The sequence below is a fragment of the Ursus arctos genome, unplaced genomic scaffold (genome assembly GCF_023065955.2).
Source record: "Ursus arctos isolate Adak ecotype North America unplaced genomic scaffold, UrsArc2.0 scaffold_5, whole genome shotgun sequence".
Lineage (NCBI taxonomy): Eukaryota > Metazoa > Chordata > Mammalia > Carnivora > Ursidae > Ursus > Ursus arctos.
In genome coordinates this window covers 44034584-44106672 of record NW_026623067.1, presented here as the reverse complement: position 1 = coordinate 44106672, position 72089 = coordinate 44034584, and the positions used below count along the sequence as shown (strand labels likewise).

Below are 72089 nucleotides of genomic sequence, written 5' to 3'. Positions count from 1 at the left end.
GTTTTACATTGGGATTAAAAGGAGCAAATGTTCCGTTTTCCTCCAGCTTTCTATTCATTTAAAGTTTGCAGAATCATATTACCTGATAAGCAACCTACTCCTGGAAGCAATCAGGAGGTCCATCAGCTGTAGTATATACAGTACATACAGACTCAGCTTCATTGCATTTAGTGCCATATTTCCCTAGCATTTACCTCCACCCGCCCCATCCCCACTCACACATCTGCCACGGTAAAATCTCTTGGTTTTTCTAGTATCTCCCAGTTAGTCTGAGAATCCCTAGGGTGTGCCTTCTCTGTTCTCATACAGAATAATAGGCTATAGTATCTAAAACTCAAAATGCCTTTGTAAAAACCTAGGATTCAATATTTACTCTTGGTGTAACCTTGGATTAAACTTTTTAAATCTATAGTATTGGTTTCCTCATTTAAATGTGGGTGTGTGACCCTAAGGAAAAAAAAATTTCTTTTCTAAGACCCTGTCTACGTAAATAATTTAGGTCACCAAAACATGCATTTCAGAACCATTCCAGCAATCCAATCCCACACAATCACACAAAAGAAATACCATGCCACCCATAGGAGCAATCTGCTTGCAAGGCTGCCCCACCACCCCCCCCCCGGAGCCAGGACTCAACCATGGAGTTCCAGGACATCCCTACTTGTAAGCACGAGTCCTGGAATTCCTTGAGACATCTGGTGCCTCCCACGCAAGAAAGAGGGAAAGAAAGAACCCTGAAGGAGAACAATAGGAATCAGGGTCCAGGTAGGTGCCAGCCCCAGGTTAAATAGCACTGCTGGCCTCAGCCATCGCCACCATGAAGGAGGGACACAGAACATTTTGAGGAAGCTATGCCAAGGCATGAGCCCCTTACGGAGCACAGCCAGGAGTTGGGGCTCTGCTTGAAGGTGTGGTATGTCAGGAAAATTTAGTAAAATTATGCAGAGATTGTAATTGTACCAAACCAAGATTAATACTTATTATGTGTCACCTGTTATTTATTCTTGTAAGGTACTGCATTGTAACTGCCATTCCTTTATTTTTATGCTACTTTATAAACTGCATGAAGGAGAAAATGAATTACCACCATGCTAATTCTCTCCTTCCACTTCTACTGGCTATCTCTGCCAGAGACTGCTTCCATTTCTCCTGGGTATTAACACCTAGCCAGGCATATTGATCTCCCAAAATGCTCAAAGGGCCAAGGTTGTGTGGTAAAGTGGTGGTAAGTTGATGCCAGCCTTTATTTTTGTTGAGGAGCACTTGGCTGGTTCAGTGGGTTGAGCATGTGACTCTTGATCTCGAGGTTGTGAGTTCAAGCCCCATGTTGGACATGGAGCCTACTTAAAATGAAAAACTAAAAAAATAAATAAAAATTTTTTTGTGTTGTGACCTCTTTATAGGATACTAACCAACAGTGTCCTTATCTGCACTTGTCATTTCCCAGTTTCCTTTCAGATCCTTTTCCTGAACATCCCCTCCTCTGCTCTGTCCTAGACGAAGCTGAGTTTTCCAATCTGTGGTTTCCCAGCTTCTTTACCCACTGTGTCTGATTAGGTTCAGCTGATGGAGGGCACTGGTAGAAGATTCAAAGGGAGAGAATGGGAGAAGCCAAGCTATTTCTCCCTTTATCTGCTTTGGGACATATCTTGACCAGTGTCTCCATCTTCTCTATGGCTCCAGCTCTTTCCAAAAAGGCCCTGTGTCTGTGGTCCCACCCAAGCCAGGCCAACCCACCATTGTTCCAGCTTCTGCAGCATGGCCTCAGCTCCTGGCCCCAGCTCCTCACTCTCTGACTCCTGGCCAAAGAGCAGTAGCAGTTTCCAGCATTTTCTAATATCTGGATTGACACAGCTCCCTGCTTCCTGCTTTAATTGCATTTCTAGCACCTTGTAAAATATTCTCCAAGTTAAATTCTTCCTATTTTCTCACCTGGTATGGTCTTGATTTTCTGGCTGGTATCTGTATAATTTGTATAATAAAATATTACAGAGTTTTTGTTAGAAACAGATCTTTCAGTTTTTAAACAGAGGTTATCTCTCTCACAAGTGATAAATTGTAGGTCCACGAGGGGCAGGGCCAAGACTTCTCCAAGAGAACTATAGCACAAAGTATACACACGAAGATGCTTCTCTCTTCCAGCCTCTGAGGTGTCTGGTACTGTCTTGAACTTGTCTGCTGGCCTGACCAGCACGACTTCTTCTCCAGGAAGAGCTGTGTGCTAGATTCTGATGGGCCTATCAAATAACCTGCCAAATGTGCAGTTTTGGCTGAAACCTACCAGCAGACATGGCTTAGACTGAAGGCTGGAACCTGCTTCATGCAACACACACACACATTCAGCAACACAAATACCCACAATCTTACACATGCATGAACAGTCATATGTGCCTATACACACCATCAAGTACTACTGTTTTCACTCACTCATTCAAAATGCTTATTGATCATCCTGTGTGTGTCAGGAACTAGAACTGGAGCAGTAAACCAGACAAGGAAATTTCTTGCCTTCTTGGACATGACAGTGTAATGGGATAAAGAAGAGAATGAACAGGTAAGCAAAGAAAGAAGCAGTAAGTGGTAAGAAACAAAGAGGGTGCTGTGATAGGGGACAAGTGGATTGGGGGTATAGTCAGACTTGAAAAGAAACTTGGACTTGGCTACTTCCGTGCTTCATGAGTTCAGAGCCACTGCATTCACTGGATCTTTTTATTCCATATTTTTGATGCTTTGAGATCTTGGGGCCTTGCTAACCTTAGAGGTACTGCCCTTCCAGGACTAGCTAATTCCTAGAGATAGTAAATAATTCACTTGGGAGTGCCCCTTTCATATGCAAACCAACCAACCTAGAGCCCATACTGCCAATCACCTCCTTTGTGGAACTCATACTCTGAGCCACTACACCCCTACCCTAATCACCCAGGGCCAGGTACCAGACAACTAGAGACAGCTCTTACAGCCTAGAACCAACAGAAATTATTCAAACCAGCCAATCCTGCTTACCCTGCTTACCCTGTCTCATCCGTCCCTTCTAAAAGAAGCAGTAAGGGCTCATGCCCACTTCACCCACAACACACACACCCCACCTTATCACCCTTCTGACAGATCTCATTCTTCCCTTGAGCCCCTACCCCCTGTGATGTGGCCACAGGGATCTGTGTTACAAACTGTCTTTTCAATGGTAGTCATCTCCTGATCTGTTGCCCTGAATAATAAAACCTGTATTTTATTTTATTTTATTTTTTTATAATTTTTATTTTGTTACATTAGTCACCATACAGTACATCCCCAGTTTTTGATGCAATGTTCCATGATTCATTATTTGCGTATAACACCCAGTGTAAAACCTGTATTTTAAAACAGGAAATCAAGTCTTTTCTTATGCCTTTGTGATGCTACTGATACTGTCTTTCTTGCAGTGTAATTATTCAATTAATGTTTTCTCTGCCAGTACTAATTTGTAAACATCCTGAGGGGGTTTATCTTGTTCACACTTGTATCCTAACACAGAGGCTTACACACTTGATATTATTAGGAACCGCTAATCACTGCCAGGCACTACACTTTGCATACAGTATCTACTTCATCCTCACAAAATCCCTGACCATAAGAGGTTTTAGCCCACTTTACAAATGAGAAGTCTGAAGACAGAAGCAATGAATTAATTGCCAAGATTACTTAGAAAATAAATAATGCAACCAGAATTTAAGTCCTTCTTCTGATTTCTATTTCTTTACTTTTAAACAATATGCACTTCCAGTAAGCGTTGGTAAAATGAATTAATTCACTAAGAAAAATGAAATGAAAAAGAAATAAGTGCCAGTGTTTCTAAGTTCATTTGGGTTGTGCTTTTTGAATGCATTGTGTGTGTGTATGTGGAGATTAAATTTATAATCAGGAATGGAAATTCCATTAGCCTTTCAACAATGATTTACTGAGCATGTTTAGTATTTTTGGCTCTGTGGTAGATGCTAGGAATACAGCAGGAACAAAACAGGAATGAATCTTGCCTCATTTTAATATATTAAAGAAAATTGTTAGAAGCAAGTCGGTAAATCTTTTTTTTTTCTCTGTAAGAGGAATGACAGTTATAATGAAGCCAACTGAATGTAGATGCAAGACACTGATCAGGAAAAAGAAAAGAATCAGCCTGAGATTTCATTTAACACACTTCCTTTCAGCTGCAGAGGAGACTGTCATTGGGAAGTTAACGCTGGAAGTGTCAGACTAGAGCTTTTTATTTTCTCTCTTCTACTTGCTACGATAGGAGGGTCAAACATTGCCTAAACTCTTACATGGGGGAAATGGTCTTAAAATTTGCCTTTAAAAACACAACCACTTAGGGGTGCCTGGGTGGCTCAGTCGGTTTAGCCTCTGCCTTCGGCTCAGGTCATGATCTTGGAGTCCTGGGACTGAGCTCTGGGGGGAGAGGGGGTTCCTGCACGGTGGGGAGTCTGCTTCTCCTTCTGCCCCTCTCCGCTGCTCGTGTTCTCTCTCAAATAAATAAATAAAATCTTTAAAAAGCACAGACATACACAACCACATAAAATATAATCAAATGTCATAGCCCAGTATGTCAACCTCGTAAAGATTGTAAAAAAGCAAAAAAATCTGTTCCTGGCTCCTTTCCATACTGATTGAATCCTATTCAGTGAAAATCAGTCCTTTGTCATTTGAGGCTAACTTTTAGCCCCTTTCTAGGCACTGCAAGGAACCCCAAATGAACGTGAGCTCAGGATGATGAACCACAGGAAGTAACCGGTAAACCAAGACCAGCTTGAAGCAAAACGTGGGGAGCATCAGAAGGGAAGCTAAGTGGGGCGCCTGGGTGGCACAGAGGTTAAGCGTCTGCCTTCGGCTCAGGGCGTGATCCCGGCATTATGGGATCGAGCCCCACATCAGGCTCCTCCGCTATGAGCCTGCTTCTTCCTTTCCCACTCCCCCTGCTTGTGTTCCCTCTCTCGCTGGCTGTCTCTATCTCTGTCGAATAAATAAAAAATAAATAAATAAATAAAAATAAAAATAATTAAAAAAAGAAGGGGAGCTAAGTGATTTGTCCAGGGGTTGATTTTTCAATGGAGACTGCATGAATTTAAGTGGTTCTTAAATTCAAAGATATGAATAAACAGAGAAGAAAAGAAATAAAACTACAATTTACAATGTTTCATTTTAGAAAGCAACAAAGACGATTATGTGGGCCAAAAAGAATGAAGTGTGAACAGTGTCTCTTTTACCTTTCCACACCTAGCACTGCTCATTCACAGTGCCTCACCAAGGCAGATTTCAAACAAAAGCTTTAGTTCACTATTAAACAGTGAGTTGTGCCATGTGTTCAATGAGAAGGTATGGCTAGAAAAGACTAAATGCTAATTGCCTGAATGAGACTAGCACTTAATCCAGCAAGACTTTTTTTTCTTTTGAAGTATAATTGACATGTGACATATATTAACTTCACGTGTACAACATAATGACTCAGTATTTGTATATATTGCAAAATGATCGGCACAATTAAGTGTAGTTAACATCCATCACCATACATATAGAATTTTTTTCTTGTGATGAAAACTTATAAGATTTATTCTCTTAGCAAATTTAAATATGCAATAGAGTATTATGAATTACAGTGGCCATGCTGTACATGACATGTGCATGACTTACTTTATAGCTGGAAATTTGTACCTTTTGACTCTTCACCCATTTTGCCCACCCTCACTCCTTACCTCTGGCAACCACCAATCTGTCAATCTGTTCTCTATTATGTACGAGCTTGGTTGTTTTTTGTTTTTTTTTTTTAAAGACTGCACATATAATTGAGATCATACAGAATTTTGTCTTTCTCTGTCTGGGTTACTTCATTTAGCAATGCCCTTGAGGTCTGTCCATGTTGCTGCAAATGGCAGGATTTCCTTCTTTTTATGGCTGAATAATATTCCATTATATATACACACCATATTTTCTTTATCAATTCATCTTCTGATGGGCACTTAGGTTGTTTTCAAATTTTGATTATTGTAAATAATGCCACTATGAACATGGGGGTATGTATATCTTTTTGAGTTAGTGTTTTCGTTTTCTTTGGATAAATACCCAGAAGGGGAATTGCTGGGTCATATGGTTGTTCTATTTTATTTCTTAAGGAAGCTTCATACTGTTTTACATAGTGGCTGCACCAATTTACATTCCTACCAACAGTGCCCCAGGGTGCCCTTCTCTCCACAATCTCACCAACACTTGTTATTTCTCATCTTTTTGATAGTAGCCATTCTAACAGGTGTGAAGTTCTATGTCTTTGTGGTTTGGATCTGCATTTCTCTGATGATTAATGATGTTGAGCATCTATTCATGTACTTGTTGGCCATCTGTATTTTATGTCTTCTTTGGAAAAATGTCTAATCAAAATGACTTCACCATTTTTTAAATGGATCGTTTGGGGGTTTTTTGGTATTATGTTGAATGAGTTCTTTACATATTTTTGATATTAACCATGTATCAGATAAATGATTTGTAAATATCTTCTCCCATTCAGTAGGTTGCCTCTTCTTTTTGTTGTTGGTTTCCTTTGCTGTACAGAAGCTTTTCATTTGATGCAGTCCTGCTTCTTTATTTTTTCGTTGCATATCTGGTAAGACTTGCTCAACAGTGAGAAATATGGATTCTTATGCAGAGGAAAATCTGGTCATAAGAATTCATAAGCAGATTAGTGGAAGGGGAGGCAGAAAGATCTCTTAGTGACCAGGAGGACTCTGGGCTCAGATGACCACATACTGCCAATCTATGGTCCACTCCCACATTCATAGTTAATGTCACTGTCTTTTTAGGGGACCAGGAGAGCATCTGCTACACTTTACTTCCAGCAAAAATGTGAAGCCCTCACAGAAGATAGCTCTTCAATGTCCAGCATGCATTCTCCACACCATGATCTTGTCCTAAGTCTTGCTTTCCAAAAAAAAAAAAAAGTCTTTCCTTTCAAATGCTCTTTATAGAGGAATGACTTCACCATGGTACCCTGGAAACCTTGCCACTCAGGCAAAGGATCAAACTGTAGCTTATGTGAGTCTTGGGGACACCTGTGATTCTCTTGGAACCTGAACCTGAGAGGTGGGGGGCCTGTTGGAGCTACTGTGAGGTTATCTCCCACTCACCCTTCCATCTCCCCTGGAAGGCTGTCTTAAGACATTCCTCATCTCCTCCCAGGTTCTATGAGGTCTAAGACCTCCCACTCTACCCCTCTCAGAAAAGAGCTACAGAATACAAAACCAAAACCTCTTTGCTGTAGTCTAGAATGGACACTCAAGTAAGAGGATACCCCACAATTCATGCTGTAGTCATCCAACCCCTTCTTGGCTGGTGTCATCCTTTTTGCTGTATGGGACAAAAAGGACAGGGAGCCGGCACTTTGGGTTTATTCTTCTCTTTGCTGTCTATGTAAGTGATAAACTGCCTGATTTAAAAGGGGTTCCTGTCTCTTCAGCAATTGAATCAATCAGGCTTAGACTTGGGGCACCTGGGTGGCTCAGTGGGTTAAGTGTCTGACTCTTGATCTCAGCTCAGGTTTTGATCTCAGGCTTGTGAGTTCAAGCCCCGCATCAGGCTCTACTTAAAGAAAACAAAACAAAACAAAACACAAAAAACAGGCTTAGCCTTGCCTTGTCTTAAATGTGTGTGCTTGATACCTTTCCAGTGAAAGACAAATAGCATGTACACCATGTGGGTGCAACCTGGAAAGGAACATGAAAACTTCACAGTACACTTTGCCAAGTTTAGGTCCTCACTCAGCATCTCAACTATAAATCATTTCCCCCATTCCAAATGTTTACACTGTGACTCTAGTCTACTGACCAGCAGTACAGTTTGCAGTGGCATTTTTACTAAGGTGTGTGGGCCCCTGGCAAGCCTGGTACAAATGTGCACTATAGATGATGTTTTCTCAACAATGTCTCCACCTTCTCCAAATCCTTCTAGTGTTGCAACTGCTCTTTTGTTCCTTGAATGCCCTTATTCTTCCTTTAGTGATTAAGAGCACAGGTCCTGGGGCTAGCTGGTTTTGGATTCCCGTCCTAGCTCCTCCGTTAAGGAAGTTATGTTCTCTCTCTAGGTATCAGTTTTATCAACTTAGAAAATAAAGCCAACAAAATGAGTTCCTTATGGGATTGTTAAAATGAGTAATAAGTTAATGCATGCAAAATGCTTACAAAAATTAGTACCTCAGAATGGGCACTCAATATATGTTAGATATTACTATTAACATCACTACCACCACCACCGTCATCATCACCTCTCCATCTCTTTTAGTTTTCCAGCCTCTTAACCATAACTTCAAACACAGCATCCACCATGACCAACAACTTCATGAACAGTACTCATGTATTTAATTTTGAGTAATATTTAGGAAGTGCTGTTTACAATCTTCTCTTTAAGGAATTCCATATTTCTTTAGCTTGCTACAAAGAACAGGAGGAGAATAGATAATCACTGTATTCTGTAAACAAATAAGGGAGGTTTTTTTGGTATACGGTTTTGAATTTGAGACAACTTCAGACTTACAGAAAAGATCTGAGTACAGTACAATTTTTTTTCAGAACCATTTGAGAGTAAACTGATGACCCGATGCTCTCTCGCTTGCAAATATTAGTGCATACAAACAAAGACATTCTCCAACATGACCATAATCAGGAATTTAACGTTTATACATTGTTACCATCTAAGAGTTAGATCCAATTCAAATTTCATCAGTTGTCTGAATAATGTCCCTTACAGTGAAGGATCCGGTTCAGAATCATGCATTACGCTCAGCTGTCAGGTCTTTTAGTCATCTTCAGTCCAGAAGACTTCTCAGTCTCTCCTTGACTTTCACGACCTTGACATTTTTGAAGATTACAGGCCAGCTTTTTTGTAGAATGTTGCTCAGTTGGGTTTGTCTGATATTTCCTCCTGGCTACGTTCAGGTTATGGAAGAAGCCAGACTGTGTTCCCAGTGGATCCCATCTAAGTTGGGCTTGTCCCCTTACTTATTTATGTTGTTTATCTCGATCACTTGATTAAAGCGAAGTCTGCCAGACTTCTCCAGGATACTTTTTTCCTGTTGTAATTAACAAGTATTTTGTGGGAAGTTACTCTGAAACTATGTAAATATCACATTCCTAATCAAATTTTCAATTTATCATTTAAATATCAAAATGGACTCATGGTTTCCTACTTTGTTAAATGGATTATGATCCATTACTCTAAAGTTTTACTTGAGCCCCAAATTTTGAGCCCCTTCAAGCTGGCTTCTTTGCCTTTGTTGATGTCCCGAACATTCTTCTCACACTGCCCTGTTCTCTGGCACTACCAGATGTTTCAAGCTTGTGATCAAAATTCTCTGCCCCCAGCTCTGAATAAACACCTTTTCCGAGAAGTGACCCTTAGTACTTAGTATAAGAGTAATCTTGGTGGACCATTCATGTAGTAGGTTGCTCATTTCAACTGGGGTATCCAAGGTCTGATCTTATCCTGTATTCATGCCTCAGTTTACTAGCTCCATCCACTTGTATTGATGATGAAATAGAAAGAACAGTTGACGGGGGTCAGAGAAGTTTTAATCAAGCCCAATCTCTTTCATTTAATTCCTATAGCAAATCATTTCACCTTTCTGACTCTCAGCTTATTCATCTATAAAGAAGGATCACTAATGCCTACCATACAGGGTTGTGTGGATTAATTTAGATGGTATATGTTCAGTCCCTTGGTTTACAGTTGGCATTACAATAATGAAAATCATTGTTCTCATTCCATCAAATCTAGAAAAAAAATTCAGGCCTCAATCCTTGATTGCCAGAAGAAGGAACTGAGAAATAAGACATAAGGTCAATGGTCTTTCTTTTTAAGTCAACATGAGCAAAAAGTGTTCAGGTCTCAGAAACCATTTAAACTCCACATGTTATGAAAACACAGATGTAAAAATCTACTAGAATTATCTATGAATGTGCTATCAAAATCAAAGAAGAAAAAAGCTCATTTTATTACTGGTTATTATTCACAGGCAACCTATTTAGAACTGAATTCAACACTTTGAAGCCATTTGCAAAATTCTATCAGTTATTTCAGGCAGCAAAACAAATTACTCCAAAACTCCAAAACAAATTACTCCATAACAAATTACTCCAAATAATAAACCCCAGTTTATTATTTTTCATGATTCTTGAAATGACTGCATTATTCTTCTGCTTCATGGGTATTTACTGGGGCACTGGAATGGTGGACATACAAAATACTGGCATTTATGGTTTGCTTTGGCTAGGAGCTCAGCAGAGACTGTCCACAAGAAGTCTTCGTTGTCTATAAGTTCAAGAAAGTGCGTTCCATGAAACATGAGAGACTATGGACTATGAGAAACAAACTGAGGACTTCAGAGGGGAGGGGGGTGGGGGAATGGGATAGACCGGTGATGGGTAGTAAGGAGGGCACGTATTGCATGGTGCACTGGGTGTTATACACAACTAATGAATCATCGAGCCTTACATCGGAAACCGGGGATGTACTGTATGGTGACTAACATAATATAATAAAAAATCATTAAAAAAAAAAAAAGAAAGTGCATTCCAAGAAATGAAAATTGCAGCTGTAGATGTTTTAATGTCTTAGCCTCAACAGATATACAACATCTTTTATGCTATATTCTGTGATTGCAATAAAGCCATAGGACCAGTCCAGATCTGAGGGGGAGAGGAAAAAGACTCTTTGGTGGAAGTTATTGCAAAAACTACATGGCCATATTTAATCCACAACAAACCCATATTAAGAAGGGTGTCCAAGGCTTTCAAAGGATCATGTGAGAGACAGTTAACGAATATGGTAACATCAGCCTTGAGATAAGATGAATCAAGGAGACCTTAAGATGCTATTCAAATACTTGGAGGGCTATCTTAACAAAAGAAGAATAGACTAGGATATAGTACAAAATTTGAGAGTTTTTTTTGAAACGTGATAAGAAATTACAGGAATGTACCGTTTAGTATTTCAGTACCGAAATCAACAAACACTGGTTCGCTGAGGCTGTATTTACTGTAGAAAGGTTCTTATAATAGAAGAGAAGATGGATTACATCATCTTTAATACCTTTTCCAATTCTATGATCATAGATTCTAACAGCTTCCTTAACCTGAAGCTTAATTCAAGAAGAAACCATTTTAGAATTGGTGAAGCTTCTCATCTGCCATTTCTTGGACTCTATCACAAGCAGAATTCCTCAGCACAGTAAATGTTGATGCACAAATTATTTTTTTCTCTGGGTTCCATCTTTTTTTAAAAAACATTTTGGCTATAAGATAAATGAGACTATAATAATTTAAGTCAAAAGCAAATCTCCCTCATGTCCAACACCAATTTAAATACTTAAAATATTTCTCTTTTGAAATATTTAAAATAGCTTGCACTGTCTCACCAATACTTTAAAGAATGACACTTTGACAGATCCTGAGAGCTGGGGCTTTCAGGTTGACCAGCTGAATTAGATTATGTGAGATACATTACTCTGCTCTAGAAGTCCCATAACTGTACATTTTATTTCTTTTTTCTTCTCTCTCTCTCTCTCTCTTTTTTTAAAGATTTTACTTATCTATTTGCCAGAGGGAGAGCACGAATGCACAAGCAGGGGAAGTGGCAGGCAGAAGGGAGAAGCAGGGTCCCTGCTGAGCAAGAAGCCCAACATGGAACTAGATCCCAGGACCCTAGGATCATGACCTGAGCCGAAGACTGACGCTTAACTGAATAAGCCACCCAGGTGTCCCTGTACATTTTATTTCTGCCAGGGCAGAATAAAAGGAAAAACTATAGGAAACCATGGGGTTTGTGAAATTTGAAACGAATCATTTTAAAAATGGTCACCAGTGCCCTCTTCTGGCCAGTTCAGAGATGGCGCTACAGTTTGTCCCAAAAACAAAACAAAGCAAAGCAACAGACAATAGGTTAGTGAATATCTTTGTGCTAGGCACCCTGCTAGAGGAAGATAAGGAATTACAAAGTTAAAAAAGGGAAGGGAGGGCTTATCATTTCCGGTTTTGATCTACTTCTCAGATGATAAGCCAGCTAAAAGAAACATTATCTTAAATGTAGGAGAAGGTGTGGAAACTATTACAATGGATTTGGGTGTGTGTGTGTGTATCTGGGGGAGGGGTTGTACATGGAGTGATGGCAGAGAATCAAACTGACCAATAAACTTGGAAGCCTTGCAAGTCTCTAATTCTCAGAGATTTTTACAGCATCCCTAAATATTTAGCAGTGTAGAGGGAGACTTTCAAGATTTGTAATGCCAGAAGTGTGATAAACAAGGAGACTTTCTGCAGAACACAGGCTGCATTAATATTCAATCCTCTGCATTTCTTAGCATGGATGCCAAATCCAGGACTTCCAAGACATTATCATTAACAATAGCAGATAGCATTTAGAAGGGACAGAGCTGATTCGGGTTCCAGTGTTAGGAGCCGGCAAGTTGCCATTCTGTCCCAAAAAGTAAAAAGCTGAACAGACTGAAAAATCAACAATTCTTCTTGGATCTGTCAAACTGCTGCTGCAAAATTGGACAGACAGCCAGGCAATTTCAGGCAATCACGCACTACCAGAGCAGAGGCTCATCAGTGGAAATTGCTATGGCACCCCAGTACTGGGGTAGGAAACCCTGAACTGTAATTGATGAATTGCTGGAAGCTTTGTGTGGACAAGTCTGAGAGTTAAAAACTCCAGAAGACTCCACAATATTGTAAGATTTATCTCCAGGGGCTTGACAGGATTCCTACAGTATATACAGAAAAATCCTTTGGGCTTCCAGCAGAGGAAAGGGGAAAAGGCACCATTTCAAAATGTGCCAGAGCATTCTGTTCTTTTTAACAAGGCATGCTGTTAGGGGAAACTTTTTAACTATAGCCTACCAACTGGGGTATTATCAGAGCCTAACTGATGTGGGGAAGAGAAATACCCAGCTACTACAGGCCATTTAGCCATCCTGTCCCATCTAAGTGGGGAGAACAAAAACTGAGAAACATTTGTGAAGTTCATGGTCTAGAGGTGTTGGCTCACTAGGACTGAGACCTAATCATAAGGCATAGAACACTTTCCCTCCCTCTCCTCACCACCACATTACTAAAGGCCACCTTATAACAGTCCCTTTTACCTAGTACATCATATCCAGGTATTAAAAACAAAAAAACAAGGCATCCAAAGGCAAAAAACACAATGGGAAGAGATGGAGAAAGCATCAGAACCAGACATGGAAGTGATGTTGGAATTATCAGACCAGGAATTTAAAACAAGTATGACTAATACGCTCAGAGCTCTAATAGATAAAGTAGACAGTATGCAAGAAGGGCAATATAAGCAGAGAGATGGAACTCCTAAGAAAGAACCAAAAAGAAATCCTAGAGATAAAAAAAAACCCACTATAACAAAAATGAAGAATGCTTTTGATAGGCTTAGAAGTAGACCGCGCATGGCTTAGGATGGACACTCTAAACTAACTGATATAGTAATATAATCCCTGAAAACTGAAAAGAAAGAGAACAAAGACTGAAAAATGACATAGAATATCCAAGGACTTTGGGACAACTACAAAAGGTATAACATGCATTTAATGGGAATACCAGAAGGAGAAGAAAGAGAAAGGAACAGAAGAAATATTTGAAACAATGACTGAGAACATCCCCAAATTAATTTCAGACACCAAACCATGAATACAGAAAGCTCAGAGGACACCGTGTAGGATGAATGCCAAAAAACCCCTTCACCTATGCATAACATTTTAAAGAAAGAAAGAAAATCAAAGATAAAGAAAAACATCTTGAAAGAAGCCAGAGGAAAAATACCAGCTCACCTATAGAGAAACAAAGATAAAAATTACATCTGACTTCTCAGAAACCATGCAAGCAAGAAGAGAGTGGAACACAATAATTAAAGTGTTGGAAGAAAAATCCCACCAACTAAAATCCTTAGTGTATATATGTATATGCATATGTGAAATATCCTTAATGAGTGAAAGAAAGATAAATACTTTTTTAGATAAAAATTGAGAAAATTTGTTGCCAGTAGACCTGCCTTGTAAAAAGTGTTTTCAAATAGTACTTCAGAGAGAAGGAAAATAATATAGGTCGGAAACTTGGATCTACATAAAGTAAGGAAGAGTATCGAGGAAGGAATAGGTGAGGGTAAAATAAAAACTTGCATTATTTTTATTCTTAATTATCTAACAGTTCAAAATAATAATAGCAACCATGTATTTGATCATGCATATTTATGTATATGTATATATTATACATGTATTTATGTATGCTTATATATGAGTGGAATGAATGACAGTAATGACACAAGGAACAGGAGGGAAGAGTTGGGATTATTTTGTTATTATAAAGTATTCACACTACCCATGAGGTGGTATAGTGTTATTTGAAAATGGACCAAATCTTAAATGTATATTGCAAACTCTAAGACAACCACTAAAAAAAGTTTAAAAAGTATAACTGATATGCTAAGAAATGAGAGAAAACAGAATCATACAAAACGTTCAGTTAAAATCCCCAAAAGCAGGAAAGAATAGAAGACAAAAATAAGAACAAAGAACACAGCCAAAAAACCAGAAAACAGCACTGAACACGGTAGATATTAATCCAACTATATCAATAATTACTTTGAATGTCAGTGGTCTAAATGCACCAATTAAAAGACAAAAGATTGTCAGGGTGCCTGAGTGTCTCGATTGGTTAAGCGTATGATTCTTGATTTTGGCTCAGCTCATGATTTCAGGGTCATGGAATCGAGCCCCGCAACAAGCCCCAAGTTGGGCTCCATGCTCAGTGTGGAGTCCACTTGCTCTCCCCCATTCCCCTCCCCCTGCTCGTGCTTGCTCTTTCTGTCTCTCAAAAATACACACACATATGCATATACATATATACACAAAAAAATAAGAGATTGTCATAGTGGATAAAAAAAAAACCACAACCCAGCTGTATATTTTCTACAAAACAAACAAACAACAACAACAACAACAACAACAAAAAACCAAACACCCTCCTTAAATACAAAGACACAGATTAAAAGTAAATGGATGGAGAAAAACATACCATGTTAACAGTAATCAAAGCAGCTATATTAATTTCAGAAAGAACTGACTTCAAAGGAAAGTCATAAGAAATAAAGAAGAGTATTACATAATGATAAAGGGGTCAATTCTTCAAGACCACTGCCTTAAAAGTAATGAAACTTATTTCATTCCTCACTTCTATTTGCTAGCATAACTTATATCTGGGAGTTGATTAAAATTCACATAGAATTTTCACAAACCTACCTCACTGCATTCAAACTATTAATCTGTAAGGATTTCAAATACCCATTTTTCAAATGAGGACACTATGGTTAGTTGCCATTGTAAAGATCATAATATTTTTCATTCAGTGTAGTTTATTCAGAGCCTACTACCAGGTGGACAGAGCACAAAGGAAATGCATAGAAAAGATTTTAAACCCATGTCTGGGGAGTTGGGATGAGTAGAAGATGGCTTCCCAGAAGAAATGAAATCTACACTAAATGAAGGTAAGTTGGTTCCTAGTGGTGAGGGACAAATTACAAATGAGCAATTATGCATTTTATTGTAACTAAAAAAGGGGTTAATGAAAATGGTTAAGAGAGTTATGTGATCATTCTGCTTCCGAGTGAAGAACAGATTAGAAGATTAAAAAGCTGGCAGGAGAGAAATGGCTGATTCTAGGGCTGACGCAGGCAAAATACAAGATGGCTCACCAAATATCTTACAGTGCCTGAAACTAAGGAACTGAGCAGAAAACAAAAGAATTAGAGCATGCTGCAAGGCTACAGGAGCGGAAAGCACTCCCCTTGGCAGAAACTGGAACAATTTCACTAAAAAAATACACAATGTAGTACTGAATTATAACCAAAACCAACAATAAATATCCATGAAACTTTGTCCTTCTATATTGATATAAATAAATTATTGGATACATGAATAAATAAAACAAGAGAAGAGACAATTCTTCCTTAGAGAATAATTCAAAATAATTTATATAGATTCTCCACGCTCGAGGAGATGGAGCTTAACTTCCCTTCTCCCCTATGTGGGCCACATTTACTGACTTTGTGCTAAATAATAGACTGTGAAAAGGGATAAAAGATAACTCTGCAGTTGAGGAAACTAGCAAGTACTACTTGGACCAAGTAACAGAGTTTAACACCATCATGGCAAGTCATATGAATAGCACACACCCATGGTATATGGCGAGAAGGGTGTCTTATTTTTGTGATGCTCTCTCTCCCCATCCAAAATCCTCAGCTCCAGTCTACCCATGAGAAAAATATTGAACAAATCCAAACTGAGGAGATATTCTAAAAATGGCTAGTGCTCCACAAAACTTGTCCAGGAATAAGCAGGGTATATTAATAAGGAATAAATGAGAAAGTGTCACAGACCAGAGGAGACTAAGGAAGCATGACTAGTAAATTCAATATAGTATCCTGGATTAGATTCTGGGACAGGAAAAGGACATTGATGGAAAAAACAGTGAAATCGGAATCAAGTCTGAGGTTTAGTTAATAGTAATGTGTCAGTGTTGCTTCCTTAGTCATGATAAATGTACCAAGATAATGTAAAATGTTAAGAGTAGGGAAAACTGGATAAGGGGTATACATGGACTCTCTGTATTATCTTTTCAACATTTCTATAAATCTAAAACTATCCAAAACTCAAAAGTTTGCCTAGGATAGTAAGAGGTAGTGAGAGCAGTTAGGAAACTGTTTCAAAGAGTAAATAATGGTCTGAATTAGGGAAATAGACAGACACTATATCAGAAAGAGAACAGAGTCCATATGTTGAAAGTATGCTCAACATGACTTGGTGACTGTCAGGGGACAAAGGTAAGTGGTGAGGTACAGAGAGGAGACAGAGAATACACTATTGGTGAGTGGTCAAACCAACTCATAAATCCAGGTCCTCTGCTTCTTTGACCATTTGATGCACACTGTAGCACACAACAGAGCCCATCTGAAAGAACACAGGGAAATGATCTGGGCATGGGACAGAGTGGTGGAAGAGGAATAGAAACAGGATGTAGATTAAAAGATGAACTAGGAAAACTGGTGGTTGGTTAGATCTAGGGCCACAGAAAAGTAGCCACAAAAGATGCCTCTAGGCCTAAGATCCAAAATAATGATGATGCTCTCAAGAAAACGGGAGAAGTCTGGAAAAGAAGGATTGACATAAGAGATAATCAGATTTGTTTTATCAAGTATGTCTGAAAAGATTTCAAGGCCTCAGTGGAAACACCCCATGGTAGAATGAAAGCAGGTAGAGTCTGGTGACGTATACTATGTATCTAGAGATGTGAGAAAGACTAACAAAGGATCATTAAAACCAGCAAGAATGAATTCACTAATAAAATGTGAGAAGTTAGTTTAAGAGCAGTAGGGCCAGGGGCACCTGGGTGGCTCGATTGTAAATTAGGCGTCTACCTTCAGTGAGGGTCATGATCCCAGAGTCCTGGGATAGAACTCAGCATCGGGCTCCCTGCTCAGCAGAGAGTATGTTTCTCCCTCTTCCCCCTGCTCTTGCTCTCTCTCACTCTCTCTTTCTCAAATAAATAAAATCTCTTTAAAATTTTTTTTAAAAAGAACAGTAGGGCCAGAAATCAAAACCTGTTCCATTTATTTTAACTTTCTTGACATCCTCTTCCTCTTGCTCTGTTTGTTCCATACTCATCCTGTACTTCCTTATTTGAAATGTGGTCAGTTGCATATTGATCTTCTGTGCCCAAATACAAGCTTCTACCTTTGGCTATAAAAATTTTTCTTTGTTCTCATATGTCATAAAAATATTTTCTTTTCTTTCAGTAAACATTTATATTTGCCAACTGGAAGGCTTCCTTCTCCCCTGCTTAAACTCTTAGTTAATAATTCCTGGAAAGGAACCAGTGCCAGTCTGGGAGAAGGCAAAGCTGCGGGAAAGTGAGACTCAGGACTCTGTCAATAGGGAAGCAAGAATGGGAGGTCTTCACAACCGTGCTGGGTCTAACGGAGGTGGTCTGCAACACTGAAGGCTTACTGCTTAAAAAAAAAAAAAAAAAAAAAAAAAAAAAACAAAAAACTTAAGATAAAAGCAGTTTGGAAGTTTTCTATAAATTAAATACACAATATGGAAAGATTTTTACCAATAAGAGGGAAAAGAAATGGCAGGAAGTTGATCCTAAGTTTAACACGAGCTGGCTGAAGTAGGGCAGCAGTAGTAATAATAACCATGTATTAAGCCTTTAGTGTCATCCTCTTTATGCCCTGTGACAAGCCCATGAAGTAGATATAAGACCACAATCTCTAATTCATCATTCCAAACCCTACAGACTTCTGAGAACTGGAGGTTTTGTCTGGTTTATTTTGTAACTCATTTGATAGCAAAGCCTATCAAGAGATGACTTAAGGCTATTTATTTTCTTTATATTTTTGTTTTGCTGCAGAATTACTACTGTGTTTGACCAGACAGTGCTACCCTAGACACCATGGAGTTTTCTGTAATAAACAGTATGAGCATCAAATGACTTTTCTAAAATTGAGAAAATATCTGAATTCCAAAACTCATCAGCACCAGGGATGTTAGAGAAAAGACTAAAAACTGAGGGTCATAAATGTGAAATTTTGCTGAGAGTCACACAGGTAGATCTGAAATTAGGTTGTTCTTCAAAGACTGGGCCTTCAATTATTATGTAATGTGCTGGAAATGTTATTAACTTAACAGGTGGCACCAGAATTTATCTTGGGGAAACTTCCATCTTTATTGGGAAAAGACCCTGAAAAAAATGATCTAGGTGTGGTATCGAGGACCTACATGTCACTTGGCTCCGTTTTAGATAAGAAAAGAAACTGGTTGTTTTATTCTTAAGTGGAAGGGGTAGAAAAGAAGAAAAAGGAAAAGGAGCAACCAAATATTTGCGGGCTTGGCTTCAGCTTGGGGGTGAACTGACCGAGAAAGACTACATAAAAGCGGCTCTAAAGGCAAACGTTGCTAAAGATTCTAAGGTGTGGTTTTTTCAGTATTTTGTTGTCTGGTATGTGATGTTATCTCTTCCGCCATTTCTTTGTAAATTTATTAAAGTATACTGTGCTCTCAAATGGTTAGGGTGAATGGATTTTTCCCATTTTATCGGGTACCTTTTTTTGTTGTTGTTTCTTTATTTAAATTCTAGTTAGTTAACATATAGTGTAATACTGGTTCAGAAGTAAAATTTAGTATCAGGTACCTTTATACTGAACAGTTGTGCTTGACTCCGGAGATGAAAAACAAAAGGTCATGACCTCTAGTAGTTTAGTAGAAGAGAGAGAGAAAAAAAGTGAAAAAATTAGAATTCCCAGTTTAACATTCTATACTAGAAGCATGCATAAGTGCAGGGTTTGCAAAGATAAAGGAGCAACTCCATCTGCCTAGCAGAGTCTCGTTATTCTTCCTATGGATCCTCAAGTGCAGCCAAGCCAGAGAAGACCATCTCCACACAATACTGAAACGTGCTTCTTTAGTAACTGTTATTTGGAAATCCACTACTAGGATCCCTAATGTTAGAAGAAATTTCCCTCTTGAGCTCTACAGTTGCTTCTGCTATTTCTTAGCAGGACAAAAATACATTTTCTCAAGGTGTTTTCTTCCTTTATTACCCCAACAGGGATACTCATCACCTGTCTTTTATGTGTTGAACTCTAGAAAGCCCTAAGGAGGGTCTAAGACATTATTTTCTTGCCACTCTGGTGAATGACTAAAGGAACTCAGAATTTTGAGCCTGAAAAAAAAAAGTATTTAGGATGGGCCTGACAGTTGTCTTCATAAACCTTTATTTGAAATACATCACTTCGCACCTTAAAACTCCTTTTAATCCCATGTCCACCTCCAGCAAAGACTCTTATTTCTCACTCTCTTCAGAGCAAAACTTCTTGAAACAGATGTTGTTCTTTGTCTCCAACTCCTCACATTTTGTTCACCTTCCAACCCACATATCCCTTCTGCCAATACCTAACATATAATAAGTCTATACATGTATTTGTTGAATGAAAAACTACATCAGTTATAAAATTTCGATGTGCTCTGAAAGCAGTGAGATTGAGGTACTTCCCCATCTGGCTTACCCCAATGAAGTGACAGGCTGAGTGCCAACAAAAGAACAGACACAAGAAAAGAAACTTAGCAGCATCCTATGAGGCGGGGAAAGAAGTACTTACATTTTGTGTGATGAAGTGAAAGTGCAGCTTTGAGTCAGAAGATAATTTATGAGATTTTAGACCTAATTACTAGAGTTTTGTGCACTGAGTGAGCAGGAGTGGAAAGGTGTGGGGGAGCTAGCAGACCTCAGGCCACTGCAGTGGTCAGACGGTCCTGGAGTAGCCTTCCAGGTAGTTCTTTTTCGAAAGCACAAAGACAAAATGGAAACATGCTGAGGAGGGAAAACTTGAAGCACTATCAAATGAGAAGTAGTTGATGGACTGGATTATTTGGCAGAAAGAAAATTTAAAGTGGACTAGAGATGTTATTAACAAACATTTGAAGGAGGATCATGGAGATAATAAAGTAGAATTATTCTGAAGTCAAGGATTAAGATAAATTAATCGAAATTCCAAGAGAGGTTTCAGCACCAGTATAAGCAACTGCTGACCCTGATCTATCACCTGAAGGATTTAAGCACTGACTAGATAGATGCCCACTAATAGGTGAGATTTAAACACAAGAGTTAAAGTTGGAACAGATGAATGTTCTTCCTAGTCCTGTGAGGAACATAGTTATTCCAGAGAACAATTGGAAATCTTGGAAAGGCATGTTGCCACCTGACATTTACTTTGCCTTAAAGCTGTGTTGATAATAAAATAGTATTTACATTCCCTAAGGTTAACTATGAGGTGCTTGTGATGATGATGTTACCGGAATCATGAGGAACTTTGAATCTCAGTACCTCATTGACACTTAAATTGCAAGTGCTCATCTCCACTATTGTCAACATTCTTTGACTACCAAAAAAGCAAGCCCAAGAAAGAGAAGAATATTTCAACTCCAGTTAGAGTCTTAGCAGCATTAAAGACCTATTTCAATGAGACCAAAGTGGTCCAATAGAGAGGTCAGGGTGGATTTTCCAAAGCCATAGGATGGGCCTCTACAAAGTGAAGAAACATCATCCAATAGGAAAGACAAGAATCATACAGGGGAAACCTGCATATACTGTGCAAAACAGTAAACAAAGTTAGTGCATCTATGAGGGCCAAATAGGTGTTATATAGAAAACCACATTACATATAAAGTTCAGTATGCAGTCTTTTCAAAAAACAGTGCTGGAATAATTGGATATTCACAGGTAAAGAATGAAACTGGGCCCACTGGATCTTAGACCACTCACAAAAATGAACTCAAAAGAGATTAAAGACTTAAATGTGAGCTTGAAGTCATGAAACTCCTAGAACAAAACATAGGAACATAGTTCCTTGACACGGTTCTTTGTAATGAGTTTTTGGACATGACACCTAAGGCACAAGCAACAAAATAAAAAAATAAATAAATGGGACTACATCAAACTAAAAAGCTTCTCCACAGTGAAAAGATAATTCTTCTTTTAACAAATATTTACAATATTACAAGTCTTTACAAACCATGTATCTAATAAAGGGTTAATATCCAAAATGGACAAAGAATTCATGCAAGTCAGTAGCAAAAAACCCAGGTAACCCAGTTAAAAAAATGAGCAAAGACATTTCTTTGTGAATAGACATTTCTGCAAATGTCTGTGAAGAGATGCTCAACATCACTAATCACTGGGAAATGCAAATGAAAACCACAATGCAATATCACCTCATGCCTAGTATAAGGGCCATCAACAAAAAACCAAGAGATACTAAATGCTGGCAGGGATGTGGAGAAAAGGGAACCCTTGGGCACTGTTGGTGGGATGGTAAATTGGTGCAGCCACCATGGAAAATAGTATGGAGGATCTTCAAAAAATTAAAAATAGATCTACCATATGATCCAGCAATTCCACTTCTGGGTATTTATCCAAAGACAATGAAAACACTAACTTGGAAAGATATCTGCACCCTCATGTTCACAGCAGCATTATCTATAATGGCCAAGACACAGAAACAACCTAAGTGTCCACCAAAGGATGAACGGATAAAGAAGTGGTATATGCATATATATATATATACACACACACACTCAGCCATAGAAAATGAGGAAATCCTACCATTTGCAACAATATGAATGGACCGTGAAGGCATTACGCTAAGTGAAATCCATCAGACACAGGACAAATATCATATGATGTCACTCACATGTGCAACCAACCAACCAACCAACCAACAAACTGAAAAACAAGAACACGAACTCATAGAAAAAAAGATCAGACTTGTGGTTTCCACAGGCAGGGAAGGTAGGTAGGGGGAATCGGAGAAAGATGGTCAAAAGGTACAAACTTCCAGTTATAGAAGAAAGGTGTTAGAATCGATCCTGAGAGTTCTCATTGCAAGGAGAACATTTTTTCTCCTTTATTCTTTTCTTCTTTCTTTTCTTTTTCTTGTATCTATATGAGAAAATAGTTGCTAGCAGAATCTATTGTGGTAATTATTTCAATTACAATTATTATTGTAAATATATTTACAGTATACGTAAATCAAGCCATCATGCTGTGTGCCTTAAACTTATACAGTGACATATGTCAATTATTTCTCAATAAAACTGGGGAAAAAACATGGTGCCTGGGTTGTTCAATCAGTTAAGTGTCTGCTTTCAGCTGGCTCAGGTCATGATCCCAGGGTCTTGGGGTTGAGCCCCACTTCGGGCTCCCTCTCCCTCTACCCCTACCCTCCCCACCCCTTGCTCATGAGCTCAATCTCTCTCGTTCTTTCTCAAATAAATAAATAAAATCTTTTCAAAAATGGGAAAAGATATCCCATAAGGCATATGAACAAGGATAGAAAAAAAGAATAGGATACAGAAACTTACCACAATTATGTGACCAACTAGTTTCTGACAAGAATAGCATTGCAGAGTGATAAGGAAAAATGGTAATTTCAATAAACGAAAATGGGTTGACTATCCACAAATCCATGTTAAAAAAACTGAATTTTGCAACCTACTTACATCAGCCACAAAAATTAATTACAATGGATTGCAGAGCTTCTAGGATTACATAAAATATCCTCACAATCTTGGGGTGGGAAAAATTTTCTTAAATATGATACAAGAAAGACTAACATTAAAGGAAAAGATTGCTAAACTGGACTCAAGAAAATTTTTTCCATCAAAAGATATTATTAAGAGGATTAAAATGTAAGCTACTCAGTAGAAGTTAACTATAACACATATATCTAAGGAAACTGAAGCTGGCAGAGTAAAGAGACCTTGCAAAAACTTCAGACAGATTTTCAGTAGCAGGTGCCTGGGTGGCTCAGTCGGTTGGGCATTTGCCTTTGGCTCGGGTAGGGATCTCAGGATCCTGGGACGGAGCATCGCAGCGGGCTCCCTGCTCAGTGGGGAGTCTGCTTCTCTCTCTCTCCTCCTGCCCCTCCACCCCCTCAAATGAATGAATAAAGTCTTTTTAAAAAAAAAGAAAGAAAGTGGGGCTCCTGGGTGGCACAGCGGTTAAGCGCCTGCCTTCGGCTCAGGGCGTGATCCCGGCGTTATGGGATCGAGCCCCACATCAGGCTCCTCCACTATAAGCCTGCTTCTTCCTCTCCCACTCCCCCTGCTTGTGTTCCCTCTCTCGCTGGCTGTCTCTATCTCTGTCAAATAAATAAGTAAAATCTTAAAAAAAAAAAAAAAAAAGAAAGAAAGCTTTTCTGCCCATGGACTCCGCAGAGTAAGCATCATTAAAATCTCCCCTCCCACTGACGTCATGTCTAAGTCAGTCCCCCGAAAAGCCTGAACAGCTGCGGAAGCTCTTCATCAGAGGTTTGAGCTTTGAAACAACCGATAAGAGTCTGAGGAGCCATTCTGAGCAATGGGGAGTGCTTACAGACTGGGTGGTAATGAGCGATCCAAACACCAGGCGCTCCAGAGGCTTGGGTTTGTGGAGGAGGTGGATGCAGCCATGAATGCAAGGCCACACAAGGTGGACAGAAGAGTTGTGGAAACAAAGAGGGCTGTCTCAAGAGAAGATTCTCAAAGACCTGGTGCCCACTTAACTGTGAAAAAGATTTTTCTTGGTGCCATTAAAGAAGATGCTGAAGAACAGCATCTAAGAGATTATTTTGAACAGTATGGGAAAACTGAAGTGATTGAGATCATGACGGACCAAGGCAGTGGCAAAAAGAGAGGTTTTGCTTTTATAACATTTGATGACCATGACTCTGTACACAAGACTGTCATTCAAAAATACCATACTGTGAATGGCCACAACTGTGAAGTACGGAAAGCCCTATCTAAGCAAGAGATGGCTAGTGCTTCATTCAGCCAAAGAGGTCAAAGCAGTTCTGGAAACTTTGGTTGTGGTTATGGAGGTAGTTTTGGTGGGAATGACAACTTTGGTCATGAAGGAAACTTCAGTCAGTGAGGTGGCTTTGGGGGCAGTCAAGGTGGTGGATATGATGGCAGAGGGGATGGCTATAACAGACGTGTAATGACGGAAGCAACTCTGGAGGTGACAGAAGCTATAACGATTTTGGCAATTGCAACAATCAATCCTCAAATTTTGGACCCATGAAAGGAGGAAATTTTGGAGGCAGAAGCTCTAGCCCCTATGGTGGTGGAGGCCAATACTTCGCCAAACCACAAAACCAAGGTGGCAATGGTGGTTCCAGCAGCAGCAGCAGTATCCACGGCAGTAGCAGAACGTTTGAATCACTGCCAGGAAACAAAACTTAGCAGAAGAGGAGAGCCAGAGAAGTGACAGGGAAGCTACAGGTTACAACAGATTGGTGAACTCAGCTAAGCACAGTGGTGGCAGGGCCTAGCTGCTACAAAGAGGACATGTTTTAGACAATACTCATGTGTCTGGGCAAAAAACTTGAGGACTGTCTTTGTGACTAACTGTATAACAGGTTATTTTAGTTTTTGTTCTGTGGAAAGTGTAAAGCATTCCAACAAAGGGTTTTAATGTAGTTTTTTTTTTTTTGCACCCATGCTGTTGATTGCTAAACAGTTTGATCATGACCTGAATAAATGTATCTTTAAAACAAAAATAAAAACAAGAGACCACTAGAGAGCTGACAGACCTGGTTAAGCATCCAACTCTTGATTTTGGCTCAGGTCATATCTCAGCATCCTGAAACGGAGCCAGGAGTTGGGCTCTGCGCTGGGCTTGGAACATGCTTAAGTTTTGCTCTCTCCCTCTTTCTCTCTCCCTCTCCCTACCCTATGCACGTGCTTCTCTCTCTAAAAAAGAAAAAAAAAGAAAGTCATGAAGTTCCGCAAATAATGAAAAATAAGACGGGAGTGTTACGATATAGCTAAGTCAGAGATCTTCACATGTCAGGCTAAATATGTTAGGCTCCATGTCACTAGTTTCTGTCATTTTTCTTACCAGTCAAACCTTGGGCACAGGATGTGAAAATCAACAGGTGCTCAAGCAACATCCCCATTCCAGCAAGTATTATCAGCACCCATTAGAACAGTTCTCTTAAGTTTTGTCACCACTCTTTATTCAGGTGAGTAATGAGTCCTTGAAACAGAAGGGAGTAGGTCATAGTATGTTTGCTGAGCTCCTGAAGACATGCACACAGAAATATGTACACAAAGAAGAAAAGAAGACAGACGGACAGATTTACACAAGGTTAGGCCATGTAGACTCACTAAATATGACTAACAGCCTAGCAGGGCAGCAGAGTTGTTCCAGCCAAGGCCTATCCCATCTCATCCCTCAGGGCAAACAATATTTATTCTGTCAAGACAGCGATCATATAAAGCCTTAATATATTATCCACTTATTTCCAATCCGTGGAAGAATCATATTATTACCAGCTAATAACGATTATTCCAGTGGAAATGGAGGATAATATTTTTGCACAGTATTTATTTGCTTTTCTGCATTTATTTTTCACACCAAATGAATATATCATGACACACATTTTTGTAGCTGAGGATTTACCCAGAGTAACATCACAGTTGAAATGGCAGACTTGTAACTGCCACCAAGTGTGCCTCTTCATGTCCACTGCAACTTACTACCTCCAAAGAGCCACTTCCCATCACAATTTTAGGACTAGTCTCTAACAGGAATTTTCTCCTACTTTTATAGCAATTAAGAAAACAAGATTGTATGAGGGCACAGGATATTACTGTACTTAAGTGGTTTTCAAAATGCAAGTCAGAATTGGTGAATTATGAGATAGAATATAATAGAGGGCACCGAGAGTCATCCCATATAATAAGGCTACGTTTTGTTTCTTAACAATTTTATTGGTCTACACATATGTAAGCTATAACACAAAATTTATTTTTTGCTTTGGGTACACAGTCAAAATATTTAAAAATCAAGGTTTGGTGCAAAGAGCCCAGGGTTTGGCATGAGACAGGTCTAAATCTGAATGTTATTACTGCTGGTATCATTACCTAAAGAGTTCCTGCAATGAGATCCCAGCAAATTCCCTTCTCCTCAGACTGCTAATGAAACCAGTGAAAAATACCTTCTCTCAAATATTAACTCCCCTCACAGTGGCTATTAGAACCTTATTACTGTCAACCAAACTGCTACTTAAATTATGAAAAGAAAACTATGAAAAGAAAAAGATTTCACTCATTCAAACTGTATCTATCAATGCTTAGCCTAAACTCCATAAACATAGAAATCAAAATCTATTTCCCTAGCAGTTAAGCCAGGGCTTTTAAATATGAGGAACTCAGCAGGTATCTGAATTATAACGATGGCTAAATAAATAAAACACTGAGTGAACCAGTAAGTGACTATCTGTTGCAGGCGAGAGAAACAGAAATGAACAAGGCATAGATCTGGGTCTTCAAGAAAAGAAGCATACGCATGTACTACTTTATTCATGTTTTCAGCAAATATTTATTCAGAACTTTCTATTTACCAGGCACTCGGCAAGGTACTGCAGTTACAAAGCAACCATATTTGCTCCCTAAAGGGAAAAGGATATTACATAATACTCATATAAACAGCCATAGAATAAAATTAAAGTGTGATGCAGGGTATCATGAAATAATGTAACAACAAGCCCTAGTGTACATGCCGAACAGAGTGAGGAAAGACTTGGAAAAGCAGCTCCATGAGAAAATTATATTTAGCCTGAGTTTAGGAGGTTAAAACCTAAAAACTATTTTTTCCTGTGGAGAGTAGCTTTGAGGAAGAAATAACAGTAGATACTGTCTTGAAGGAAATTTCAGAAAGCCAAAGGGGACTTCAAAAGTTAATCTACATCTCTCAAGGCCAGATTTACCCTCAGGGAGGGACACAGACAATGATGCCATCATCTTTGATATGTCGGTATAAAATGATGGAAGCATTCAACATTGAGGTTATTTCAGATACAGATTCAAGAAGAGAACTTGGTAATAAATTAAGTTTGGAAGGTGGTACAAGGTAAGGGCAAAAGGAGGCAGTAAGGGGAACACTTAGGTTTTGGCTGAATCAACCTGTTGGAAGGCAGAGAAGCAAAGGGGAGACTGAAAAGTGTTTGTGGTGAGTGATCAAAGTATTATATGGGAGATGTCACATTTGAAGTGACCATAGGATGTCCAAACAGTCAAGAAGGCTCTTAATACCTGGTCTGAAGATCCAAGCTCAGACCTAGGAAAGAGATACGTATCTGAGGATTTTATAAAGATATAATTTAAGTGATGTGAATGAATGAGTTCACCTAAGGAAAATGAAAAGTGAGACATGAAGAGGGCGCAGGACCAATACGTGAGAAACTCCAAGTCTTCACTCATTAGAGGAAGAGGAGGCAATAAGGAGGACGAAGATGATATGGGAATGCAGAAGGTATGAGGAAATGCAGAGGACTATGAAGTTATGAAACCCAAGAAAATAAATTATATCGAGCGGCAAGTAGGTTAAACATCTGACTTTTTTTTTTTTTTTAAAGATTTTATGTATTTATTTGACAGATAGACAGCCAGTGAGAGAGGGAACACAGGCAGGGGGAGTGGGAGAGGAAGAAGCAGGCTCCCAGCGGAGGAGCCTGGTGTGGGGCTCGATCCCAGGACTCCGGGATCACACCCTGAGCCGAAGGCAGAGGCTTAACAACTGAGCCACCCAGGCACCCCAAGCATCTAACTCTTGATTTTAGCTCAGGTCATGATCTCGGGGGCCGGGGATCAAGCTCCGAGTCGGGCTTTGTGCTCAGTGGGGAGTCTGCTTGTCTCTCTCCCTCTGCCACCCCCCACCTCTTTCTCTCTCTCTCAAATAAATAACTAAATCTAAAAAAAAGAAAAAAGAAAAGGAATGATATGGAGTGTGATCAAGTGTAAAGAATTAGAGGTGAAAAATTGTCCATGGAATTAATTGATTTGAATTAGTGACCAAAACAGTAAGTTCAGTGGCAGTTGAGAGGCAGGAGGAAGCTAGGATGGTGAAGGTTGAAGCATAAATGGAAGATGGGGGAACCAATCATACACAGTTTCAACAGTGTGTTATGTGTTGCATTCAACCACATTCAAAACACCACGGCAGGCCAGAATAAGCAGATGTTTTCCAATAAGAAACAACATTTGAAGTGAATCTTAAAGACAGAGGAAGAATTCACTGATGCATAAGGATAAAGAAGAACATTCTGGTGAGATGGAACAGCATTATAAATTCTGGAAAAAATAACAACAATGAAATTATAGTGATGGCTAGTATTTCTAAGTGTTTACCATGTGCCAGAAACTGTTGCAAACACTTTACGTGTATTAAGTTTGCCTGAACTACAGAGTCAACCTCTTCCTTCCACTTCCACCATCAGCTCTTGGATGGACTAGTACAGGAGCCAAGTAGTTAGTTTTCCTGCTGCTGCCCTTGCCTTCAAGTTTATTCTCTTAAGCAGATAAAATAACCTTTTAGGATGAATGCCATATCATGTCATTCCTGTGCCACAGCTCTCTAATGGCTTTCCCTTTGGTTCCAAACCAAAGTCCTTACTACAGACTACCCAGCCCTTCACCATCCAGGCCTCACTGCTTCCTTTACCTCACTGCCTAGGTTGTCCTCCCATCAGTATGCTCCAGCCAGATTATCAATCGCCCTGGATGTTTGTCAAACAGGTCAAGCAAGTTTTTGCCTAAGAGCCTTCACCCTCACTGTTCTCTCTGGAGTGCGTGTTCTTGGATATTGTCATGGTTCAATTCTTCACTTCCTTCACATCTCTGTTCAAACGTCACTTAACCAGCCAGGCCTTCTCTAACCATAACAACTATCTCCTGATCCTCCAGCACCCTTATCCTTTTTATCCTTTTTCTCCATAATATTTATCACAATCTGATATACTTTATAATTATCAGATGACTTTCTTATTGCCTGTCTCCCCCAACTAAAATGCAACGGAGGCTCCACGAGGGCAGGGACTGTCATTTTTACTCACTGATGTATCCCCAGACACGAGCACAGTTCAAGACCAGGGAGGAGCTGAGATTTTACCCTACTTGGAAGCTAACAAGTTAGCCTGCCACAGTTAAAGGGATACTGGCAGAAGACACAGGCTGCTGAGTCAGAGACAAGGGACTTAATTATTCAATAGCAACAGCCAGAGTGCCAGTGTCATCCGGTTTCCCAAGCCCCAGTTTCTACAGGGTGACATGACGAGCAAGGACCGAGTGGTACCTACAGAGAAAGTGCACTGTGCTCCATGAGAAGGATGCCATGCTTTTTAAAAATCCCTGATCTTTTTTAAAGGGCACCACGCCCGCCTAATCTTTGCACTGGTGAGAGATATTATCTTTATTATAATGAACAGGAAAAAACCTCCCCTGTGCTCCAGAGAGAAACATTACTCCACCTTCCAAGTCCATTTGTTGTACAAACTCTTGAAAAGAGCAACTGAGGCACAGGCAGTCAGTGCTTCTCCTCACAAGACAGGCAGAAACCCAAGAGAGAATCGAAAACTGTCTCCCAATAACACGCGGTAGAATACTAACGCTTGAATGAAAGATAAACACTTTGAGTTAAGTGCTATTATTATTTCAGATCTCAGATGAATAAAGTGAAGCACAGCAAGAGTGAACCACCTGTCCAAGAATACAGAGCTAGTAAGTGTCTGGCAAGCATAACCCAGCCCCGGAACACTCATATACACCTTAGGGACCTGAGCCCTCTCTAACTCCAACCTGTCTGTCAGCTAGGTTGGAGTTAGTGACTTTGTGAATGAATGACAGAACAAAAGAAAAGAGAAAGAATAAAAAAGGGAAAAGCTGAAGGAAAAGAAGAAAGAATAGAGAGCTATTTTTGGATATCCATACCTGTTTATATATCCAGAGCTACAGAGTACAGAAACCTTCGACTTCACCTTACGGATGAGACCATTGGGGCTCCCCAAAGTCACACAGGAAGTTAGGGGGAGAACCAACTAACCAACCACCGGAACTTTTCTGACAGAGTCTTGGCCTTCCACACTGCAGGCCTGTGCTATTTCTTTCACCTTTTTTACGCAAGTGACATTCCTGAAACTTGAGTCCAGGCTATGCTACAGAGTCAATCAATAAACAAAGATCTGTGACAGGGCAGGAGGTGGAGGCTGGGCGGCCAACCTAACTATATAACCCTTCCAGTCCCAGGGTTCTGAAGAGAAGTGGTAAGTTCAACGCAGTTTTCAACTGAGCTCTGGATACAGAACTTTCAGCCATGAAGGTAACAAGCGTCTTTCTTCTCAGTGCCTTGGCCCTGTTGAGCTTATCTGGTAGGTGCCTTTGCATATTTTTCTGATGTGAGTAAAACCTTTTTGACGTGTTGCATTACTGAGCTCATTAAATTCTAGACTTAGAGTCCAGTCTTGGCCAGATCTTTTGGTCCTAATGAAATGAAATAAGGTCAGGGACCTATTTCAAAGGGCTTCTTCAAGCACAGAGGTGCCTTGCTGCTTCTCATAAAATTTAGCTAGGAAGAGCTACCTCCTTACCTAGATCACCTCAGAAATTCTCGATATCAAAATCGACTCTCACCAACATTTCTTCCTTTGGATACTGTCAAGTTAGTTCCTCTTCCCTTCAATGAGCTCATCCAAAATCACCACCCCCTACATAATGTCAGCAAGACCTGTTATTTTCTAGGGAATAAGGATGGCAATTTTAAGTATATATCTGCAAATTCAAGAAATGTGAATTGGACTAATAATTAGCATAATGTAACAGAGGGAATGACTCTTTGGGGACTGATGGTGAGATGTCAAGAGAGATGTCTGTTTTGTTTTGTTTTGTTTTAAAGATTTTATTTATTTATTTGACAGAGAGAGACAGCCAGTGAGAGAGGGGACACAAGCAGGAGGAGTGGGAGAGAAGGAAGCAGGCTCCCAGGGGAGCAGGGAGACCAATGTAGGGCTGGATCCCAGGACCCTGGGATCACCCCCTGAGCCGAAGGCAGACACTTAATGACTGAGAAACCCAGGCGCCCCAAGAGATGTCTGTTTTTAACATTACTTACTAAAGAAGACTTACCTGTAATTGCAAGTTAGTTTTGTGTCACAAGACCTGGTTAGTGCTAGTGGTAACTGTTTCACAGATTTTTATATAAAATCTCCATATCTTCATCTATACACTGAGTTAAAGATACTGACACTTCTTACATCACTAATCCTAAGATCAAAGGTCTAGTAACCAGTTGTGATAAGGCAGTGAACTTTCAGAAGATATTTGCTCTGTGCCTGACACATTTCAAGCAGTAAGTAAATCACTTCTATTTTCAAAGAAATGGGTCAACTTTTCACAAAATGCCCAATTACGATACTTTGGTCATAATCAAACTTCTGCTTCATTTTTTTGAGGCTTCAGGAGGCAGGGAGTGATTGGACACTAGTGAGAGACGTCCTTGAGAAAAGGCAGAAATAAGAAGGGGTGGGGTGGGGCACCCGGGTGTCTCAGTTGATTGAACATCTGACTCTTGATTTTGGCTCAGGTCATGATCTTGCCCTGTGTCAGGCTCTGTGCTCATAAGGGAGTCTACCTGAGGATACTCTCCCTGTCCCTTTCCTCCTCTTGTTCATGCTCTCTCTCAAATAAATAAATCAATCTTAGAAGAAGAAGAAGAAGAAGAAGAAGAAGAAGAAGAAGAAGAAGAAGAAGGAGAGAAGGAGGAGGAGGAGGAGGAGGAGGAGGAAGAAGAGGAAGAAGGGAAAGAGGAGGGGGAAGAGGAGGAGGAGGAGGTGGTGGTGGTAGTGGAAGAGGACAGCAAGAAAGTCACAGCCTTCAATGGAAGGGGAAGATTTTGAATAAGAGCAGATCTGGCTTCTCCCATTTAGTACCTGACCTCACATGTCTCATTTATGTTTTCTAGGTAACACTAGAGCTGGCTTGGTGGGAAGAGAGGTAAAGACAATTTTGTACTTATTTATCTCTCAGGCTAGAACTGTTTGCTCCACTCAATGCACAGTCAAGCTGTGACATTTCAGTCAGGATGGGTGTGCGATACTAGTGAGGCTTAACCTGCTAAGGGTGGAGAGTTACAGTAGTGCCCCCAGAGGGGCTTATACTGAAGGACAAATGTACCGACACACAGGCAGTTTCCACGTTACCATATAATGCTTGCTGTGAAGGCATTTTGAATGTTCTGAGGCCATCTAGTAGGGCAAGGATTTGGGGTGGCATTCTTCTTAACTTCACTCCAAGCAGCCCTTCCTCCTTAGAGCCAGTTTGACCATATTGGCACAAAGTTCTCCCAATCCCCAAGGTGGAGCTCTAATTTATAATGAACAAAAGAAAATAATAAACTAGTTTCTTCCTCTAGAAAAATATTCTATATCTAACTTTTCTTTTTTTTGTTCTGTTTTATAACGTAAATTGCAGTAAATCTGAAGACCAGAGGAGGAAGTGTCCCTCTTTTCATTTATATCTAGTGACGAGATAAATGGCAAACCAAAAGGGCACTGAGTAAATAAATTATTACACTAATGATAAGGGTTTAAAGAAATTCTGGTACCATCTGGAACCAAGCCTGGTTAGATCACAGAATGTGCCCCTAAGTGAGATATATTTTGAGCCATGAAGGGTAAGTGAATGCTAGCAAAATATAACCGGTGGGTAGAAGTAGTAGAGTGAAGTGGTTAAGAGCCAAAGCTCAGGACCTAGGCCAACTGGGTTTGAATCCTGGATCCAGAATTACCAGCTGCATGGCCTTGGGTGATTTAATCTCTTTGTGCTTCACTGTCTTCACTGGAAGAAGAGTATAATAAACAATTCATAGGATAGTTGTAAGGTTTAAATAGAGTAATACATGAAAACACTTAGGAAAGTGTCTGGCCTATGACAGCCATCCCGTAACTATGAGTACTTACTGATATCCAGGAAACAGACTGTGCAAGGACTCCCAGGGCAGAAAGCACCTGGTGTCATCACATAACTAAGAGAAGGACAGTGTAGTCACACTGAACCACAGTGCGAAAGGAAGACATGCCCATGGTGTGGCTGACCTGGGAGGAACCAGCACCTGCCATCATTGTAAACTTGAATATGATCTCACTCACCTTATTTAAACCTCACAACACCACCATGAGATAGGTATGGAAGTGATAATATCCTTCCCATTGTGCAGATGAAGTGATTGAGGCTCAGAGACACCAGGAGATTTGCCAGTGTCTCACAACTTGCAAACAGCAGAGGTATTACGTGCAATCAGGCATTCTGATTCTAACCTTGGATTCTTCCCCCAGACACTCAGTATCATTCTGCCCATCATAACCATGCTTCCATCTTTAAGCTGACCAACTCCAAAGAAGTGAAAACCATTTTAGAGATTTTGCTATACACTCAAAGAATGCTAAATGATGGAAAGTGATTCTGTTTAATTCCATTTTTAGGCTAAATGTAACAGTGAAACAACTGCATGTACCAAGATCTATAATCCTGTCTGCGGGACTGATGGAGAAACTTATTCTAATGAATGTGTGTTATGTGTTCAAAATAAGTGAGTACAAACTTGAATGTCTTTTAAAACATATTTTTAAGCTAGTTGTCTTCAAATTTTCATATATCTTATCTCTCTAAGTCCCAATCAATATACCAATAACATTAATCTTACCATAAGAAAAGCAAAACATCTCGTCTTTCCAAAAATAATTCTCAATCTTTCTTTCTCATTATATGTCTGGTATGATGATCTACAGAGATGTGCATGTGTTTACGTGTGTGTGTTGTGATAGAAAACCATAGTTACTGTGTCAGGCATTGGGGAAGGCATTGAATATTCACAAATCTATGAGGCAGAGAATACTAAGCCCATTATACACATGAATAAATTGAGACTGAGCTTAAATAACTTGCTCAAGATCAACCAGCAGTAAGTGACAGATGTGGGTCCAAATCCTTACTCTTTCAACTATGCTTTAAAGTCAGGTACCAGACTAAGTATTTGTGAGACACAGAAGGAAGTCCAATATATCTCAAGTCTCAATTGGGTTACACTCAATGCTAATACAGTGTAGTCAGTGGAAATAAGTGCAAAGTGCTCTAAGAACACACATTAAAAATAACTAGTTATGCCTGCTAGGATTCGGAAAAGTTTGGAGGCTTTGTCTAGGCCATAAAGAAGAAGAGAGCTGCACTCCAATAAGAAGAAGAATCTAAACAAAAGGGAGAAAGGTATTAAAAACATGGTGCAAGATAAATGTGTTAAGGAAAGGATAGTGTAATGCAGGAGGAAAGTGTTTGAATGGTTCTCAGAATTAATTTTTTCAAAAATCACTTGTATAATAAAAACCCATGCTTTTATAGCAAATCAGTAGATAGTCTAGATTTTTAAAAAGCAAATACACCCAAAATACCTTTAAGTTTAAAAAAATCACAGTGGTGTCTGGCTGGCTCAGTTGCTAGAATATGTGACTCTTAATCTTAGGGTTGTGAGTTTGAGCCCCACATCAGGTGTAGAGACTACTTAAAAATAAAATCTTGAAAAAATCGTTCTTGGTGATGGTAATGATTGTGTTTACTAAAGCCCTCAAAAATGCAAATATGAATTATATGGATCAGGTGACCAAAAACATACTTCTGTAACATTTTTATTTATGGAGATGAGAGCCAGCCTCAATGAATATCATTTTCTGAAGTGATCATAGGTAGGTGCTGGGAATCAAACTCAGGCCATCAGAGAAGCAGATCTGCCACGAATTTCCTATATTACTCAGCTCCTGAATACCTAACATATGCCCAGCATTGTGCTTGTTTCCTCTGCTTTCCTTGTGCTTATGAGTAAAAGAAAATAGGTCAAAAGTGCAAATAAGGTAGCTTCTGGTAACTTGGGACAAGTGCCATTAAATGAGGTGTGAGGAAAGTACTACAGGAGTGAAGGAGAGACACAGATTCCTTAGTACTGAAAGGGTCAAGAAAGGATTCATGAAAAGGATGTCAATTAAATAGGGCTCTGAATTTTGGCAGCACCGCAAAGGCATTCCAGGTTAAATAAAGGTGTAGAATGATCAAAACAAATAAAAGAGATTCCACAAGTAGCCCAGAAAACTAAGTTATTCTTAGAACTGATTTAGCATCAAAGACTTTGATTTAGACTCAAATGACTGCATGCATTTCCATTATTCCATAGTATAAATTCCCAATAATATAACCTCTCTTCTTGGTCTGCTTTAAATCATTTTAGAAAATCCTCAGTGTTAGCAAGGATTGTCGAAATTGGGCCCCAGGGAGAGAGATCTAATATCCTCAAGTTTTAGCACCGAATATTAGGTGTTTCACTTTGTGGTGAATTTATTTGTAGAAAGATTTGTAAAAAGAACTCGAAAACACTTGTTAATTTTCTCATGACCTAGGCTGTTGACATAAAGGTCAAACATCATATTTCCATCCAAGAGGAGGAGAAAGCAATATAACAACCTTGAGATTTAGAAATTTTCCAAGTGCCAAGACCAAAAGGCCCAATATTTAGAGTGAAATATTGGGAAAATATGAGCATAAAGCTGAGACACCCCATTCCTCAGCCTTTAAAACCTACCTGCCCTGCTTACTCATTCTATTTTTTCAAAAATATTTAAATATGGGAAGAATGTTTGAACGCCAGAAAATGTAACTTCTCTTCCTGTATTTCTCAGATAAGTAAACAGATCTAGGGGCGCCTGGGTGGCTCAGTGGGTTGGGTGTCCGACTCTTGGTTTTGGCTCAGATCATGATCTCATGGGTCGTGGGACTGAGCCTAAGTCTGGCTCCACACACAGCGGAGGGTCTGTTTGAAGATCCTCTCCCTCTGCCCCTTCTCCCACTCTCTCTCAAATAAACTAATTGATTTAAAAAAGAAAAAGAAAACAGCTCTAGAGAGAAAATGTGGCTTTTCCTTGTGTAAAATACAATGTACCATACCACCTTTCTCTCTACTGCCCATTAAAAGCCCCCCAAAAATACATTGTCGAGTTAACTAGAACCAGGCTCTGACCCTAGTAGTTGGGTTTTGAGATGGGTGGACAAAGGCTTGCATCTCTTTGATCATTATGTGCTTGTCAGATATAGTCAGTAAGGACTTTTTTCTGTGTCTTCTTAGGGAATCTGTACTGGCAAATTGTGTTCTACAGACCAGAGCTCTCTAGTAGAACTTTCTGCAATGATGGAAATTTCTACATCTGTGTTGTCTAGTATGGAAGCCACTAGCCTTGCCACCAGTGCTTAAAATGTGGCTAGTACAACTGAGAAACTGAATTTTTAATGTTGCGTAACTTTAACTGACTTGAATTTAAATAGCTAAATAGGGATGGTGTCTTCTATATTGGACAACACAGCTGTAGAAGGTAAGTCAACTTGCGTACTGTGTTTAGATGTTTGTGCTATGTATGCTAAACAACTCAGATGTAAATATTATGCATGGATAATATTTATGGAACAAGAAAACATTAAAAACTCTTAAAATGAAGAATCATCCAGGTCCAGATAAATACATGCGTAGATATATGGAAGTCAGATGTTCTCAAGTAACAGAAAAATAGAAGATTTTTTTATAAACCAGTATTTTCAAGGAAAAGATGGTTTAAAAAAAGAGAGAGAGAGAGAGCTCTGAAAACAACCTTATGAGGCACAATTACAGTATGTAAGAATATTTAGTTGACAGAAAAGAAAACTGGTTTGGGAAAGGTGGTGTGCTGGGGAGCAGAGAGGTTTTTATCTGGAGGGGAGGATGCTCAGAGCTGGCAGGTATCAGATAGGTTATAGATATGATTTCCTTCTGTGAGATCTCACAGGTATTAAACCCCAGAGTTCTAAGGCAAAAGATCAGTCGATTAGGGGCGCCTGGGTGGCACAGCGGTTAAGCGTCTGCCTTCAGCTCAGGGTGTGATTCCGGCGTTATGGGATCAAGCCCCACGTCAGGCTCCTCCGCTATGAGCCTGCTTCTTCCTCTCCCACTCCCCCTGCTTGTGTTCCCTCTCTCACTGGCTGTCTCTATCTCTGTCAAATAAATAAATAAATAAAATCTTAAAAAAAAAAAAAAAAGAAAAGAAAGTTTAAAAAAAAAAAAAATCAGTCAATTAGAACATCCTATAGTAGCCCAGGCACCAGCTAAGATGGAAACGTTGTGGCTAGAACAATGATATTAGGAGAAAAAGAAGCAACGATGAATTAGAGATTGATTTTAGAGGTTTACTGTAATGCCACAGTAGATCTATAAACTCTCTAAGGACAGACATTTTTCCTTTTTGTTGTATCCCTATTGTATGTAAGAAATAATGACTGTCAGTATTTGATGAATTAATGAATAAGTGAATAAATGAATGAATGAAAGGCAGAGAAATGGGAATAAATCTGAAACCTTTCTATTTTAAATAAAGCTGATTTTTTTCATTGTTTTTCTCCCACAGTCACTTGTTTGTCAGCAAAATTTAAGCTGATTTTTTTTTTCAATCTCTTCTACAGGAAGCGCCAGACCCCTGTCCTCATTCAAAAATCTGGACCTTGCTGAGAACCAAGGTTCTAAAATCCCCTGTGGTCACCACAATGCCTAGCAGGCCTGACTGTTGAATAAAATGCATCTAAATACTTCCTGTTGTTCCTGTATGCTTTTTCCTCAAAGGCATGTTTGATTACACTGGGGTCAGGGGACTGAGACAAACTCCAAATAGACCTGATTTTATAAAATACAGCAATTCTGAAATCTTGGACAAGGTTTCCATGATGATGTTTTTTCCTTTCCCATTTCTTTCCTCACCTACTGATGACTGTCTCAGGAAATGTGATTACAGATATTAACTGACAGGACTGGTTGACCATGAGGACAATAATCCCACAGAGAATTGAACTAGCATCAGAAGGAATACTTGGAAAACTCTCAGTCCAGAAACATGTTATCTGTTAGCTTTCGCTGACTGAAATAATTTCTTTAGGTTTCCTTGGGATTTAATAGAGCATCTATTGTACGAGGACTCTGTGTAGTTGATTTGGCTGTATATGTGAGCCACAATAACTCTGTAAGGTCATCCTTGTCTTATGAGTCAATTTACAAAAGTTAAGTAACCTGACTAATAGCACTGGCAAATAAGGTAGCCAAGTTAAGTTTTTAATCCAGGGTGGACTCAAAAATCTAATGCTTCGTCTAAACCACAATCACCTCAGATGGATTATTCCTTGCCTGTTTCTTCTGTAGGAACTTTAGGTAACTTCCTCATATTAAAAGATCTATGTGCTTAGGGACAGCAAATAAGGTAGAAATAAGAATTACCTCAAAACAAAAAAGTATCTATAATCACTAATAAAGAGATGGAAGAGCAGCTTCAATTCTTGAGCCCTTACGAAGAACTAGCCAAGAATGGAGAAGTGGATGGAGGCCTAAAAAAAAACCCTGCGAAGTATCTGGTGCATCAAAATCTGTCCAACACAGTTGCCTGATACCCTTTAAGGTTTAGGATAATTCCTTGTCGTGTTCAGAATACGCGCTTCCTGAAGCGCTCATCTGACCACTAGAGGATGCTGTGGTCTCCTGAGTGACAGCCAAACCAGAGCCTAACAGCTCGCCAGATACCATGTTAACAGACGTTACGGATGCAAGATGGCTTCCTGCATCTCGTCTGTGATGCTAAAGGACACTTGAAGGACACCCTTAATATTAAACAACTTTGCCACATTAAACGGAATTTAAATCATTGAATGCTAGAAATTGTCGTGTCTAATTGGACCATTTCACAAGTCTGGAGAGAAGAGGTTTGAAGGTCACAGGTAGAAGCAACACATAAACCCAGATTGTTTGCCTTCAATGGTTCTGCTCCTTCTCGCTCTGACCTGTTAAAAGGTAAACAGAGGCAACACACATTTCTGCCTGGTCATATTTTTGGAGCGGCCAACCTGACAGCTGCCAGGCCAAGTTCTCAAGACACAAAACAAGACAAACAAGAAGGGAAAGGATCGATAAATAATAGTACCTAAAAGCAAATTCATGAGTCACAATTCGAAGGTCTAATGTTGGTTTTTTGTTTTTCGGGTTTTTTGTTTGTTTGTTTTGTTTTGTCTGTCAATCTGGATTTTGAAAGGAAGGGACAAAGGGAAATTTTACCTTCCTCTATGGACCAGGCGCCGCAGATGGAAGAGCTTCCTTTGATAAGAATTCTTACCCTTTGTCGGCTTTGGCCAGTTTTCCCGGGATCCCTCGTGCAGACTCCGGAGGGAGCGCGACGCCCCAGCGTTCTGGTCCTGGTCACCAGATACTAGATGAGGAAAAATAATTTCCCCTCCAGCCTCAATGGCGAGTGCTTGGCTGAGACGCCCTTTTCTGTAGGGCACCTCATAAACGGATAAGCTTACCTAGGATGGAAGTTTACTGGGGCCACTGTAACTCAAGATTATCTTCGGTGACGTTCACCTGCTCCTTCAGCTTTCAAGCAAAGTTCTCACCGCAGGCCTCGCACGGGACCCACTCCGGCCTGGAACCAGCGGGTTTTGAAAGCGGACACAGTCCAACCCTGAACTCAATCCGGGTTCCAAGCCGGACCCAGTCCCACGCCGAACGGAGTCCCCTTTCCAAGTTGAACCCAGTCCTTCCCTGGACCCAGTTCAGTTTCTAAGTCGGACCCGGTCTGACGTGGGACCCAGTCCGGTTTCTAAGCCGGAACCAGTGTGAGCCCGAACTTCGTCCGGTTTCGAAGTCGGACCCGGTCTGACGTGGGACCCAGTCCGGATTCTAAGCCGGAACCAGTGTGAGCCCGAACTTCGTCCGGTTTCGAAGTCGGACCCGGTCTGACGTGGGACCCAGTCCGGTTTCTAAGCCGGAACCAGTGTGAGCCCGAACTTCGTCCGGTTTCGAAGTCGGACCCGGTCTGACGTGGGACCCAGTCCGGTTTCTAAGCCGGAACCAGTGTGAGCCCGAACTTCGTCCGGTTTCGAAGTCGGACCCAGTCTGACGTGGGACCCTGTCCGGTTTTCAGTCAGACCCAGTCCGGCTGCGGCCAGCTTCTGGATGCAGTTGGGACAAATGGATGCTCCAGTAAAGCTGACAGCTCCTAAGGTAAAAGCTGCAGAGCGGGGATCCCACAGGGATGTACCACGACCTCTGGAGGCGGCGAGAGGCGGCGAGCGGCGGCGAGCTCGAGGGGCTCAACAGGTACCTGCGCCTGGTTGTTCGTCGCTCCTGAGTTCCTTGGGTCCCTCTTCTGTCTCCAGAACCGTGAAAAGATAAACTTGAGGGGTATTACAGTTTCAAGAGTTGCTGTGGACAAAAACGAATTCCAGTCGCGCAACCTCCAATCTAGCAGATAGGAGCTCCCAGGAGCTGTACAATGTGAGAGACGTTTACAGCCCGAAGGGAGCGGGAACAAAGACGTTACTTTACTAGACAAAACAGCAGGTTGGTTACTGCAGGGTCACTTTCCTTTAGGGGATGGCAGAGGTCTATCAGGCAGATGACCTAACTGTGCTGACCAGGGGATTCCTGATGGGCTGACTTAAGATTCCATTTCTGGGAGCGCGGACCGTGTACTTAAGCCTTGGTTTGGCGGTGTGGGGCTTAGCCTAACAGACTCCATTCTGGGCCTGTTGCCTTGCTTTTAACAGGAAGCATGTGGATTACTGTGTTTATGTCTGGTGGTTACTTTTTAAAAGACATATTTGCAAGAGGAAATGTGTTTAGAAGAAAGAGACTACCAGAATTAATAAGAATTTGAAACTTTGTCTTATGATAATGGCTGAAAGAAGTAGGAAAATTTGGTCTGAGGAAAGGAAAACCCTCAGGTATCTGGTAGGTCTTTTCAAACCATTTGAGAGAGTGTTAACACCATGAAAGCTGAGACTGCCTTTTTTCATTGCTTGGAGGAATGAAATTGGAGGACAGTAACATCTAGGAGGTGTTGATTAATATCCTTTTTGTTACATAAATGATTGGGGGAAAGGTATGAACATGTTCTGATTGGCTGCAAAGCAGAATTTAGACTAATTGGCTGGGGATTAAAGAAGGCTGATTTGGGATCAGTAAGAAAGCATACACTAGGATGGTTAAGATCAGAGGCTCTGGTTTTTAGTGTTTGGGCTGGAACCCAGCTTTCCCACCATCTAACCTCATGACCTAGAAGAAGACAGAATTTCCTCATCTCTAATATGGGCTGAATAATAACAGTTTCCCAACAATTAGCACCATGTCTGCCATACAGTAAGTGCTGAAGAATTATCAGCTGTTTATTATTGTTACTATTATTATTATTCATCTTGTAATCCTTTGAACTCACTAAAAAGCTCTCCTGGTACTTTAACATTTCTCTGATAGGAGGAATTTTGCTTCTTCAAGTATTGCATTATTGAATTATCAGCGGTTTAATGGAAGAGATTCCTCAGCTCGGTACAAGATAGCACTAAAATCTCTCTGCTTTTAACTATAAAAAGTTTTTAGAATTACAAACCACACCGCTCCAAATAGGAAGGTAACTGACAACAAGTATTATGGATGGAGTTTTATGGGTGGGTTTTGTAGTCCCTACTGTTAGGTCTCCATCCTGGGGTAAACCTAAGAACTGTAGCTCTCATTAAATGCAGAAACACAATTATAGGAAGACTCCAAGAAGGCATGGTTACAGGGCCCATAGATTTTTGTAGTTTCCTTCACTGGTTTCAGAGTATTTGAAATGTGAAGCTGTCAGAGGGGAATAGTATATAAAAAAGATTTTTGTCTCATTGGAGAACTACACTTGTTTGAAACGAAACATTTAAAAAAAACCTGTACAACCTCCTGAGAAATAGGGACATGACTGATATTATAACTTTATTTCCATTTCTTTGACCCAGTTTGTCCCCTATAAATCCTACTTTAATCCAACGAAGTAAAAATACAATTGATTTGCATGATACAGGATGTAATTACATAAAAAGATACAAAGCTCTTACCTTTCAAAGCCTCAGCACTACCAACAATTTCCTTTGCTTTTTTCTCATTGTTTAAGTGGTAGCTAACTTTGAGCTCAAAATATGGAATATATATTAGTTAATAAAATGATGTTCAGGAAGAAGGAATAACATAAATCTGCTTTTCAACAAATCAGTATTCACTGAAAAGTTCCAAACAACAAATAAGGCTGGTTGGGGATCAAAGCAAAAGACAGTTACTTGGGTGGTGTGCTGTTTGTGCTCTTGCCTTTTTTAGGTGGCAATAGGTAACCCATTCTCCTCATAGCATGTACAGTCATGAATAAGGAGTCTAAAATAAAATTAATACTATTTTTTTTTTTTGGCTTTTCATTATTCCCTCCTGAAGGAAGCAAAAGAAATAAGAGAAATTTGGGGATTAGGAGTCACCAGGGAAAAACGTGTAATTAGAAACAGGGAAGTAAACACAAACAGAAAACACAGAAAAAGTAAAAACATGTACCTGTGAAAGTTAGAGGAGGAAAAAGTAGCAAGAGCCATGCATACTATGAAAAAAAATTAGACGTAAGCACCTGAATAGAAAGAGAATGAGAAGCAGAAAGAGAAAATTTAGTATGTTTTATAGTGAACGTGGATCTGGAAGGCCAGAACCTTAATATATTTTGAACTGTTCGTGTTGAATTTCAGCTTTTTAAAGCTTCTTTGTTTGCTGAAATGAATTATATGCGTTTTTCTTTAAAACTTACAACTCTTTTTGAAATAAAAATTTTTGGGAGTTCTGGAGACCTTTAAAACCTTCAAAAAATGTCTTAATAGAAATTAAACCTTAAAGATGTTGCCTCAGGTGAAAGTTAAAAATAATAAAGATCATAGGAGTTAACTTGTATTGAGTAATTCTACATGCCAGTGCCTACATTAAATGCTTCCCATGAATTCATTCTCCCATTGAATCCACTATGAACTCTGAGATCCTCATTTTAGGAATGAGAAAATGGATATTCTCATGGACTCAGGGTTAGAATTAGTCAAAGCGTACAGCTCCTTGGCTTCTTCGTCATGTTTAACTGTCTATCCATCTCTCACCACTTGCTGCTCACCGTCTTGCCTTCTGTAACAGTTAGCACCTATGACTTCTCTCAAAATTATTACTCCAGGTTTTCTGAATCTGCCATGTTCTCTGGCCTCTGCGTTACTTTTCTGACTGAATTGTCCTCATTGTTTTACCTCTCCATGATTCATATACACACATACACACAAAAGCACACATCATTCCCACACACTCCATTTGTCTAAATTTTTCTTGGCTTATCAGAATGCAGGTATCAATTCCTCTGACGACTCTTTCTTAATCACCCTATAACTCCTGTTAAGGGGCCCCTGCTTTTTGCTCCTTTTATGTGCTTGTCAGTTTCCAAAATGTCTTTCTAAGAACTCTTCTGCTTCAGAAGCCCTGGGCTCCCCAATGTTTTCTAATTTTTGCTCCTTTCTTGGCTTTCTAGGCCTCCCGAATACTCTTAGGTATTGGGAGGGGGTCACTAAATATGTTTCATAGCCAAACACTGTTTCCCTTTCCCATGCTCACCATGTCTATGCTCGCTGGAGAATCTATGGTATCTAGCTGAGCTACAAAGTGAGGACCAAAGAAATTTTCCATGGAACTTGGACAGTGGAATACATTCCTAAAGCATACTGTCTCTCAAATCCAACCTCCTCAGGAATTGCTGTCACTAAGCCCAGCATTACTTCTGACGTGGTTTAATGTACCTGACTAAATGCTCTGCCTTTCCAAAGTTACTCAGCCCATCTCCCCTCCCAACATACCTTGCAGTCTGTCCACGTTACAATACCAACCCTTCCTGAACCAGCAAATGCCTCCGAACCACAAAATAGTTACGCTTTGATGAAAAAACGGTAGTAGCTACACATTGTCTACTAAAGAAAGTTCTGATTTAGCTTAGTGTTTACAAGCCCTCAGGAATATAAAACCACATGTGTTCCTGCCTTCATTCTAGGCATTTTTCCCCCATGAAATTGCCTTTCTGCACTTTTTTTTAACCTGTCATTTTTAGCTATTTAATAAACATCCCACACACAAGTGCTATCAGTTAAGGTAGTGATTCTCAAACTTTAGATCCTTAAGGGGCTTCCTGCAGAGCTTCTTTATAATTTCAATGTCCAAGTCTCGCTTTCCAGATATGTGGCATCAGCTGATTTGGGGTGGAGCCCCCTCACTTGGAATCTCACTCAGTTGTTAAGTCTCCCGTAAATTTATCCTGCCTTCTCAAACTGTTCTCTTCTTTTTTTTTTTTTTTTAAGATTTTATTTTTAAGTAACTTCTACATGCAACATGAGGTTCAAACTCACAACCCTGAGATCCAGTCACATGCTCCACCGACTGAGCCAGCCAGGTGCTCCTCAAACTGTTCTCTTCTAAATTCCTGTAGTAATTTTTTAGTTCCTCTCTTATTGTAACGGTATACAGTCGGCCTTGAAATGTAAGAAAGTGCGTTTATGTTTGCTCATTTCTTTTTTTTTTTTTTGAGAAACAGTGTGCACGCACAAGAGCAGGGGGAGGGGAAGAGGGAGAGAGATTCTTTATTTTTTTTTTTTTTAAAAGATTTTATTTATTTAACAGAGAGAGACACAGCGAGAGAGAGAGAACACAAGCAGGGCGAGTGGGAGAGGGAGAAGCAGGCTTCCAAATGAGCAGGGAGCCCAATGCGGGGCTCGATGCGGGGCTCTATCCTAGGACTCTGGGATCATGACCTCAGCCAAAGGCAGAGGCTTAATGACTGAGCCACCCAGGCACCCCAGGGAGAGAGATTCTTAAGCAGGCTCCATACCCAGCATGTAGCCCAACTTGGGGCTCAATCTCATGACCCTGAGATCATGACCTCAGCCGAAATCAAGAGTCAGAAGCTTAACCAACTAAGCCCCCCAGGTGTCCCCATATTTGTTCGTTTCTTTGTTTTAGCTTCCCAAGGGGAGTAATTGAGTTCGTAAGTGTCTCTGTATCCTGCATTATACAACCACAGAACATTCTCAGTACACTGGCTCAATATATAATTAAATAAATAAATATTAATTTTATGAAGAATCTGAGGACCTTGAACATTTTTAGGAGTTGACTTTTCTTCTTTCATATTTTGTGACAATTCCTGTTTGAAAATTGTTGCTTGGGGAAGAAACTTTTCCTCAACCAATTAGACTTAGTGACTGGGACCCAAAAATTAAACTGATACGTAACCAATTAACAGGAGAAAAAAAAAATTCATACATGTGCATATGGAAGTTGACAAAAGAAGTAGGTAGCTCACTAAATGGTTAACTTTATAGACTTGTATGCCCAACTCAATAGAGGAAAGAGAGCAGAAAAAGCTAGTATGGAAAGAACAAATAGGTTTCTTTAGGAAAGACATGGGCTTTTAGGAGTAAAGAGAATTGAAAATTTGCCATGTTTGTCGTGCAGGTGTGAGTGGTCTTTCCATCTTCTTCAGGACCATATTTATATTTATAGTAGTATACTCTTAATTATTCCTCCTCCTAGTAGACCTTCCCCAAAGAGGGAGTTTACGACAGCCTTATTTCCCAGAAGTTGCTGCTTTTAGTCAGATAAGAGAAACAATGAGAAGCCTTCCTTCTGTTTTTGTTTTTTTAGATTTATTTTTTTAGAGAACGAGCAGGGGTGGGGAGGGGCAGAAGGAGAGGAAAAGAGAGAGTCTCAAGCAGACTCTCTGCTGAGCATGGAACCCGGCCGGCCTGGGGCTCCATCTCACAACACTGAGATCAATGACCTGAGCTGAAATGAAAGAGTTAGACACTTAACCGACTGAGCCACATAGGGGCCCTTCCTCTGTTTCTGTTGAATCTCAGATGTCTTTAGCTTAAAATATTTATCATACCAACTCTGGAATTCCTAGTGGGTCCCTAAAATTGAATCACATGTTTGAAGAATTTAATTAAATGGTCTGATTAAATGGGGTTGTGATGAAATTTTGAACGGTAGAAAACTAAAAAGAAATGAGACATTCTTATAGGAAAAATAATGCCTTCATTAATTAGGTGGCTAACTTTTTATTTTCTACTTGATTGAATATTGTGTATTTATATTTTTGTGACCTTCGAAAACCAATTTAGGTTTTCTTTTAAATTAGGTATATAATATCTGACATTGATTCTGCAGTTGTAACTACAGTTCTACTGTGCTACAATAATTAATGAACTATGTGTTTTGCTTTCATTAAAAGATACTCCCACTATCAGGGCATCAGAATCTTTCCTTGTCACAATGCAAAGGACTGTTTAAAAACCCCTAGCACCCCTCCCCACCCTACCAAGTTCATTGCAGTATTATCTGCAACAGTCAAGACATGGAAATAACCTCTGTCCACTGATCGATGAATGGATAAAGAAAATGTGGTGCACACACACACACACACACACACACACACACACACAAATATTATGTGGCCATAAAAAATGAAATTTTGCCATTTATGACAATATGGATAGACCTTGAGGACATTATGCTAAGTGAAATAAGTTAGAGAAAGACAAACACTATATGATCTCGCTTATATGTGGAATCTAAAAAACAAAACAAAACACAAGCTCATAGATACAGAGAACAGATTGATGGTTGTCAGAGGTTGAGGGGAGGAGGTAGGCTGAATTTGCCAGGAATTATCTGTTCACAGTGTTATTTCTTAGGTATTTCCAGGAGTGAATACCAACTAGAAATTTTTTTCTGAATCGTTACATGTGGAATAAAGGATATTTATCACTATAATATTATGATTAGGGAAAAGTAAAATTTTGTTCTTAAAATTTTCTTCCTTAAACTGAATGGGACTCTTGTACTATCCTTCCACCACCTCTTACCTTCATCAGCCTTAGGTGAATAATGTATGTGCTTTTGCCTCTGTTCCCAGTAGAAGAAAGACGGAAAAGGAAAAAAGCAATTGGTAGTTAGTAACTGAAGACATTGGAGTATTTTGTAGAAGGACCTTTCTTAACCTCCATAACACCTGGTAGTTGTTGATTAGAAACTGGAACCAAAAATGGAGCCTATTTATTTGCCTCATATTATGACATGTGACCTGTAATACCAATAAAACTATTAATATTTTAATATTTTATCAAAATGCTCTAATTTGTCAGGGGTTTTTTGTTGTTGATAAAATATATGATATAGACAGTAATACTTAGGCACTATTTTTACATTGTCTGTCTTCCTTCATCCTTCCTCTCCTGGAACTTAGAAAATAGGCCCCCCACTCATATCTTTACTCTTGCTAAGTAGATGAAGTTCATTTTTGATAGGGAGTGGGTATTCATTGTCGTCAAATAAGCAACCCAATCTTCCTGACCCCTAAGGGACAAGACCATTCCTTTCATTCTCTCCCATTCTCTCCCATTGACTCAACAGTCCTCTTAGTCATCATCCTATAACCTGGGATTCACACTGCCTTCTCCTGTAGTAGTATGTCCCTCTTATAAGGACACTCTTTCTTCCTAATCTCTCCCTCCCCCTTATATCACAAGGTCATTTATATCTACTCCTTTAAAAATAAATCTAAATAAGACCTTTTAGTCCCATTTTCCAGGTGAGGATATTGAACTTCAAGAAGTTCAGTAATTGCCTACTGCTGAAGAAGAGCAGGATAAGAATGCCTAACTATTTGACTCCTGTTATACCATGCTCCTTCCTCTATACATTAAATATTGTCTCTCGATGTGAGTTACAGTAAAAGAGATCAGTTCATCTCTACATGTACCATGCATTTTTGGTAGACAAAGGTACAGCTCCCACAAAGTAGTAGCAAAAGTATTCATATGTATTTATCTCAGGTTTTGATTCTTAAAAAATAATTTAAAAGCACTATTATATTTTTTAACTTTTTTTTTTTTTTTAAAGATTTTATTTATTTATTCGACAGGATAGAGACAGCCAGCGAGAGAGGGAACACAAGCAGGGGGAGTGGGAGAGGAAGAAGCAGGCTCATAGCGGAGGAGTCTGATGTGGGGGCTCGATCCCATAACGCCGGGATCACGCCCTGAGCCGAAGGCAGACGCTTAACCGCTGTGCCACCCAGGCGCCCCATATTTTTTAACTTTAAAAACAGTTTTTTGTCTCTGAGTATTTTCTCAGCTAACAGTTAATAAACATTCCAATTTTTGACATCAAAAAGAATTCCCTTAAATGCAAAGATGGTAGGAACCCGTGGCCTTCAGAATAGAATAAGAGCTTTTACTTCCTCATATGCCTGCTGGGATTCAGCCTTTGCCTCGTGCTAAGGTAAACTGCAGTTACCCTGCCCTTTCTCCCTCGCATGTTAAATCTACTTCATTTTACTTGGAAAACGTTTTTATTCAGCTCATTCACTACTCTCTCCCACTACTTTATTCTTATATGGATGGAGGAAGTGGGTCAGTACCCTTCTTTTGAGCTCTGGTGGCTCTGTGTGCATACCACTTCTATAGCATAAGTCATGTTTTAGTTAACCCTTTGTGTGATCTGTATCTCTCATTAAAGTTCCGTAAGAGCAGAGGACATGTCTTATCCATACCTTTGTCTTCAGGGGGCTCAATAAACACTATAATTATTAATCTTAACTTCTTTAAATAACTCTTACTATTACAGTCTCCCCAAAACTACAAATCCATAAATTAATATGAAATCTTACCCTTTCCAGACTGAAAACAAATTCTAGTTAAACACAAGAGATACATAGATTCTGTTATTCCAGATATATTTTGGTGATAAAATAGGTACATAAAATAAAATTTATTAATTGAAAACCATTTTTATGTATTTTCTTGGTTCCTTCTTAAAATGATGTGAATTTTTTTTAGTTGACCGTAACTCAGTGTGGTTAGTTTAAAGCTGTCTCTGGCTGTAGGAATGAAAAGTACACCTTGGTCAACATCATGGATTTCACTGGGCATGATCTGGCTAACTCCTCTGTTGAGAATCCACTCTACTGTTAGAAGTTGATGCTGAGTCCCTGTAATAACATTTCAGAGGGGACCAGACTGCTACTTAGTGGCAAGTTGGTTTCATTGAACCCCTTCCCTAATCAAAGGGGTAAGTGATTTGTCCTTATTAGAAGAGATAGGTATTCTGAGAATGGATTTCTCACTCCTGCATGCAGTGCCTCTATAGGTACTGTTGTGAATGCTTTATTTGGCGTCTTAATATTCCACATAACATTGCTGCTGTATTTGTTTCCTATTGTTGCTGTAACACATTACCACACACTAAAGGCTTAAAACAGCCCAAATTTATTCTCTTACCATTCTGGAGGTGTCAGCTGGACTGGTCCCATCTGGAGTCTCTGAGAGGAGAATCTGTTAACTTTGCCTTTTTCAACATTGAATGACCTGTTTGCCTTATTTGCCTTATGGCTTCTTTTTTCATCTTTGAAGTATACCACTCCAGTCTTTTCTTCCATCATTACATCACCTCTCCTCTCCTAAACCAGTATGTCCCCCTTACAAGGACACTTGTAAGTTCTGTAACTTAATCACATGAGTAAAATTCCTTTAGCCATATAACATAACACATTAATAAGTTCCAGGGATTAGTAGGTACACATCTTGGGGTCCATTATTCAGCCTACTACAAGCACCAGTGAATTTATGCCACAGAAACAAAGTGAGTCATTGGGGCCACACTCACGGAATTCACTGATCTTCTGATATACTTCATCACCTGGAAACACTCAGTCCTATTATCATTAGATGACCTTCTGAAGACTTAATTACAGTACTTCCTAGCAGATAATACCCTCCAGAGGTGTGATGCTCTCCTTAAGAATGTGACATATGCTTTGAACCAGCAGTCGAAACAAATTGTTGTTTCAGTCATAACCAGAATAGACACCTTTGGAAAGCAAGGGACAAAAGTATGTTAATGACCAACTTAAATAATTTTGGTTTTTCTGGGGGCGCCTAGATGGCTCAGTTGGTTAAGTGTCTGCCTTCGGCCCAGGTAGTGATCTCAGGGTCCTGGGATTGAGTCCTGCACTGGGGTATTGCTCAGCAGGGAGTCTGCTTTTCCATCACCCTTTGCCCTTCCCCCCCTCTTGTGTGCACTCTCTCTCTCAAATAAATAAAATCTTAAAAAAAATTTTTTTTTGGTTTGTCCAAATGAATTTAAACTGTGATTTTTTTTTTAAAGGTTTTAATTCCCGAGAGACAATGTTTCCACCACATGATATAATGGTTTCATTGAACTGGAAGATTACACTGTCACCTGGCCATTTGAGGATCCTGATGTCACTGAGACAACAAGCAAAGCAGGGTCCTTGATCTCTATGATTAAGGGAAAGCAGGATGCTGCTCCACATTGGGGACAGCGTGGATTATGTCTAGCCCCCTTGGGTTTCTCCAGGTTGCCTCTTATTTCTTCTAAGTTCAGTAACTCAGTTAATGGAAAACTAAAGCAACCCAACAAAAACAATGACTAAGAACTTCAAGAACTGAGGTTTGAATTACCCCACCAGGTAAAGAATCTTAACCGGATGAGGTGCTGCTTGAGGTCAAAGGGAACCTAGAGTGAGAAGAGTAAATTACAGTTATTACCATAGACTCAAGACCAGCTAACAACCATTTATAGAAATGATGACTTGTAGCAGTTACATATGATTTCTTTCTTACATTCTTTCTTTCTACATAATTTAGTATTTAGATTACAGGATATCCAGGGTGAGAACATTCCTGTTAGTATGCAAAGTAGCTAATTGTGTTAGGTAAGAGTACCATATTGTTGTGATTGTTGTTGAGTGAAGTTTAAGGGTAGAAGAGAAGTGAATGAACACTGACTAACCAATGGGGTAGGGGTAGACCATTTAGATTCTTTGTCTACTAATTGTCAGCTCTATCCCCACTCCTCAGTACTCTTTTCTATAAAATTGGTAAAAATGACAACCCCAAAACTGTATTTCCCAGGTTCCCTTGACACATGAGGCTACGAGATACAAAAAGGAGGTAAAAGGAAAGCCATTTTATTTTCTGTTTTTGATGGTACATCAAGAAATGGCAGTAACATCAGTAGGAGTGTAATCTTCTGAGTTCCTGCTTAGCTCTGAGGTGTGCATGCAAACAGAAGCAGTAGCCATGCGTTCAACAGCAGCAGCAGGATTATAAGCTTTTGTATCCCTGCTCAGCCGCAGGGGGCAGTTTCAGTATCAGTGGCAGCACCTCTAGCACCTCCAGCAGGAGCAAGCTAGGCTGCAGTCCAGGTTCAATAGCAACTTCTAATTTCTAGATAACTCTTCTCTCTTCTGTTCCTTCCGCCCTTTTAAGAGCATTGTAACCAATTCCCTGCATTAAATACCTCTTCTAAATATTTAGAGTAGTCTCTGGCTTCTGGGCATGACACTAACTGATACAGATATGAAACTCCAATTTATAAAATCTGTGAGAAAACAATTTCCCCAAGTTGTCTTCTCTTTCTAGTCACTATTTCCTACCCTACGTTGGAATATTGTGTGGGAAATTGGGCTGATCATCTCAGCCAGGGGAACAGTGCAGCATGGCTGAAGAGGATGGCTAAGCAAGATATTGGACCAGGCAGAAGGTGAAGGATCAGGTCGTATCTAGAGATGAAGCTGCAGTGTTGATGGATTCTAGAATAGAACTACTACTCGCGGGGCGCCTGGGTGGCACAGCGGTTGGGCGTCTGCCTTCGGCTCAGGGCGTGATCCCGGAGTCCTGGGATCGAGCCCCATATCGGGCTCCTCAGCTGTGAGCCTGCTTCTTCCTCTCCCGCTCCCCCTGCTTGTGTTCCCTCTCTCACTGGCTGTCTCTGTCAAATAAATAGGTAAAATCTTTAAAAAATTAAAAAAAAAAAAAAAAAAAAAAAGAACTACTACTCGCTCCCCTTCTTTCCTCTCCTAAATCAGAATCTTACGAAGGAAAGAGCAAAAGGATAAAAAGTCAAAGAATATGCTGAGTCTGTGAGCCAGTACAAAGAGAAGATGTCAGCTGGGGAAGGAAGAAGTATACAGGAGATGCTCCCTTCTCCTCATGCAAAGAGCCCTTATCCCTACTGCTACCCCTACTTGTTCCCCTGACAGCTACTGCTAATGGGAAGTCTCTCGTGAGTCCAAAGACATAAGTGCCTAGATACTCAGCATCTCTAGGCTCCTCCATGAGACTGCTGCTGATCATAGGCAGAACCAAGCAAAATGTCCTGAGCCTGGAGGATTCCTGGATGGGCTACTCCTTTTGTTCAGTAGATAAAATTCTGAACACCCTAGGACAGGAGAAAAGGCCACTGTACATGGAAAAAGAAAGCACAGCCGTCAAAGGAGACAAGGTCTAGCGATGGAGGATTGATGCCGATTAGCCCCCTGCCTTCTGTGTAGACAGCAGTGAGAACAAGGCTTCTTTGAGGTTGGACGAAAGAAACATGTAAGGCATGGGGAAACATACCTAGGCATCAGGGCAAGTTGTCTGCAAGGAAAAGATTATCACTGTTCTCAAAGATATCCCTGTGCTAGATTTCTCACTTGTTTCATGCCCCTACTACCAAATCCTACGCCGGTGTAACTGATGTCCTTACTTCTCTCATTTCTACCTTCCTCTGATCTTGCCTTTGTTTTTATCATGTGTAGCTAGAGTTCTCTTGCAAGGCAGTGAAACATATCATCTCTACCAATTGTATCTATGAGAACCAAGAGGGATATTTTGTCCACCTAACGAGGAAGGAGGCTTATTAATCAGGATTTCATAAACCTAGACAGTGTTTTCCTCTCAGAGATTCAAATAGTCAGTGGCCAGAGGTTACTTACCTGATATAAAATACTTTAAACCAAGCATAACAGAGAGGCTGGTTTCAATGATGTAAGTTTTAAAAGAGAGAAGAGGTAAAATTTGGCCTATTGTAAGGGATTTGTGTAAAATACTCTGAGTGTCACTGGAGCAGGCAGAGACCAAGGCTGGGACAGAGAACAAGGCTCCCTAACACTCAGACAGCACCTGCTTTTTCATGACAACACTGTTTGGAGGTCATTTTCAGGTGCTAGGCAAGGAAGTAAGGAAAAATTCGGCACTGTAACAGTATCCCTTCAGCAATGAGAAAGTCTGTGCTTTGGTCCTGGGAGAGGAAATTGTGAACTTCCCTAGAATGGATGGAAAGAGAAAGCTGGAGCAGACCTCTCCATTCTGACCTATGCATCCTTGAGAGTCCTGTATTGTGTGACATGAAGTTTCTCTTAGAACTCAGAAAAGCCATCTGGAAGACCTGGTGCTCTTTATGATGCCTAGTGTGGCCCTGATGCCAGCCACTGAGGTTATGTGAATTATACATCCATCCTTTCAGAATAAAGTAAATTTCAGGGCTCATTTGTTTTTTATTCCCTGAAAAGGAAAACCAAGAGTTGGGCGACAGATAGAAATATCTGCCTGTATCTTCCTGGACTTCTGATTTCTCCCCTTTGACAGTCACCAAATCACCACCTGTCTAATTCCCCTTGGAAATGAAGGAATAGAGAGGTGTGTATACTTTAGTTTTGCCCCCTGATGCCTCTACATTCCAGAAACCAGTTAAGCATACTTCAAGATTAATAGTTTGAAATTAGCTTCAAGTGGACGAGGTTTGCTAGGATGAGTTGTTCCCCCTGAACTGGGAAAGAACACTTTAAGTGTGAGAGAAGGAAAACCACAGGTGTAAGGGGTGTTGAGGATGAGACTGGGCAGAAAGTGTAAGGTAAGGGTCAGAGCAAAACCAAGTCAAACATTAGGGTAGGATTTCCCAGGGCTTAGATCATACCAATATTATACCCATATGATGGACCATTTTTAGTGTTCCCCTCCTTCCATCCCAGCTAACTCTCCAATTCTCTTTGCCAAGTCTCTGGTTAGCCTAGGCACTCACCTGACCCAGCTTGTAAATCTTATCTTACCCTTTTAACCTGCTGTTTTCTCAACATTTCTGGCTGGATGTATCTTTTGCCCTAGGCGGGCCAGGTTTTAAGACATGTCCACCTGTCTCCCCAGATCAACTTAATTTAAATGGGTACATCCTCTTTGCTGTGAACAAGAGGGTTTTTTTATTGATGTTTCAGGAAAACTGGAATGGAGTCACTTCCTCTAAGATAGAGCACTGCATTTCTTTACTCAAATCCCCTAGGAAAGAATGATTGATGAGCCAAGGTTTGCATTTCACTATATGTAACCAAAGGAGTCTCTGTTCAGTGTGTACTATGTCTTTCAGTATGTAGTCAATGGAAAATATTTTTTCCAGCTTTTTCTTTTGGAAAATATATTTGGTAGAAATAAGAAAGAGCTATTTAAATGCCTCTTTTATTTTAGTATTAATACTTGATCACAAATGAATCAATTTTCAGTATAAAAACTGGTATTTTATTTTATTTTATTCATTTTTAAAGATATATTTATTTATTGGACAGAGACACAGCGAGAGAGGGAACACCAGCAGTGGGAGTGGGAGAGGGAGAAACAGGCTTCCCGTGGAGCAGGGAGCCCAACGCAGGACTCGATCCCAGGACCCTGGGATCATGACCTGAGCTGAAGGCAGACGCTTAATGACTGAGCCACCCAGGTGCCCCAAAAACTGGTATTTTAAAAAGTCATTAGGTAAATACAAAATCACTGACTTTCAGCACTTACATCAAGGATGATCCATATATTGAAGTGTATGAGAATTTTAAAAATCAGAATACTGATTCTCAGACCTTAAAGACTAATATAAAAATGAACAGGAGTTTCCAAGTAAATGGCTTCTTTCTACAGATTGGTGTAGGGTATTCTATATGATTATCTGGGTCCTGCAGTAAACCTGCCCTTGTGGTAAACTTGTTTTTGCCACATTTGCTTACTTTGACTATTTGATTAGTCTTCTTCTCACTGTCCTTTTTATGTAGGCTACTTTCCTAAGGGAACTCTCTCCCATTCCAGAGAACGTACTCCTGATGCTCTTTACTTTACCATACTTGAGGTATTTCCTTTTACCAAGGATGGGCAGAGAATCACATCAGTACCCAAGCAGTGAGATTTGTGAGAGGGGAGGATGGAAAAGGCAGGGTCTGGCTGTTTTTAAACTCCCCTACATAAGTGATCTCTGTAGGGCATTTGAAGTGTACTTCCTTGAAGAATAATTACATCATAAAATTGATCAACAGTGAAAATTGTTACTGGACCGGGTATGGGGCTAAGAAAATCCCCCAGCCATTCAGCTCAATTGAGCCCTCCTGTCATGGGAGAACCATGGAGTAGGACTGCAGGAGTCCAGCGGAGGAGACAGAAGATTGTATTTCATTTCTTACCTCTTCTAGCTTCTGCTTTACTCATTTCCTCTAAGTGTGCATTTTCTTTATTCAGTCTTTTCCTGGCTGGCTTTATCATTTTGGGAGAGTCAACAAATTAGAGGAAAGAAACTCTGAAGGAGAAGGGACTTTTCATTAATATTTAGGACCCTGTTTATTCCCCAGCCTTAGAAAGCAAATTAAAGAAATCTCTCCTGATGATACCAAAACCAGGACTGATTTAAGCAAGATAGTCAGTCACATATAAAGCTTTCAAGCCCCTCCATATTTAATATTAGTCCAGTCTTTGGGCAGAGGAAGGGATAATAGATGCCTATAAAGGCACCTACTGAGTAAACATTTTGTGATTTCAGTGTAGAGTATATCCTGGAGCACAACCAAGATGTCTGATAGAAATTCTTGGGGAAATACCAGCTCAGGCCACAGAGTCAAATCTAAATATTACACTAGGGATTGACATGGGAATTTACATGGGTTTACAATGCATCTCAAAGCTTAAGAAAACATGAGCTAGAATACTAGGGGCCAGAGAAGAGGAGAGAAAGCACAAGGAATATATATTGTCATGTCATGATAGAAATTAAATGAATTACAAATATCTGGATTCAGAGACATATTGTGAAATGTTCGTTTTCTAAGCAAGGAAGAACAGAAGGAAATGAAGCTTAAATATGTTTTCTCGAGGAAGAACAGAAGGAAATGAAGCTTAAACATGTTTTCAGTGTCACCTTCTTGGGGGTTTCTCCTTGATACAGGAAGCCTATTCAGGGCAGCTCTAACAAGGGGACATTTGATTGGCCCAGAAGGACTGCTGGGAGGGAGGGGCCCAGAGGACTTTTATAAATTACCTCCAGGGAGAACCCTTAACTCCAGCCTCTAGTGCAAGTGATGCTTCAAGTGGTTTAGCTGTGAAGACTGAGAGGGAAAAAGATAACCAATAACAGCAACTGATTTGGGGGATTCAGCTTGAATTTTAGGTGTATATTGACTGATTGTTTTACATCTCACTTTCCTGACAAATAGTAACCCCTCCCTGAATTAATGAAGAAATAACTAGATGGGGCACCTGGCTAGCTCAGTCATGGAGCATGCGACTCTTGATCTTGGGGTCATGAGTTCAGGCCCGACAGTGGGTGTAGAGCTTTCTTAAGAAAGGAAGGAGGGAAGGAAGGAAAGTGGGAAGGAAGGAGGGTGGGAGGGTGGGAGGGGAGGAGGACTAGAAGATTAATTCCTTGAAGGAACACCAGGAACATACATGAGAGGGGCGTAGAAATGAGTGTCCCATTGAACTCAAGTCCCACCCTCCACCCTAGTTTCTCAGATATGCTCCGGCCCCCACAGACAACACCCACCAGTACTGGAGAGCTCCTAAATGGCTTTATGAGGCTTCTCCTTTCCTTGTTCTCTTAGGCCTACCTATACCAGATCTCTACGACAAAGGAAGGGCAGAAATAACAGAGTTAAAGGGTCTGAAATAAAACCCAGCCTTCTTTATACTTCTGTCTGATTCTATTCATGCTGAAACTAAGAGCCGAGGGAGAATGGGGAGTATGCACTGGAGGTACGCAGAAAACTTTTCCTGGTGATTCCATTTGAGTTGATTTGTTGCCCACACTAGGCTATGACCTATAGAAACTGTCCAGGAGGGGCGCCTGGGTGGCACAGCGGTTAAGCGTCTGCCTTCGGCTCAGGGCGTGATCCCGGCGTTATGGGATCGAGCCCCACATCAGGCTCCTCCGCTAGGAGCCTGCTTCTTCCTCTCCCACTCCCCCTGCTTGTGTTCCCTCTCTCGCTGGCTGTCTCTATCTCTGTCGAATAAATAAATAAAATCTTTAAAAAAAAAAAAAAAAAAAAAAGAAACTGTCCAGGAATTGAGGCCCTTTGAAGGGACAATAGAGCAGAGACCCTGGAGAGCTCACCTATTTGTGGGTGATGGAAGATAAAGTCCCCTTGCCAGAAAAATATATATGTATATGTATGTTTTTTCCTGGCCTATAAAGACCCTTCTTAGACAGCTACTGGAGAATAAGAAAAAGCTGCATGAAACCATCCTTTATTGATACCCTCTCAGGCCTATTTGTGCTGCTTTTCCATGAAGCCAAAATACAGGAAATTCTGGGAGATGAGAATGATCCTTCCTTTGCCCCTTTCTTGTTCAGCAGGTTGCAGCACTATAGCCAGAGTGAAGTAGTCTGGGAGAATGCAAAATAGTTTAGGACATAGAGTATGAATCTTCATTTCTATGACATTCAGTTAATCTCTTCCCATCATTCAGCCTGTTAAAGCATTTCCAAAGTTTTCATTATATAAGACTTTGCATTCATTCTAAGGAGTTAAATTTAGCCCATCTGGGAGGAAGGGGTAGAATTAAATAATTTCTAAGTGTCCCTGTCTAACTTTGGAGACTCTGACTTGTCATGGCTACCCACAGTGGAGTGATGAAACCTGAATGAAAACCTGGCAGACAACAGCAAATAATGGTGGGGTATCAGGCTCAGACTCAGGATAATTTGCTTTCTTTTAATTGAGCAGCAGAAAACCTGGACATGTATACCTTCTTAAAGTATTCTTCACAGACTGGGTCTCTTATGCCAAGAACCGGGTCATGAAGACCCCTCCTAGACAGATCTGACAGACTTAGTGGAGGTTGTAAGAACCAGTCTCTTCCCCTGATGTCTCCTGACTGCATTTCTCTGCCATTAAGCATGACTATAAAGTAGGCAAGAATCTCAAGGAATAAGGACACTACCCGAGACACAGAATCCTGTTCTTTCTTGCCACTCTTCTCTACATGTTAGGGCTTGAGACGATGGGGAAAAATCCTTGGGAAATTAGGGAGCACAATAGAAGATGCAATATGAAGCTTTATTCCTCCCAATTCTGCATTGCTGAATTTGCTCTCAAACTGTACCTATAAGAGCCCACGCCAATTCTTTAGTATTAAACAGAGGACACCACACAGTTTGCTGATTTATAACTTGATGATAGTCTTCCAGAAGGCATCATTTATTAAAAATAGTAACAAACATCTCAGCCTTGAAAGTCAAATTTGGAGAGATTTGGTTATGCTGTTGGGAGGGAGAGACACTCATTATTCAATGGGAGGATCTTACATCTAATAAAGTCTGGAGAAAAGAAGCAGATGATTTCTAAACAGTCTTTGTTGGAGAGGGAGCTTATAATACTTGATTCTCAAGTAAAGGCCCAACACTAGTGCTATGAAGAACTTGCTGAGAATTTTATAGAAACTTCTCACCACAAGAATAAAGCATATAGCTCGTTTCCTATGGGATGAAAGTATCCCCTCTAAGAAAGGATACTAGGAATTTTGAGCGCTTATAGGTCAGAGTTCTGCCTACTGAAGAAGCAACATGAAGCTCCCCCTCCAAGGCTGAGTCTTTCATACTGAAGTATAAGTCACGAAGACATCTCCCACAAACCTCTGAAAGGTTAAGAGACAAGGAAGCACTGTCTCTCACACCTTGTCTTCACCCTTCAATACTTTAATTTGTGTTATTAGGGCTGGGACTATGCAAATCCCATTGCTGCTTGACCAGTCAGCCAATTCTGCCAATCGGGGAGTGCTAGAGGGAGACTAGGAGACTATAGGAGACAGAAGGGACTTGTTCTTTTCCATTTGCATCCTGTGTACTTGAGGTTCTTGGGAGCATCACTCCAGCAACACTAGGGGGAAAAGAAGGGGAAGGGGGGAGGAGAAGGGTAGAAAGAATCGGAGGAGAAAGAGGGGGAGGAAAAAGAAAACTAACAGAGATAAGTTCCAGACATCATGTTCTTTCCCCTAAATACTTCTGTGCATATTTTCTAAAAATAAGGACAATTTCTTTCATAACAAGAGTTCAATTATCAAAATCAGAAAATTAACATCAATATAATTCTCTCTAATCTATATACCCCATGCAGATATTGGCAGTTATTCCATTAATGTCCTTTATGGCAAATTGTTTTATTTTGTTTTGGTTCCCCAGGATCCAGTCCAAGATTCCACAGCATTTAATAATTATCATGTCTCTGGTCTTTAATCTAGAAGGTTTTCTCAGTTCTGTTACCTTGTCTATTACCTTGATGTTTTTGAAGAGTGCAAGTCAGTTATTTTGTAGAATGTTTCTCAGTTTGGGTTTGTCTGCTGTTTCCACATGGATTAGAATTGATACATAATGCATTCAAGCAGAAATACCTTCAAAAGTGATGCTGCATTGTTTTCAGTGCATCATGGTAAAGAGGCACATGATTTCTGTTTGTCCTCCTCTTAGGGCTTTTTTTTTTTCTTTTTTTAAATCTCGAGTTCTCTTTTTTTTTTTTTTTAAACATTTTATTTATTTATTCGACAGAGATAGAGACAGCCAGCGAGAGAGGGAACACAAGCAGGGGGAGTGGGAGAGGAAGAAGCAGGCTCATAGCGGAGGAGCCTGATGTGGGGCTCGATCCCATAACGCCAGGATCACGCCCTGAGCTGAAGGCAGACGCTTAACCGCTGTGCCACCCAGGTGCACCTGTTATTCCACTTTAATGTTTATAACAGTATAGAGTCATGGATTCTAATTTTATTGTATGGATTATATTTTATTACTACCATTATTCATTTTTATGCTCCAGCTTTCCCATATTTTGCTAATGGAAGCCCTTTCAAATTGTCTCCTTTGACTTTTGAAGTGTCCCATCATTCTTTGAGTACTTCCTTATTTTCTGGTATGGCAAGATGTTCCAGCTCATTTTGTACTTTACCACCCCAGCCTCAGAGTCAGCCACTTCCCCAAGGATCCCTGGCTTCTTTTCTTTTAATGAAATTTGAAACCATGATTTGGATAATGGTGTGTCATTGCTGCTAGGCCCTCTCCCCCCACCCTGCATCTCACTACCAACTTGCATTCACACAGCAATCTACGAGAGTGTCTGTTTCACCACAACCTCATCAACAGAAGTTGTTTTTATAATAATCTGATTTCATAAGATAGTTTCCAGTGGTGTGTTCTGGTCATAAAGGCCAGACTCACAAAGATCTAGGAAGGGGCAGTGGTCATTATGCCACTTAAAAGTATATGCCTTAGGAGCACCTGGCTGGCCCAGTTGGTGGAGCATGTGTCTCTTGATCTTGGGGTTGTAAATTTGAGCCCCACGTTGGGTGTAGAGATTACTTAAAAATAAAAATCTTAAAAAAAAAAAAGTGTATGCTCTGTCCCAGCCTGGAGGCACAGGGTGGTTACTTGTCTCCAAAGGACTCCCCTCGCTGTAGCTGTGTATGGTTGAAGTTCTACCTGCAGCTTTCAGTACAAGACAGGCTAGGTATTTCCTGGTAATCTCTGTCTACCTATCCCCTTATATATGGGAGATATAAGAAGGGCCAACATAAATCAGAGTACAAATTACAGGAGTTTATGAAGCCCTGTCTGAAAGGCTTTCCCTGATATTAGACTTGGATTATTAAGACTCCTGCTGATTCTGGAGTCCTCAGGAGTACCTCAGTGAAAAAAAAACCCCTTTTTTGGATTTAAAGGCTACACATAAAAACAAAGACAATTAAGAGTAGAAAGGAATATTGGGAAGGTGAGTATATGACATAAAGCAAAGGGTTGTATTACTCCTCTTTGTCTGCCCTCAATGCTAAGATTTTTGGCCAGAGTACAAAGTGACTAAAAGGAGAAATAGGATAAGATAGTTAGCATGAGGGGTGGCTCCGTTGGTTAAACATTTGTCTTCAGCTCAGGTCATGATCCCAGGGTCCTGGGATTGAGCCCCACATTGGGCTCCCTGCTCAGTGGGGAGCCTACTTCTCCCTCTGCCATTCCCCCTGCTTGTGCTCTCTCTCTCAAGTAAATAAAATAAAATGTAATTAAACAGAATAGAATCTTTAAAAAAAAGACAGCATGGGGCACCTGGGTGGCCCAGTCAGTTAAGTCACTGCCTTTGGCTCAGGTCATGATCAAGTCCCACAATGGGTTCCCTGCTCAGTGGAGAGTCTGTTTCTCCCTCTACTCTTCCCCTCTGCTCGTGACCTCTCTCTCTCTCTCTCTCTCTTTTTCTTAGATAAATAAATAGAATCTTAAAAAAGACAGCATGAAGCTATATTCCACTTGATTCTGCTGTGGCAGATTTGTTCACCAGAGTATATGTGTGAAAACCAATCCCAGACTGTTTAGTGGTGTAGGACACAGAATAGATCCATGACTGCCCTATAGTTCATATGAGGTCCTGCCAGAAGGCATGATTGAAAAGATCCTGGTCTTTACGGTTAGACTGAACAAGTTCTGGGGATTATCCTGGGGCAGGGTGAGATTCAGTATTTTATTGCTGAATTTCTAATCAAGCCAAGAGTGGAGGAAAGAGTCAAGCAAGATGTGTTTCACTGAAGAAGGCTTTTCACTGGAAAAGGAAAGGTAAATTCTGGTTTTCAATTGCAGCTGCCATGCACAGCCAGGAAGACTGAGGGTCTTGCAGGGACCTTGATAACGTCTATGAAGTCACTTCTCTATTGAGCAGTGAAGGTGAAGGGGAGATACCCTACCACCAGGACACTAGGAATGTTGGTGGCTCATCACTCCAGTATGTCTTGAAAGAAAAGAAGAGAAACAGCATCACGATTCCTCTCCAAGTTTGGTCTCCCAGACCAAGCTCTGGACTAAAAAATTGCCATCCTGTACTTTCGAATTTTTAGTCTCAACCATTTTCTCATCCTCCATTTTATACATGAATCTGTCTGACCTGGGAATAGGGAGCAGAATGGAAGAAGGGATGGAAAAGGATTGAGGACACTGGATGAAGCAAACAATTATTTGGTGCTATATTAGCTAAAGCTTAGATTAAAGAAATCTGGGGAGCCCAGGAGATGTTTTTAGCCAACATATGAAGCTCTTTTTTCTTGGTCTTATATCACTTGCTCCTAAAATCCTGATCATAGAGACTTACCCAGGTATATCTGAGGAACTGATGCTCAGAAACTAATACTCATTCCAGCCCTTGGTTCAAGAGATAACAAAGATTGTCATGATGACCTACAAAAGGCCAGGCCTGTGACTTAGTCTAACTTAGGTCATAGAGGCCATGGTTAGGCATAAAATATTCTTTCTGGCATGATACCCCATACTGAGGTCTGGGAAATGATGACTTCTCCTCCTTCAGGGAAGATATATGAAACAAACCTACACCTGTTCTACGATATCTCTGCGTAAAGTCAGACCCAGGTCATTTTCCAGAAAATTCTGGGAAATTAGGACATTGCATGACATAAAACACTTTGCTATTCCTCTTTGACATCCTCATGCTATTATGTCTTAGGGCCAAAATAAAAATGGTTGGAAAATGGAGAAAATATTAGGAGCCTCATCACCTCTGATTCACAGTTAAGTGTTTTAATCCAAAGTAATTAGGTATTAAAACAAGATAGTCACTATCATCTCATTGTATCAAAAGAAAGAATAAAGTTCTACTCTTAATTATGAAGGCTAGACAAATCTTAAGAGTTACAGAGGAATTTGTATGAAGTTCAATATGCCACATCTCCTTTTGCTCTCGTATTTAAAGATTGTCCCATGTTACAAAGGCAGATTACAGCTTGCTGGGAATCTAGTGAAAATAATCATTAAGCAATGTGATCTATTCTTCCTGTCTGGGTCTCCAGTTACTTAGTGACTATGGATAAAATAAAGAAGGCTTGGAAATTGAGCTGTTTGGCGATGTAGAAAGAAGGGACACTTTTTTCACTCAGTGTTAATTTTCTCCCTACATAATGACTTTATTTATTTATTTTTTAAAGATTTTATTTATTTATTTGACAGAGCTAGAGACAGCCAGCGAGAGAGGGAACACAAGCAGGGGGAGTGGGAGAGGAAGAAGCAGGCTCATAGCAGAGGAGCCTGATGTGGGGCTCGATCCCAGAACGCTGGGATCACGCCCTGAGCCGAAGGCAGACGCTTAACCGCTGTGCCACCCAGGCGCCCCTACATAATGACTTTAAAAGCCACATCTCGGATGATACAGTAGCCTGAAAGGAGATGTTAAATTCACTATTCATGGCACTCTTAGGCAGAAACCCTTTCACAAGTTATGAGGATGGTCTAACCGTAGTACAGTCTTCATTCTGCCACTGATCCTCTGCTCTCATATTGAAGGCCAAACACCCAAAATTCAGGAAAAGGGTCTGGCCGAATTTTCCATAATATTAATGTAAAATCTAAATCTACCTAGAGTTGGGATGATGTAAGTGACCCCTCAGGGGACCTCTGAGGCGTAAAAGCCATGGACTGTCTGTAATGCCCACAAGCATGGCTATCAGAACTCTGTAGGGAATTGGGGCTGCATTTGTGTTAGGCTTTCTAAGAGGAACTTCCATTGGAAGGGGCGCTAGAGAAGTAGGAGCCACAGAACTTACAGTTCTATGGAATAGGAGAGGCGTGATGTCCTTTCTCTAGGCTTGGTTTCTTACATTGACTCTGGGCTATGAAGGCCTCTGCCAGACCACACTAGACAAGTCAAGGGAAACTCATGAAGCAAAACATCTTCTCTTCTCCCTGTGCCTTCAAGAAATTCTTTTTTATGAATAAGACAAACAGTGAAATTAATAGGCGGTTTGGGCACGAGCAACTTCTCTGAATAAAAATCTATTTTTCTACCCCTGTGCTACTGCACTGTATTGTGGAGGTGAGGAAGCATGAAAAATCAGCCAAATGATGGGGACGTAGCATGATGCTGCACTGCATGTCTGTAGCTCACTTTCAATTTACCTGACCACAAGGAAGATGTGAGGGGTTGGAGATGAAACCTAAAAATAACTGCTTCTTGTATAACCAAGATATCCTGACCCCTGACTTGCCTGGGAGAATGAACGACCCCTGACCTATTCACGCTGAAAGGTCATATTCCTGCCAAATACACTCCCTAAGCCCTCCACATCTTCTGTTTTAATATTTCTCTATAAGTCACCAAGAGGATTATTACGTGTGCTCAAGAATCAGTGTAGCAGCCTCTGGTCTTCGCTTCTCAAAACCAGGTCTTCCTTGTTTTCAATAAACATATAGACCCTGCTGCTTCTAGATGCTTCTGACATGTGGTCTGCTGTGCTTCCCACCGCTCTGCACAAGGCCGCAACTCCTCCATGGAGCAGTAGTGGACCAGTTCACCCTGCCCACTGATGCCCTCCATCCTTGTCAGGCAGACATGCTTAGCAGTCCCTTTCAAAGTAGGGAGAGTTCACTCGCACCTCTGCCTTACGCTCTTTTAGGGGAGGGGAAAGCTCTTTTCTTTCCATGTAAAGCTCTTTCAGTGAGGTTAGAACCATTCTCTCTGCCTCCTTTAGAAGAGTTGGCAAAGCAAGACTGCTTGAGCCCCAGTGTGCGGAAGTGTTGAGTAGGATGGATCTTTCTGTTTCCACGCAAAATACAGAAGAGCTGACACCACCCCCCTCCAACCCTAACCCACTCGCAGTGTGATGAGGTCCAGGCTGATGTAAGGCCCAGGGCCACATTCCACCCACAAACATTGTTTTCACCCATTCTCCTTTTTTATCCTATATTTTTAGTTATTTATCTCTCTGCCATAAATATAGTTGTAAAATGGGAGAATTTTGTGAGAGATGAAGACATTGCATGAAATGAGAACCCCCAAATTTAACTTTGCCAGGAAGAGGCAGTGGGCAGACACAAAACATCTCGAAGAATTCCTTAAAAGGTTTTGTTCTCCTTGGCATGTTGTGATCCAGTCGATGAAGTTAAAAAATAATCTGGCAAGACCTAGAAAGGTTAGAAATTCCATTTATTTGACTTCAAGATCATACCACTGTGCCCTTAACATCCTGTGTGAAGTCTCTTCCCAGGACAAGAGAAGAGGTTAATATTCATTTCATCTGTTGATTCAGGTGGTACAAGGGCTGGCTAGTATGACCTACAAAAGATCGATCAGAAGCATAGTTTATTCAGGGTCATAAAAATTAATCCTTTGCATAAATTCGTATCTCAGGGCTTGAAGTTCACATGAGACTGCATAAGTTAAACCACTCTTGTCCTCTCATTTCTGTTTAGCCTATAAATATCTGGCTTTTCAAATGCTCTATGGGCCAGTTTTAGCATCTTATAGGTCCTCTGATTAATTAGCTAATTAAAATAAAATCATTGATGTGTACCTTTTGCATTTGCCCGAGGGTCCCAATTTTATTATTTTGAAAGCTAGACATCAACAAGAGTTAAGAGATTTACAGATTTATTTGAGAGTTGGTTTGGGATTTGTTGAAGACTGGGAAGTTTATTATAAGGAGAAACAGATGCTGAGAAAAGTGAAGGAGTTTGGAATTAAGATAAAAGAAAAGAGGCTTTAAAGAGTTAAAAGGAGGAAAATGGCTTTCCCAAAATTGAGCTCCCCCTTTTTAGATTTGACCTAGCCTTCCCTCCATCGTCCCCATTCTAGGATCAAGCCCATCTGATCCATAATGGGAGTCTCTGGCTTTTCAGCTTTGAAAGGCCCCTTAGCTTGTACCAGTGGCTAGAACTAGGGGCCTGTTAAGCAAGAGTGCCTCAGGAGGTGGCAGTGGGCAGACACAGACATCTCTAAGATTTCCTCACAAGGTTTTGTTGTCCTCAGAGTGGGAGTGGGGGGAACCCACAGAACTCAAATTCCTTCACTGTGCATTTTTCTAACATGGAAGTGTTAGCAAGCTCCAGGCTCCCAATTTCACACTTCAGATCAACTGTAAGAAACAAATCGAATAGTAATAAAATGTAAATATTTAAAGAAAGTTGGCTCATAAATATGAGACAGACCAGGCAGTCTGTAAACTCCACTTACAGACAACACTTTTCTTCTTTCAGTGCCTCTGCACCTGGCACACCTGTCAGATGAAAATAAGTCCTCAGCTGTTTGAGGTGTCTAAAAGATAATTTGGGGGGAGGTTGAGTTGGGAGGAAACATTTTCTAAAATTTGAGAGCTGTAAGCAAATGTTTGGGGCTATAAAGGCTTTCATAAGAAAGGTTCATATGTGGAGGTGGGTATAACAGAACAGCTAGAACTCACAGAGACTTGTCTACATGCCAGGTGTGTGCTAAGGTTTTTATAAACATAATTCATTTAGATCTCTATTTAGTAGGCAAAGGCGATTTCTACCCTAACTTCCCTAGCTTCGTAGAGGAGGACATTGAGGCTGAGGGAGGGTATGGTTACAGGGTCTCACAGTTAGAAGGTGGCAGACTTGGGGCTGTAACCCAGGAAGAAGTCAAACTAGTTGTGGTAGAGAATATGGTTTAGATGTTCAGGAAGCTCAGAGTAGAGGAAGGCCATTCTTTTTCTTTCTTATTTTTTTTTTAAAGTTTTTATTTATTTATTTGTCAGAGAGAGAGAGTGCTCACGCACAGGCAGGGGGAGTGGCAGGCAGAGGGAGAAGCGGGCTTCCCACTGAGCAAGGAACCTGATGCTGGACTTGATCCATGAGCCAAAGGCGGAAGTTTAACCATTTAACCGACTGAGCCACCCAGGCATCTGAGGAAGGCCATTTCTTGATGGCAATCCACTTTTTCAGATTTAGGGGATTTTCTGAATCAAAATTATGGTATTCTTCCAGGCTTCATCTACCCTTCTCAGCCAAGTTGCTTCCATTGCCATGAGCTCATTGGTGACATGTGCAACGCATAGATTGGTCATTAATGCCAAATTCTCCAGAGCTCTATGCCTGGGGAGGAAGGGAGGAAAGGCCCCCCAAAGTTGGGCACTTAGAACCCTTTCATGTTTCCCCACACTTTCCCAGAGTCAGAGTGCTGAGGCCTTTCCTCCCTATAGAAGGGACCAATGTGACCTCTGAAATGGAAGAGATAGCTGTCTACTTAGAAAGGATCTTGCTGTCTCCCTCTCCTTCAGCCCCAGCATCCAGTCCACCAGCAAGTCCTCACAGTGCTACCTCTAAAACGTATTTATTCGAAATAGTGCAATTTTTTCTATGTCCACTGCTACTACCTCATATTCCCAATATCACTTCCAGCCTAGATGTCCACAGCACCCTAATTCTATCCACTTTTACCCACTACCAGTTCCTTCTCCACAATACTTTAAACCAAATTTAAACTCTTCAATGGCTCTTCACTACATTTACAAAAAACTCCAATTACCTAACAGTGGGCTACAAGGTGCTGCATAATTTGGTTCCTGCCCGCCTTCCCAACTTCCCTTCTTGCCACTTTTCACCATGCTCACCATTTCCAGCTATACTGACCTTCAAAAGTATTTTGTATTCCTGGGTGTCTCTCTTCTCAGAACTCATCCTTCCATGTGAACCTCTCTTTTCTCAGCTCCTACATGACTGCCATAATCCATACTTCATTTCTCAGTTTAAATGCCGCCTCCATAGTGAGTCATTCCTATTCTCCCTACCCCCATTCTTTATCTTCCTCTCTGGTTCATTGCTTCATAACACTTGTGAAAATTTGCTATTTTTAAAAAAAGATTTATTTATTTATTTTGAGAGAGAGTGCACCTATGAGTAGGGGGAGGGGCAGTGGGAGAGAGAGAATCTCAAGCAGACTCGATACTGAGTGCAGAGCCTAGGTTAAGAGTTGATCCCAGGACCCCGAGATCATGACCTGAGCCAAAATCAAGAGTTGGATACTTAACTGCCTGAGCTACTCAGGAACCCTACGAAAATTTGCTATTGTTTTAGTGGTTTGTTTTCTTGCTCTTTGGCTGCCCCACCCACTAGACTGTAAGCTCCATCATGACAGTTCACTCTGGGATGCATGTGCTTTTTGTGTTACGTAACGCATGTTCTCCATTCTTAGTGCTGGGTGTAATAAGATGTTTTGAGTTACTAGGCACTGTAAGAATTCTGAAAATTATGATGTCTCCCATAGACAACTAAAAGTAAAAACTATGCTAAAATTAAAATGAAACTTGCATATATTCTGAAATCAAACCATCATATCTAGATTTTCTGATTGCAAAATTTTGGAAAAGGCCACTGAAATGGAACTTTTCTCACTTCTTTGGTGTCCCTGATTTGCTGGTAACCTAAGTCCATGTGTTGTCTGCCATTGGGTAATATACAACTGCCCTGGACCTGAAAGGGAAACACTATTTCATGCTTCAATATCAGAGCAAAAGTTTATATTATCATGTAAATCTTACTTAATAAATCTGTAACGAAACAGTGGTCACTGTTAGCATTACACCTCTTTTTCCACTGTAAAAACAGTTTATCTCTTGGCCTCCCTTCATTCCTTCTCATCCCACACAGCCTGTCAGCTCCTTAGCTATTGACAAACTCTAACTCCTCAAATAAATTAACAGAAAAAAAAAAAAAAAAACCACGATGGAAAGAAGTTGTGTGCTTATGTGCGTGAGTGGTTGGGGGGAAGGAGGCAAATTCTTTCAACAAACACATAAGGGCCCATAATATACACAGATACCGTGCTAGGTATCAACATTAAATAAAACGTGAGTAACTTGCTTGTTCTTGCACATTTCAGCACCTGTGTACATTTCCTTCCCTTTTTCTGAAACCAACTGCCCCTACCTTACCCTATTATCCTCCAGTAATATCTTCCTTGGGCTCCTAAACTGTTAGATCTTCCCTTTATATGCTGTCAGAATTCCGATGGTTCTCTGTTGTAGCCCTCAACATAATTTAATTATGTTTAATTATATAGTCTGTCTTTCCTTTTAGATTATTAGCTCCGTGGAGAGAGTGTTCATGTTGTCTTATTCACAGCTATATCCCTAGCACCTAGAATAGCACGCAGTAACAGCTAGCAATAAATATTTGTTAGGTTGGCATAGCAATAAATGAATAAATGAACAGTATATTCCTGTCCTCAAAGTGCTTACAGTCAAGTAGGAAAGAAAGACAAAGAAAAAACTATTTGCCCTTCAACATCATGAGGTCAGCAATAAAGACATGACAGGGGACAATGGGAACATCACTTCTAATGCTAATCCTGGTCTCCTTTGAAGACTCCCCAGAGAAGGTGATGGAGAAGTGATTAGGATGAAGAATTGGGGCAGGGAAGGCGCAGCCAGAGGAAACAGGGTGAGCAAAGGCCAATGTGTCCACCTTCTATGCAGGCATTTGTTCATAAGATGGTTGGCCTTAGGAGTATGGAGTTCATGGGAGGGTTCTAATATTTTTGCTTACTGGTAATATTTTTTTAAAGATTTTATTTTCTTTTAAATATTCTCTATACCCAGACTTACAACACGGAGGTCAAGAGTCACATGCTCTACTGACTGATCTAGCCAGGTGCCCCATTACTGGTAGTATTGATAAAGGATATGCAGTGAGGTCCAAATGATATCTTTTTTCTTAATGAATTCAGAAAGATCCTGACAGCTTACATTTAATGTTCTCTGTAAATACATAATATGTTAATAATCTCTTACGGAGTACACAAAGAATAAACATTGACTTCTGACTGTGACTTCTCCTTTTTGTCCCCTTTTTGGGGGAAATCAAGACATTGGCCAATCTCTGAGATAAACATCTCTAGAAACCCTCATGGTCTGCTGAAAGCTGGTCTGCAGTCAAGTTCTTAGAATAACCCTGAGTGATCTGAGTGTTTTGGAAACATCCAGAATAATATGCTATGCATAACCATAATTATTTAAAGTGATATTTATAATGATATGAGCTACATATTATCTATTGTTTATTGCATGCCAGGTACTTATTAGCTTTTTGCAACAAATAACTGTGATCTTCAGAACAACTCAGTGAAGTGTAGGTACTGCTAGCATGTCATACAATGAAGAAACTGAGGCATATAGAAATTAAGCAGCTTGCCCAAGGTCATTCAGAAAACAAATGGTGAAGCATGAACTCAATCCAAAAAGTCTGTCTTCAGAGCCTACACTTTGCAGCTTCCTCCCATGCTGTGGTTTCTCCTGAAAATTTAATGTCACTTTTGAAGCCAAGACCCACACCCTGTACTTTTTCAGACATCTCATAGAATCCAGAAGTCAAAATTGGAAAGGTCCCAGAAGAGGTAGATAGTCTGCTCACTGTTAGTACTACTGGAGAAGACATTCTTAGAACAAAATCAGTGTTTCTCAAATAACACCATGCATACCACCGGCAATATGCTAGATAACTTTGAATATGCATGAGCAAACGTTTCCATTTCATAACTATGTATATTTAAAATATGTATCAGATAGACATTATGCTAATATGCATTATGCTAATAAGATAATTTGTATAATTATCTTAGTTTTTAATTTTGAGCAATATCAAAAATATATGTGGACAAATAATATTACAACAATAGCCTATATAGCCATGATCCAATGCAGACGTTGTTGATATTTTATTTATTTACTGGTTTATTCATTCAACAAATATTTATAGAGCACCTAATATAGGTCAGGGACTGTTCAAAAACAGATAAGCAAACAGAAATCCCTGCCCTTTTGTAGCTTACATTCTAGTGGAGAGAAACAGATAACAAAAAATGTAGAAGCACAAATAAATAATATAGTATATTAGAAGATGACAAATACCATGGAAAAGTAGAGGATGATTAGAGAGGAGGTGGCAATGGAGAGAAGGAATGAAATTTTAAAATTATTTAAAAAATTACAAATAAAGTTAGTGTCTGTTTTAGCCTCCCAAAATGTATGATTTTGCTTTAAGTTCCTATCTCTGAGAACACTCTTTTTACCATGCTTATTTTTATTTATATTCTAGTGAAGGCAGAGACAAATTTCATTTTAAAATAACAAATAAAGTAGATAAAATAAATAGTAAATAATTAAATATTTGAAAAAACTATTATTAAATAATGATAACAGTGCTTCATGGATATGGCAAAAGGTGGGAGAGCATTTGAATGACTAAACTGTTTGAACACGAACACTGTTTTCTCCCCCAGTTGATTCTGCCTGTGTTGATGGGAGGAGAGAAAACTGGAATGGCTCACCCCAGCCAAGTGAAAGATGAAATTCTCCCTCACGAGGCCAGTGGGGAGGGTTCTGTCACCCAGACATGTCCGAGCTTCTACAACCCACAGCTTTCCTTTCTGCTTACGTACTTGACCATCTCTGTGGAGACAGCAGAAGGTGAAATACAGAGAAGAATACCAAAAAAGCAAGACAACCCATTCCTTCCTGTTGCATGACTACACTTACGTGATGCTGGTGTGGAAGTATGTGCAGGCAGTGTGGTTGCTCAGTCTCTGGTGGGAGGCAGGAACCACCAGCTGCACAGAGCAGGATGCAGGCTTCCCTTGGGAGAGGACCAAGAGGTAAGGCCAAGGATGGTAATGAGGATGACTGCAGCCCTTTCCTTGACCACCTAATTATCTTCAAGTTAGTTTTGTTAGAATAAGGCCCTTGCATCAAGAGTGACCCCATCTAGGAAAAAAAATCTTACATTTTAATATTGATTACTTAAGAACAAGTAACAAATAATCATAGCTACCATTTATTGAAC

General features: G+C 40.2%; 1 protein-coding gene and 1 pseudogene across 1 annotated transcript; both read left to right on the top strand.

Moving 5' to 3' along the window:
- The first annotated feature begins 11820 nt into the window (after nt 1–11820).
- Nucleotides 11821–24847, top strand: LOC113254905 (heterogeneous nuclear ribonucleoprotein A1-like; annotated as a pseudogene).
- A 5849-nt stretch (nt 24848–30696) lies between these two features.
- SPINK1 (serine peptidase inhibitor Kazal type 1) lies at nt 30697–38082 on the top strand. Its single transcript, XM_026498429.2, has 4 exons — nt 30697–30813; nt 32403–32434; nt 33922–34028; nt 37964–38082. The coding sequence occupies exons 1-4, from the start codon at nt 30759–30761 to the stop codon at nt 38007–38009; spliced, it is 240 nt and encodes a 79-aa protein (XP_026354214.1). The 5' UTR covers nt 30697–30758; the 3' UTR covers nt 38010–38082.
- The last annotated feature ends 34007 nt before the right edge of the window (nt 38083–72089 follow it).

Coding starts and splice junctions, on each gene's coding strand:
- SPINK1 (XM_026498429.2), top strand. CDS start 30,759: ATGAAGGTAACAAGCGTCTTTCTTCTCAGTGCCTTGGCCCTGTTGAGC. Junction 30,814..32,402: donor GGCCCTGTTGAGCTTATCTG/GTAGGTGCCTTT, acceptor TATGTTTTCTAG/GTAACACTAGAGCTGGCTTG. Junction 34,029..37,963: donor GTGTTATGTGTTCAAAATAA/GTGAGTACAAAC, acceptor TCTCTTCTACAG/GAAGCGCCAGACCCCTGTCC.